Genomic DNA, 72,089 nt, shown 5'->3' with positions numbered 1-72,089 from the left:
GACTTGCACCGTCGACATGATCGACGGTCCGTCGAAGTGCTTCGACGGTGGAGTTCCTGCAGAGTGAAAAAGAATACTCAGATCGTCATTATGGTCGTCGAGCATGTGTCGACGACCGTCGAAGTGCAAAGACGACCCGTCGAAGTGCAAGCCGAGCTGGAACAGGACTGGGATTGATTATTCCGAGTTTGACTTGTATAAATACCTGTTTAGGTTTTATTTTTCAGACATCTGGAGTTTTAGACTTGTAGTAATTACTTTTGAGTTGTTATTGCTTTTGAAGATTTCCAGACAATTACATTCATTACTTTCAAGTTTTATTCGTAAGTTCAATACAAAAATTCAATTATGCAATCTTCAATCTTTTATTGTTTTCTTGTTGCCATGAGTAGCTAAACACCTTTACTAAGGTTGTGAACCCAAGGATGGGTGTGTTGTGATTGGGGATCGTGAAAGATATACGCATAATGGATTGTTAGGGTTTATTTGTTCTTCGTTTTCATCATATAGTTAGTGGTTGCAAACATTAGCTAACGCCATAAACTTTAGTTTATTTGGGAAAATAGCTAGGGTTAGGTAAGAACAAATAACAAGAACTCAAGGCTTTAAACCTTGTTTAATAAATTCACTTAGGAATAAGAGGAATTTACTTGGCATAATTAACCGTTCTTCATGCATACTTTCTTATCTTTGGAAAAAGCATAGAAAGAAATAATCTTTTCTTATTGGGAAATAGTTCGATTCACATAGAGGTTAAGTGCATCCATACAAACGATCCATTAGAAGTATATCAAGATCGATACCCATGATCATACACTTTATCTGACGGGGACACAACCTTGGTTCTTTTTACCCATATATTTACAACTTTAAATTTTCAGTCACTTTAAATTAGTCCACAAACCAAAACAACTATAAAACCCTTTTTTGGAATACACCAGGACCGCAAGATTAGTATAATACTTGTTTAGTAAACTTTTCACACCATATTCTCTGTGGGATTCGACCCCAACCTCGTTGGGTTACTATATTTGACAACGTCCGCGTTATACCATTAATAGGTGTAATTTGAGCGTATCAAATTTTGGCGCCGTTGCTGGGGAATACGGTTTTGAAATTACTAAATAGTGTTTACTCTTCTTAAAGTCTTTGTCATATTCCAACACACCTTGTTTGCCATGGCTAACAACGAACTTTCGATCGAGAATGTTTTTGCTGATGAACCAGAAGCGGATGAAGACTTTGCATCTGCAATCATTCATCCGAGGGTGATTGCTACTACTATCAAGTTTGATAATTCCCTCTATCATATGCTCAAACAAGAGGGATACTTTCGGAATGCAGTCGATGATGACCCTCACCAACACATAACAAACTTTCTGGATGTGTGCTCTCAGCATATCCAGCGGGGTGTGACTCAAGAAGCGGTTCGGCTGAAACTCTTCAAATATTCGTTAGCCGGAGAAGCGAGAAAATGGTTCACAAAGCTGCCCCGAAACTCTATTGCTACATGGGAAGAGATGGTCAAAGTGTTTCTCAGGAAGTGGTATCCCCCGAGTAAAAGAGCTAAGATTTGTGATCAGATTTACGAGTTCAAATGACGTCATGGGGTGCTAATTTTTGAAGCTTGGGAGAGGTACTAAGAATATTTGGATAGGAGTCCAAAACATAGTTTTCCACATCGATTTTGAAGGAGAAGTTCTATAGAGGGTTGGATCCTATGACCCAAGCGATAGCCAATAATGCTGCCAGCGGGTGTTTCATGAATAAGTCCTATGCTACTATTACTGATATACTTGATCGATTGACTACACATAGCCAAGCATGGCATTCAAGTAATTCTGATGGGCTATCACTTGGAACACCGTTGATTCAAAATATTGTGAAAGATAGCCAGGAAACGCAGCAGACGTTGGCACAATTGGCCACTAGTCTCTCTTTACTGACAAAGAGGCTTGATGAGAGAGAAGCGAAGAAGGTGAACGTTTGTGAAGATATCTCAGGCATGCCGCCTGGAATGTACCAAGTCCCAGAGGGTCCATATCAAGAGGGCCCCCCTCCGCCAATTGAGAATGTTCAGTATGCAGATTACATAGCGAAAGGGGATATTCCTGGGCCAATTCAGAGATACTGGAGACCCCAACAAGGGCAGGGGTCATACAATCAAGGGAACTACAACAACAACCAAGGGAACTACAATAACAACTATGGTGGACCGAACCAAGGGAGATACAACAACAACAACGGTAATTTTGGGAACAGAAGTTCCAACCCTTACATTCCACCAAAAGGGCAGTCTAATGATCAAGGTAGTTCGAGGTTGGAGTCAATGCTTGAAAAAGTGTTGGCAAGTCAGACAAACACTGAAAAGACATTATCTGGGCTATCAGAGATGGTGGTCTCTCATTCAGCGGCTATTCAGAATCTTGAACAGTAGATGCGTGATCTTTCTAGAGAACAGCATCCTGCTAGAAAAGGAGGGCTTCCTAGTGATACTATTCCAAACCCGAAGAATGGTGGGGGAGTGGAACGTACTTTTGCTATTAGCACGAGGAGTGGTAAAATACTTCAAGGTGCTGACAAGAAGGTGGTTGATCTAGATCCGATTATTGAGGAAGAAGAGGTGCATTCTGATGTGCCTATTATTGATGAGGAAGTCCGTGGTGAAGAAAAAGTTGCTGATATTCCAGAAGTTGCTGCTGATACAGGGAAACACACGATAAAAGGGGCTCTTCGCCCTTTGACTCAGATGTACAAAGCAAAGCCTCCCTTTCCTCAGAGGTTGGCAAAGAAGAATGATGATGCTAAGTGTCAGAAGTTCTATGATCAGTTGAAGCAGTTAACAGTGAATTTTCCATTCTTAGATGTTGTCAAAGAGATGCTCGGATTTGCTAAGTTTGTGAAAGACCTGCTTACGAAGAAAAGGTCTGTTCAACATGAGACAGTGAATTTAACTCATCGTGTGAGTTCAATTATTGCTTCCACCACAGTTCAGAAGAAGGGAGATCCAGGGGCGTTTACCATTCCGTGCAATATTGGGCTTCATGCATTCGCCCGTGCTTTGTGTGATAATGGGGCGAGTATCAACTTGATGCCCCTTGCTATTTTCAAACAATCTGGATTGGGGACTCCTAGACCGACTTCTATGCGATTACAGATGGCGGACAGATCTATCAAGAAGCCAATTGGGGTTATAGATGATGTGTTGGTGCAAGTGGGTAAGTTCATGTTGCTGCTTGATTTCGTGATTACGGATTGTGCGGTGGATAGAGATATTCCCATCATCTTGGGAAGACCGTTCCTTGCTACGGGAAGAGCGCTTATGGACTCTGAAAAGAATGAAATTAAGTTCCGAGTGAATGATGAAGAAGTGACTTTCCAAGCAAGCAAGGGGATGAAGTTGCCAAGCGCTTATGAGAGTATCTCGGTTATTGATTCGTTTGATGGGATTGATGATGCTGTCGAACATAAAATGGAAGAAGAAAGTTTGGGAGAAGCTCTCGCTGCGGTTCTGATAAACTTTGATGCTTGTGATATGGAGGGCTACGTGGAAACTATAAATGCGCTTGAGGGTCTAGGTTCCTACACTTACCACCCAAGAAAGCTTGATCTTGATCTTGCAAATAGAACTACTCCACCAGCTAAGCCTTCTATTGTTGAGCCACCAAAGCTTGAGCTTAAGCAGCTCCCATCACACTTGAGGTATGAGTTCCTTGGTCCGAACAAGACATTGCCAGTGATCATTTCAGCATTATTGACTGAGGAACAAATTGAGCGTTTAGTGGAGATTTTGCGCGAGTACAGACGTGCTATTGGTTGGACCATAGCAGACATTCGGGGTATTCCTTCTGGTATTTGTGAGCATAAAATTCAGCTAGAGGAGGACAGCAAGCCGAGTGTTGAGCATCAGCGGAGATTGAACCAGAACATGCAAGAGGTCGTGAAAAAGGAGATCATAAAGTGGTTAGATGCTGGGGTAGTGTATCCGATTGCAGACAGCAAGTGGGTAAGTCCTGTTCAATGTGTACCAAAGAAAGGAGGTATCACTGTGGTGCCTAATGCAAAGAATGAGTTGATTCCCACTCGTACAGTTACTGGATGGCGTGTTTGCATGGACTATAGGAAGTTGAATACTGCCACTTGTAAAGACCATTTTCCCATGCCTTTCATTGATCAGATGCTGGATAGGCTGGCTGGGAGGTCTTACTATTGCTTCCTAGATGGATACTCGGGCTATAATCAGATCAACATTGCCTTAGAAGATCAAGAGAAGATGACTTTTACTTGTCCTTATGGGACGTTTGCGTTCAGCCGAATGCCCTTTGGGTTATGTAATGCACCAACCACTTTTCAGAGGTGCATGATGTCGATCTTTTCTGACATGGTAGAGGACTTCTTGGAGGTATTTATGGATGATTTCTCTGTTGTTGGTGATTCGTTTGATGATTGTCTTGACCATCTGGGTCAAGTGCTGAAAAGATGTGAGGAGACAAATCTCGTGCTAAATTGGGAGAAGTGCCACTTTATGGTGAAGGAAGGGATCGTCCTCGGTCACAAAATCTCTAAAAGGGAATTGAGGTCGATCAAGCGAAGATAGATGTGATTGCAAAACTTCCTCCACCCATCTCAGTCAAAGGTGTCCGAAGTTTCTTAGGACATGCTGGGTTCTACAGGCGCTTCATCAAAGATTTCTCCAAGATTGCTAACCCGATGTGCAAGCTTCTTGAAAAAAGGCTAAGTTTGTGTTTGATGACAAGTGCCGAAAGGCGTTTGATGAATTAAAGGAGCGCCTCACTACTGCTCCTGTTATTGTTACTCCTGATTGGTCCTTGCCTTTTGAGTTGATGTGTGATGCTAGTGGTTTTGCGATAGGTGTTGTGCTTGGCCAGAGGCACAATAAAATTATGCACCCGATCTACTATGCTAGTAGGACACTTAATGCGGCGCAGATGAACTACACGGACTGAGCAAGAGCTGCTTGCAATAGTATATGCTTTTGAGAAGTTTCGGTCCTATTTGTTGGGGTCCAAGGTTGTGGTGTACACTGACCATGTTGCGTTGAGGTATTTGATGGCAAAGAAGGAAGCTAAGCCGCGACTGATTCGTTGGGTCCTTTTGTTACAAGAGTTTGATTTCGAGGTAAAAGATCGAAAGGGATCCGAAAATCAGGTTGCTGACCATCTCTCTAGGCTTGAGGAAACTAGGGCCAACCGGCGAAGAACTTGATATTGAAGATGCGTTTCCGGATGAGCAAGTTTTGGCAGTGTCTATGCAGTGGCACCTTGGTTTGCCGATTTTGCTAACTACTTGGTATCTTGGTATCATTCCCGACGAGATAAAATCGTATCAAAAAAAGAAGTTTTTGCGGGATGTTCGTCAGTACTATTGGGATGAACCATACTTATTCAGAACTTGCGCTGATAACATTATTCGGCGTTGTGTCCCAGAGAGTGAGGTATTGGAGATTTTGAAGGCTTGCCACGACTCTCCGGTTGGGGGACATCATAGTGGTACGAGGACTGCTGCAAAGGTTCTCGAATGTGGTTATTATTGGCCTACTCTCTTTCATGATGCTAATTTGATGGTGCGTTCTTGTGATCAGTGCCAAAGGCAGGGGAATATTGGTAGGAGGCAAGAGATGCCTATGAACTTTGTAATGGAAGTTGAAGTGTTCGATGTTTGGGGAATTGATTTTATGGGTCCCTTTGTAAGCTCTTGTGGCATGAAATACATCTTGGTGGTTGTTGATTATGTCTCCAAATGGGTAGAAGCGGTGGCTTTACCTAATAATGAAGCCAAGAGTGTCATGGGATTCTTGAAAAAGAACATATTTACTCGTTTTGGTACCCCAAGGGCAATAATCAGTGATGGTGGTTCTCACTTTTGCAATAAAGCCTTTGCGGGATTGATGGAGAAGTATGGAGTCAAGCATAGGGTGGCAACCCCGTATCATCCTCAGACAAGCGGGCAAGTTGAAGTCTCTAATCGGGAGATAAAGAGTATTTTAGCAAAAACGGTGAATGCAAACAGAACTGATTGGGCCCGCAAGCTCGATGATGCTCTATGGGCTTACCGGACTGCCTTCAAGACTCCGATTGGGACTTCGCCTTTCAAGCTAGTTTTTGGTAAAGCATGTCACCTACCGTTGAACTTGAACATAAGGCCATGTGGGCCTTGAAGAAATTGAACATGAATTGGGAAGAAGCGACCAAACTCAGGTTGTTTCAACTCAATGAGATGGATGAGTTCCGCTATCAGGCCTATGAAAGTGCAGCGTTATACAAAGAGAGGATGAAGCAGTATCATGACAAGAAAATCCTGAAGCGGGAATTCTACAAGGGTGATCTTGTCCTGCTATTTAATTCTAGATTGAAGCTACTACCGGGCAAATTGAAATCACGGTGGTCAGGTCCCTTTGAAGTGGTAAGTGTCTCACCCCATGGAGCTATTGAATTGAAGTCCGAAGATGGAACTCGGACATTTAAGGTGAACGGGCAGAGGGTGAAGCACTACCATGGTATGATTGCGGGAGATAGAATTGTTGACCGATATCGGTTGAAGCACCTTGGAACGAATGCTGACTCGGCGAGTCCCGACCAAGAGTAAATTGATAACACCGTCGTGCTGCGACGTTAAATCAAGCGCTTCTTGGGAGGCAACCCAAGTTTAAAATTCTGTAATTTTGTTTTTGTAGGTTTTAGTTTTTTTTTTTTTTTTTTTTTTTTAACGGGTGTTGAGTGCATAGGAACTGAAACTCGAAAAACCAGCAAAGTTACACCAGAGCACAAAGACGGGCCGTCGACATGTCGACGGACCGTCAATGTACAATGACGGTATGCAGAGCTGAACTTCTGAGAATTAGCAACTGCTAATCTGCAGGTAAGTAAGTCGACGAGCATGTCGACGGACCGTCGACACGTTCGACGACGCCGTCGAAGTGCTCGTCAATAGGTCAGCTCTTTTTTTTTAATTTTTTTGTCGTAAATACGCAATGACGAGTCGTCGACATGTCGACGACTCGCCCAAAAAAAAAATTCAAAAAAAAAAAAAAAAAGGGCAAACAGTCGCGATTTTAAAAAGAGATAACGGGCGAGAGTTTTTTTAAAAACCCCCACACACCATCCGTATTCCTCTCCCTCAACCTCCTCCAAACTCCCCATAACTCCTCCATAACTCCCCATAAATTCCTCCAAAATCACCACCCATTAAAATCCCCAACCCTTCACTCTCATCACCACTGAAAACCACAACCCTCTGCCTTAGGGTTACTAAAAATTTTTCTCGTTTTTTTTTTTTTAGTCAAGTTTTCTTCAAAGTTCTCTTTCATAATCGGTATGTGCATGAATTTCGGCCCTTTCTTGGTTTTATTGTTGTTATTGATTCGAAAATTGCTAAAGAATATGCCTAGGGTTCCTAAATTAATTGAAAAATTGGATTATGGGACCTAGGCTGTATTTGATGGTAATGAAATAAGTTGGGTGTGTTTTTAACTGGGATACATGGGTGATATCTGTGATGTGAATGCTAAGGGTAGAAATTATGACTTAGGGTTTGTACTTGTTGAATGAAATCCATGCTTAAATTTGTAAAAATTGTGAAATTGTGGTTGGGGGAAGGGAATTTGGTATGATTGCTGTTAGGAGGACTCGTGGGGACGAGAATATCGTGCCCCCATTGAGTCGGCGGGCATTTTGATCAACTTGTTGGTTCATTATGCCCGCCAATGGTCCGAAAAAGAGAAATTCTGTTGAAACATGATGCTTGAGGAGTGAAGTCTGAGTAACTCCAACGGGTTGGAGGGTATTTCGATTAAAAATCTCGGTTTGATATCGTTATACCCACCAAACAAAACCCGGATAATTACCAAAAGTCAAAAAGGTTGAAAAAGAGGGTGAAGTCTGAGTAACCCGAAGCCCTAAACCGCAAATGTGCAAAATAGTTGAATACGGGTTCTCTGATTGATTGAAGTTGAAAACGCAAAACCGAAAGAAAATTTGATGTCGTTGTTAACTGTTGGTTCTTTGCGGGGCCGTAAACATGTCGACGGCATCGTCAACAGGTCAACGGACCGTCTTTGTACAAAGACGGTCCCGTCGAGCTATTCAACGGTCCGTCGACAGGTTTGACGGTCCATCAAAGCACATCGACGGTGTACGACGACGAGAACTTCAAAACATCGAGAATTGAATTTTTTTTTTTTTAAACTAACTGTGTTTGATTTCACTCGTACGGATTGACTAGATTGTGATTTTTGATGATTACAGGTATGGCACCACCCAAGTTAACAACCACCCGAGGGGGTGGCTCGAGGCAAACTCAAAGAACAACGGGTCGAAGGAGGCCCAGTGGCCAACCCACACTTAGAGATGAAAGATCGGATGATGAGCCTGAGGTTATGCCCGTGAAGAAGAATAGGGGCTCCCTCCCCCCGTGGAACGAGGCGGTCACAGTACCGGCTCCTACACCTCCCAGTTCCTCCCAGTCTGACGAGGAGGAATCATCTACATCTGGGTCCGGTGATGGATCCGAGGAGGAGGGATCAGAGGCTGCATCTGGAGATGCCTCACCTGCCGCACGAGCACAGTCTACTGAGGATGCTGCTCAGTCCTCTCAGGCACCTTCTAGATCCCAGACCCGTCAGAGCTCACAGCCTGGTGATGATGAGGCTGATACTGATACTGATGCTGAGGCGGCTAGGGCTCGGGAACTTAGAAGCAAGAGGCTTGAGGATCGTTTCACTGTTGAGGGTGCCAGGAAGCTATATGAGTATGGCATTGAATTGAAAGGTGACGACACTCAGCATGAGAACCGCACCATAAATGAAGAAAGGCGGATCAGTTTTGAGGGGCTCGAGATCTTACCCAAGGCCAGAGAGCTCATTCGCCACTATCAGCTAGAGTTTATGCAGGAGCCGCCTGGGGATTATTGCCCGATTTTGGTTCGTGAGATATATGCCGCATATGGGGCCTTGATCGAAAAAAGTCGAAAGAGGCGCCAGAAGTTGAAGGAGATACCGCCACGGAGCGAGGTTGAGATCGAGAGGGTGAGTGTTGATATATCTGCCCAGGCCATCAACAGAGTATATTTCGGTGATAACTACACCGCCCCGAGGCAGACAATTGAGCTAGAAGACAAGTTGCTAAGACGCAAGGAACAGTCCGTCAGGGACTGGGTAGCTACAGTGGTGGGTCGCCCGACCAAGAGAGCCGAGTGTACTAACTTGAAGAATCGGATAAAGAAGAGATGGTTGACTTTAGAGGGCAAATTTTGGTGGAGCGTGGTGCAGTTGCGGCTTCTCCCCACTCAGGCCGATAATGCTCTTACGGTTGACAGGCAGGTTGTTGTAGCCGCGTTGATGTCCAGATACCCGATTGATTTCGGGGCATTGGCTAGTACTGAGATACAGTTGAGGGCTTCCCAGCCCAACACTTCCCTGATATTTCCATGCCTGATTACAGAGCTTGTTCGGAGGTCACAGGTGCAGTTTCTCCATGATATCGACCACCGGATTACAGCTTCGTCGGTTTATTCGGTAGAAAAGAGCAAGAAAGAGGCCGTTGATGAGAGCCAAGGGGAAGCGGATGGGTTCCCAGTGGCACTTGGAGGGGTACCCCTACCTCAGGAGCTGATTCATCCAGGGGCCGCGGGTGACTCTACACAGGAGTTACCCGCCACTGCTGCCCCTATTACTGAGACTGTCCAGGCTGCAGATTCTGAGATTCCAGCTACTGATATTGGTGATGATTCCGTTGAGACTCAGACTGCTATTCCTGAGCCACAGACTTCGGCTCCACCGCCTCCGAGTTCAGCCCCACAGCCAGCGGGCCCAGCTGGACAGCCCCAGGGTACCGCCAGAGTTGATCCATATGCCTTCTCAATGGACAACTTTAGGAAATTTGCAAAACAGGCGGCTACAGCGGACCAGCAGTCAAAGATCATAGTGGCCCAGCTCGATGATTATGTGAGATCGAGAGTGGACGAGGCATTAGATCCTGTGAGGACGACACTGTCCGCTCGGCTGGATGGATTTGAGATGAGATTGACCGCATTGGAGATGGCTCGCCCGACCACTTCCACTGATGCTTTGAGGGCAGAGTTAGAGCAGCTTAAGGCTGATGTTTCATTGTTGAAGGCTCGTGATCCGAGCCTAGTAGCAGCACCACCGTCTGTTGCGGAGGAGATTGAGGAGGAGCTTCCAGTGGTGCAGTTAGTTGCGCCTACCGCAGCGGGTGGTCGGGGAAAGAGAAAGAGAGTGGCCCGTGATGAGGAGGAGGTGCGAGAGAGCACTCGCCCTAGGGGCCCGAGTATAGAGGAGCAGCAGATGGCAGAGGCCATTCAGAGATCGCTCGTGGAGAATGTCCAGTTTGGGACTAGGGGAGCCACCTCGAGCAGTGCTCCCATTGGTGAGACATTGCCACCACCCCTTCCTACTCCAGTGCCGGTGCCTACGGGCACCACTACTGATGTTGCTTGCTTTGATGCTTTGTTGCGCGAGAGATACGCGTTGTGCGGTTGCGGTTGCACCACTTGATGCCTCGCAGACCGATGAGTCGCGAGATGAGCAGCGCGCCTAGTGCGCCACAGGTATTCCTACTCCCTGGTTTTACTTTTACTGCATTGGGGACATTGCAGATTTTTTTTAGTTGGGGGTGGGAGTATTTGAGCTGTATATATGTGTTTAGGACCCCTCGGCTTTTCTTTGCCATGGTTCTTTTCCTGAGGGGTTTATTTCTTGTTGAACCTGGAATGTTTAGGTCGTGTTTAGATAAAATAGAGTAATATTGACTTATGTGGTGGTGGTTTGATTAACTAGGGCTGTCTTGTTTTGATTTTGAGAAACAATACTCCCCTCCGAAAATTTTGAAAAAAAAAATGGACTTGGTTGTTTAATTGACATGCATGCTTCTTTGTGTGACATTTAGATTATTGGGTTACCTTGTGTGCGGAATTATAGCGGGGAGACTAGTGTGTTGACAATTCTGATGCCATGTGTTGTGAGGTTTTGTAGATATATTCTCTAGTTGTGTATGTAATCTAGAACTTGCCTGGTTAGTCGTGCCTGCATTCTGAAGATAAGTGAAGCTGTGAAATGATCTTAGGCCTTGTTTGTGTTAGGAACCCCTGTTTAGCCTAAATATAAGCCTACCCATAGATTAATATCCCTTGTTAGCCATTTTGAGCCTTAAAACCTATTCTTTGACTAGCCGTAATAAGCCGATACCCGTTCTGAATATCCATCTCTTTTGCACCCGGTCCCTCCTTGGCACTAAAATAATAAGATTGAGGCTAAAAGCCTAAGTTGGGGGTGATAGGTGGACTAAGGGGAACATGAGGCATAAGCCTAAAGTGGGGTTGAAGTAAATTGCCTAGTTAAAAGACAGCGGTGTGGTAAGTGTAGAAAAAAAAAAAAAAAAAAAAAAAAAAAAAAAAAAAAAAAAAAATTAAAGAAAGTAGAATCACAATAAAACCACACCGAGGCAATAAAAAAAATGAAAGAATGGAAGAAAAACAAAAGGCGAAAAGGGTAAAAGAAAAGAATAAGATGTAGTGTTCAAGGAGGGTGAGTCACAGTTATCCAAATATCTATCCTACCCGTCCCCAAGCCTACATTACAACCTTGAAAAAGTCCTAGTGTGATCACAGCCGAACTGTCCAAAGTCGAGGGCGCTAAAATAAGGGCAAGCTTATGGTATTTGCATGTATAGCTAGAGAATTTCTTTGTGAGTGTGAGTGTTTCTCTTCTCCTTTGTCTTCTGTCCCATTCTGTGTGTACATATATGTTGGGACATTCTTTGGTCTTTGTGAGGGCATTAGAATTTGTTAAGTGACTGGTTTCCCGTGAGTCTTGATTCGTGTGCGCTATGGTTTCTTTGATAACTAGATGTCATAAATTGAAGCCTCATTGTTAGTTGCAACGAGTCCTTGATTGGTTTTGTCTTTATTGGGGGAGAGTCATTGTGATACACATGATATGCCGGAAGTTAATTGCCACAACCACTTTGTAGATAGTTTACTTTGTGATATCGAGACATTTGTAGATTGAGTCTGTTAGTTGACTTGCTTGAGGACAAGCAAAGACTTTAAGTTGGGGGTGTTGATGTGCCGTGAATTATGGCACATCTAATGCTTTTTAACTCTAAGTTTTACTTGTTTTCGAGCAAGTTTGTGTTAGTTTGATGTGTTTTGTGTGTTGTGCAGGTATTTTGAAGTTAGAATGCTCGGAAAGCGAAAAAACGAGAAAAGTAAGCAATTTGTTCTGATAAGCATAAGGATGGACCGTCAACATGCTCGACGGTCCGTCGAGTTGCCACGTCGATAAGTTCTGCGAAAGTGACAAATCATCGTCATCATCGTATCGTCGACTTGCACCGTCGACATGATCGACGGTCCGTCGAAGTGCTTCGACGGTGGAGTTCCTGCAGAGTGAAAAAAGTATACTCAGATCGTCGATATGGTCGTCGAGCATGTCGACGACCGTCGAAGTGCAAAGACGACCCGTCAAAGTGCAAGCCGAGCTGGAACAGGACTGGGATTGATTATTCCGAGTTTGACTTGTATAAATACCTGTTTAGGTTTTATTTTTTAGACATCTGGAGTTTTAGACTTGTAGTAATTACTTTTGAGTTGTTATTGCTTTTGAAGATTTTCAAGACAATTACATTCATTACTTTCAAGTTTTATTCGTAAGTTCAATACAAAATTCAATTATGCAATCTTCAATCTTTTATTGTTTTCTTGTTGCCATGAGTAGCTAAACACCTTTACTAAGGTTGTGAACCCAAGGATGGGTGTGTTGTGATTGGGGATCGTGAAAGATATACGCATAATGGATTGTTAGGGTTTATTTGTTCTTCGTTTTCATCATATAGTTAGTGGTTGCAAACATTAGCTAACGCCATAAACTTTAGTTTATTTGGGAAAATAGCTAGGGTTAGGTAAGAACAAATAACAAGAACTCAAGGCTTTAAACCTTGTTTAATAAATTCACTTAGGAATAAGAGGAATTTACTTGGCATAATTAACCGTTCTTCATGCATACTTTCTTATCTTTGGAAAAAGCATAGAAAGAAATAATCTTTTCTTATTGGGAAATAGTTCGATTCACATAGAGGTTAAGTGCATCCATACAAACGATCCATTAGAAGTATATCAAGATCGATACCCATGATCATACACTTTATCTACGGGGACACAACCTTGGTTCTTTTTACCCATATATTTACAACTTTAAATTTCTAGTCACTTTAAATTAGTCCACAAACCAAAACAACTATAAAACCCTTTTTTTGAATACACCAGGACCGCAAGATTAGTATAATACTTGTTTAGTAAACTTTTCACACCATATTGCCAAGCCTAGAAACTGCGAACTTCCGTGGGTGTTGTAAGTCTCGGCCAAGTCTTTACGGCTTCAATCCTCTGCGTATCTACCCGAATACCGTCAGCTGAAATAATATGCCGCAGAAAAGTCACAGAATTCAATCAGAACTCACATTTAGAGAACTTTGCATATAGCTCATGGGCTTGAAGAACTCTAAGGACGGCACGTGAATGATCTGCATGCTCCGCTTCTAATCTAGAGTATACCAGAATATCATCGATAAACACAATCATAAACAGATCTAAGAAGGGTCTGAATACGCAATTCATCAGATCCATAAATATCGCCGGTATATTCGTCAACCCAAACGACATTACACGAAACTCGAAGTGACCATATCTTGTTCTGTAAGCTGTCTTCGGAATGTCTTTCTCTCTAACTCTCACCTGGTGATACCCTGATCTTAAATCTATCTTTGAGAACCATTTAGCACCCTACAACTGATCAAATAAATCATCAATCCTCGGAAGTGGATACTTATTCTTTATTGTCACCTTATTCAGCTGTCTATAATCAATACACATCCGCAAGGAGCCATCTTTCTTCCTCACAAATAACACTGGTGCTCCCCACGGTGACGTACTAGGCCTGATAAAACCTTTCTCAAGCAAGTCCTTCAACTGCTCCTTTAACTCCTTCAACTCAGCAGGCGCCATTCTATAAGGAGGAATAGATATTGGCTTAGTATTTGGTAGTACATCAATGGTAAAATCAATCTCCCGCTCTGGTGGAAGACCTGGAAGCTCGTCCGGGAATACATCCGGAAACTCATTAACTACTGGAACTGACTAAAGAGTCGGCGGCTTTGCTTATGCATCCTGAACCCAGACTAAATGATAAATACAACCGTTGGCAATCATCTTCCTTGCCTTGAGATAGGAAATAAACCTACCTCTTGGCGATGCTGTATTACCCTTCCACTCTATAACTGGCTCTCCTGAAAACTGAAATAGAACCATCTACGTTCTACAATTAACATTAGCATAACAAGAAGCTAACAAGTCCATTCCATATCTAACTCAATTAGATCTGCCATAGTATGTCGATTATAGATCAACATCAAAATCTTCAATATCTAACTCAATCAGATCTGCCATAGTGTGTCGATCACAGATTATAACCACACAATTTCTATATACCAGTCTAGCGGTCACTGGGTCACCAACGGGGGTAGACACCTCAAAAGGTTTAATTGACTCGGGTTTCACCCCAAACCGACCAGCAATAAAAGGAGTTACATATGACAATGTAGAACCTGCTCTGATACCACTTTTGTCATGACCCAATCGGAGGGCCATGACAGGCACCCGGAGCTAACCTACCGAGCACCACATGATGTACATGCATCACATAATCATACCCAAGTGGGCCACAATGCTAACTTATAGATATCATCACAAATTGTAAGGGACATGAGCCTAAGAGATATATGCATATATATATATATATATATATATATATATGTCATCAAACTGTGCCTATATATACAAGCTGACAAGGCTGTCAAAATGATATGACAAAATATGGACCGAGAAGGTCATAGGACATCTAACTGTATGAATCTGTCTACGAGCCTCTACATAGGGTACATAATATAATAAGGACGGACAGACCCCCCCCCCCCCCATGCTCATATATGCACAAAAGAATCGTACCAACTGAACTGCAGCTCTGGAACAAGTGGAGTGCTCCTGTACAAACACTGAGGAAGCAGCCTAAGGGTCTGATCCGTCTCCATGTCTATCTGTGGGCATGAACGTAACCTCTACAAACAAAAAGGACGTCAGTACGAATAATGTACTGAGTATGTAAGGCATGAATAATAACATAATAAAGATATGAAAGAAATATGAGATAAGAGAAATAATATGTACATCTGAATGCCTCTTAAGGCGGATGACATGCATGCTTTCTTTTAAAAAAAAACATTTTTCATACATATCTATATATATATATATATAATGCCGTACCCGGCCATATAGGCTCGGAGTTATTCGTACCCAGCCATAATAGGCTCGATGGTATACTTACCCAACTGTAGTGGTGTGCGCAATAGGTGTCGTACCCGGACGACTATCGGTGTCAGAAAATAGCTACTTATATATATATATATAAGAATGCATGAGAGCCAAGGAAACGTTATGACTCTATCGGAGTGACGTAGGTCGGTAACCTCCGATTATCATTATGGAACTATCATCATCAGCGTATCTCACCTTGAAGGAACAATAACCATAAGATGAGATTAACAACAATAAACAAGATCAATAACTATAAGACAAGATCAATAATCATGAGACAAGAATCCATAATATCATAATAACATCAAGTGACATGAGCTTCCAGTATTTCTCGGAATATAATCACTTTGGACATCATTTGTATAAGTTTTGTATCAATATGACCATGCCTTAAGAAAGAAAGGGACAGCCTTAACATACCACGTCATCTACTTAACCACTCGACGTCTATCTTCCCGACCTCGCAAATCTACATTCAAGATGATTCATACTTTGGTTAAGTCATGGAAACTCTCATAAGGTCAAACCAAATTAATTGGTAAGCTAATGAAAATCAGACAACATTTCCATTGTATCATCCACTTCCACCAACTCCAAAATAACTTCCATACCCACAATAAAATTTCAACACAACACCTTATAACCTTTTCTCCAATTTCTTTTCCTCAAATCTTAGCATAATTACCAAATAAACTCATAAGCATGAAACTAAGATGAAATCTTACCTCAAAATTCAAGAACACTTCAATTCCAAAGTCACTTCATCTTACAATACCCTCCAAAGCTTTGACAAGAAGAAGAGACAAGTTTAAACCTCACTTGAAACCCTCACTACTTTAATCTTCACTTTGATCTTTGATTTAGACTTGGAGAAGTGTTTGAATATGTTTGGAGAGGTCTATAGAGCTTTCTTGAACTTGGGGTTATGTTTAAAATGATTAAAATGAAGAGGGATCGTCATACTTAAAATCAGAAAAATTCCACCGACATTGGAAAATACTGGCTGTATAACATTATACGGCCAACTTTCTGGCCGTATAACATTATACGGTCTGTATAGTTGGTCGTATAATACCACCTCAAATTTTTGCTGCTCTGTAAATTTTTAGAATCCTTAAATACGGACCATATTCCAATTTTACGGCCCATATCCTATATTTTCCAGAAACAACTTCTGATGAACCTTTCCGCTTCGATTCACTTATTCTCCAATCCTTCCATAACTTACCAAACATGAACTTAAACACTTATAAGCATAAGGTAAGCCTATCCAACCTCATATACCTTCGAAGACAAATCCCGGTGTCCAAAACTAAGATAACTTACATATGACGATTCTAAATGTATAGAACCACAAGGTATAACATTCCACTCAAGAGATGAAAGGTAAAATAATTTTTTACCTAAAACTTCTTCATTAATATGTGATATATTTTCTTGATTATAAAATTTTATTAAATTCTCGAAATAGAGGGGGCAATGTAAGGAGAAAAATACTCATCATGAAAAATGTGATTTCTGCATCTTTGGGAATGCTTTAACAAGAGTGTTACAAGTGCATCTATCATAAGTATTAGAATAATTCACATGTTATTATTTTCATATGATTTGATGATTTTTGGTGCGAACATAGATGTTATCAAAGAATCTATAAAAATAAAAATAAACTTGTTGAGTTGCCCTTTTGACCAACACATGGTATGTTTAAATTCAGATATCTATAGAGGATATGCTCGAGGGTCAGAACAAATCTAGATCCACCACTCCGTTTGAATTTCTTATAGTTAAATTTAACACACACAAAAAAAAAAAAAAAAAAAGAGTATGTGAAGTATGCCCTTGTTCATTCAAATCATCATTCTCCCTCCAAGCTAGAAGAATTAGTCAGGGAGAGTTTTGATTACTTCACATTGTAACAGGATAAAACCAAACTAATTAAAACAAGTAGGAGTAATAAAAGTCCATTCTTATTAAAGAATTTGAAGAGTAGACAAACTTGAACAACATTTCCATGTTCCAAATAAGTTAGCCTAGACAATTAATGAATATCTAGTCAATGGTGAAGTGACGAGAAAATATTATCTAATATCTCAAAAAGAATTATTTTGTGCAAGACAATTATTTTCACTCCTTCAATAGACCACCATTATTTCTCATTCAATTCTTTGAACGTTTAATTTGACCAAATGCAACAGAATAATATCCACTGTTAATTGTCTGTAATATTCTTAATTGTCTTTTGCCTTTACTCCTTATTGGCATTTAAATGATTTTGTCTGTTGGATATATTTTTTCGTTGGACTACTACTATATATTGGGAAGTCTTCTTCTACACAAGGATAGTGATAAAAAGAACCATATTCCTTCTTCTTCTCATTTTCTTTTGCTGGGTTTTCTACTTTATAAAATCTTTGTTAGATTCTGGCTCCTAGTTTTGTATAAAAGAGTTTGTTGAATCCTAGGGGATACACCCATACCGGGTGAAATATCCTTAAGGACAATGTCTTAATTGGCATGCCTCAAGCTTTCAAGAATTTCCTGCAAGGTTCGTGATCAAGTATTTTCCGTAAGATTTCCAACAATCTTAAGGATATTTCTCAACTATGTTCTTACGGGGAATATCAATTACGAACGGACGGTAACATCTTTCACTTAACATGTTTTTGTGTAACATATATCTAAGTACTAGGTATGCTTAATTGAACTAATATATCCTCAATATTAATTATTTCATGCCTATTCTCGTGAGAATATAACAGGTGGATAAACTTTAGCCTCAAGATGATACATATAATCTCCTTCTAATTTTAGTAGTGTCCGGGGTTGTACGTTATTTACTGATGTGGATTTACATAGCAGTTTATTATTTGAGTTTGGGAATTGTTAAAGTCACGCAGAAAAAAGAATAAGAAGAAGATTACGGTTTTTTTTTTATCTGTTTAGCGATACAAGAAAGTATTCTTTAAATTAACCTTTGATTATCATATATAACTGTTAGACAACATTTCTGTATACTTTCACTATGATTTTGATAGTCAAGCATAATTAAAATTGAATTAGAAATGAGTTACAAGAATGGGTAAGAAAGTGATTCATTCTTGGACCAAAATGTGTAGTTTTAAGGGGTGACTTAGCCGTTCTTTTTTACAAAGGTATATATATTTTGTTTCCATGTAATTATCAGTTATGGCTAATTCAAGATGATTATTATTTTGGGGGTAGCAAATCAAGTCATTATACCCATACATGTTGAGAAGATTCAAGAAATGATAATCCCGCTAAGTAAAAGTAAATTTGATTAAGCGGGTGATATAATTATTGTGGTCATTTCGCACGCGAATTTTGTGGCTAATGTGAGACACTGGGCGTTGGATGACTTTGGTCCTACTAATTTGTGCTAATAAATAATTTTGTGTTTTACACCCAAGTTGAAGAAGAAGAATTATTTAATTATTTATCTTGGTGATTCAAGAACCTGAGTAGTCCCTGAAAAGAAAAAGTTCTTCTTAAACTCACATTTGAAAAAAAAAATGGAGTGAAAGTTTTATTTGAGTATGATAAGGTTGTGTCAACTAAAATAATATTTTTGTGAGCAATATTGTAACCATAATTTATTTGTGTTTACTATGTTTTTAATTTAAATGACAAAAATATAAGTAATATTGATACTTACTTTTCTCATATTTCTTTCTTAAAATATTTGTTGATGATGACATTGTGTGAATAAATTTTACATAATTATGTGGGTGAAGTTATATTATTAGATTGTTATTTATAAGATGAAATATTTTTATGAGTCATGAAAATATTATCTCCATACCTTAAAATTTTTTAAATTGTGGGGGTCATGGTATCTTATTAGAGTTATGTTGAGAGAGTTGTTTTAAAAAAGTGATAATATTTTATGTGATCTTATTGTTCAAAATGTTTTTGAAAATAAAGTTTTGGAAAGAAGCCATCGATGATGAGATCAATTCTAATTTTGAAAAAATAATATTTGAGAGGTATCATGAATTATGTATTAAATGAATTTTTCGTTGTATTAGAGAGATACAATGATGATAACTGGATCTTTGATTCAGATGAGACAAATTCAATAGAAACTATGTGTTCACCTTTTGTGGGGGTGAAATAACATATAAATCAGTCAAGGAAAGCATAGTTACTATATAGATAATGATATTTGAATTGAGGCTTTGGAGTTGGCTGGTTATAATGCTGAATGGTTTAGAAACTAATTAACGAGTATTCAAATTGAAGCAAAATCAACTTTGTTTGAGACATATTGTGATAAGAGCAGCTGCTGTGAGATGTGATAATTTCTATATTTATGTGAAGTCTCAGGTGAATTTTGCCGATTCACAAGACTAAAAGAAACATCGAGGGGAATGAGACTTTTGTCATTCAAGAAGATTAACAATGATGATAACCCATGTGATTGGAGATCCCATGAATTAGGTTCATATGGGTAATAACAAGTCATTAATTGATCAAAAGTGCACTATTAAATTATGCCTCTTCCTATGGTGTATGAATATAGTGCAAAACTGCAAGGCAAAGTGAGGTTAAGTTATAAACTCTTAATCCATTATCATATCCTTTATAGGCGGTGTACTGCTCTGCAGAATACACTTGATGGGTGGACCTATATGAGTGTGAAGTGGTGCCGCTCCTATGAAATTGTGACTGATTTCTAGAGCACTCATGAATACCAGGACACACGCATGACCTCTTAGGACAAAACCGCGAGAACGGCAAAGATTGTGCGAGTATAATGTGATAGAATAAGAACCTGGGCTTACAAAAGAGTTCTTGGTTCATAGAAGTTTCAAACTTCACCAATTATTCTGTAAGTTTAATCTTATTTTATCTAGGTCTGGTTCATAGTCTACGCGACATCAGATTCGACGCATTGTACTCATATGTGCAAACTCAAAGAAAGCTTCTTGTTTTATTCTATTTCTTAATATTCTTTTTGAGATATGTGGGGGATTGTTGAGAAAATATTATCTAATATCTCAAAAAGAATTATTTTGTGCAAGGCAATTATTTTCACTCCTTCAATAGACCACCAGTATTTCTCATTCAATTCTTTGAACGTTTAATTTGACCAAATGTAACAGAAGAGTATCCACTATTAATTGCCTTTAATATTCTTAATTGTCTTTTGCCTTTACTCCTTGTTGGCATTTAAATGATTTTGTCTGTGGGATATATTTTCCCGTTGGACTACTACTATACATATTGGGAAGTCTTCTTCCACACAAGGACGGTGATAAAAAGAACCATATTCCTTCTTCTTCTCATTTTCTTTTGCTGAGTTTTCTACTTTGTGAAATCGTTGTTAGATTCTGGCTCCTAATTTTATACTAGAAGAGCTTATTGAATTCTGGGGGTTACACTCATACCGGGTGAAATATCCTTAAGGACAGTGTCTTAATTGACATGCCTCAAGCTTTCAAGAATTTCCTGCAAGGTTCGTGATCAAGTATTTTCCGACAAAGTTCGTGATCAAATATTTTCCATAAGATTTCCAACAGGAAGTTGGTCACAAGAACTTTTAGCTTTTATCAATTGTATAAAACTGTTGAAAATTCTCAAATGATTGATCGGACTCAGATTTTATTGGTAATATTCTTGCTATAATTATAACTAGGGGTGTACAAAGTAAACCGACAAACCGCACCAAACCGATAAATCGAGTCAAACCGAAAAAAAACCCGACTAGTGGTTTGGTTTGACTTGGTTTGGTGTTGGAAAAAAAAATCCGACCATAATTAGTTTGGTTTGGTTTTAACTAAAAAAAGTCAAACCGAATCAAACCAATCCGACATTACATGTATTCAATTTTTAAGATATTTTATACATAAAAATATTTATTTGTAAAGTAATTTATAAATATTTCTTAAATTTTTTCATATTTTTTTATCTATTATCATATTATTCAAGCTTGAACTTAGAATTTTGAATGTCAATAAGTTTTATATCCTATGAATGTTAGTAACTCAAATAAAGTCCAAACCATAACCAACTCAACTCTAATCTTAACAAAAGAAATTCATTTTACCACTAAGAATGACAATAATGTTGGATATCTATTCTTTAGTTTTGCATAATTGATTTAGAGAGTAAAAATACATAACTTAAGTTTTTTTTTTCTTTGTCATGTAATTAATACTTATTTTAGCATGACTTAGTATTTTTAGATTATGGTCATTTTCTTTTATGGCTTGTTAATTAGCAATATTTATTTTAACCAATTATATTAGCTTTTATTGAATATTTTAATACAATATCATTACTCTTCTCATATTTTGTGTTATTTTCTTAAGAAACACCTTAATTATATAATTATATCTTACTAGGACTAAAGAAATATTTGAAGTAAAAATTATATGTTTTGTATCAAGACTATTCCGGAAAAAAACCCGAAAAACCTGAGAAAATCGAAAACCCCAGAAAACCGAACAACCCGAGAAAACCCGAGGTTAAAAAACCCGAATTTTATTGGTTTGGTTTGGTGTATAAATTTTAAAACCCGACGCAATTGATTTGGTTTGGTGTTTAAAAAATCCGAACCAACCCGATCCATGTACACCCCTAATTATAACCATAAGCATTCACGTTGCCCGTTGAACAATAGACCTTATTGCATCTACAGACTTCAGGTTAAGAAATAGGAGATTGGCCTTTCATGTTACCCTCTCCTTTTGAGAATGATAGAGGGGTGGATCAATTATCCATCGAGTATTGAACTGTTTGCCAATAGGTCTAGCACTATCATAAAAAAATAGTATTACCTTTTTTTTTCCTTTAATTTTGTAAAGAACAATTATAATAAAGTGCAGTGGTTCATCTATTAAATGTTCAAATGATTTACAACAACTAGCCACTGGATCCTGGCTTGATGGCCTTGCACGCTAATTCATCTTATGTAGTTTATTAGGAAAGCACATGAGTGCAGCTTCCACCCTAAACAACGCAAAATTCAAGTTACTTGATAGAGAAACAATTACGTTGACTTTAACCTTTATTTATTGTTGAAGTATGAGCTCTTTATTAAGTTCATAGTGATTCAATTGACTTCATCGCCATCACTTTTCCCGTAAAATGCTTCAAACAAGCTGTAACCATTTTCCCCGTAAAATGCAAATGCTCTTCCTCATTTTTTTCTTCCTAATCAGCCAGTCTTTCCAAGAAAATTTACAATTTTCAAGCGCGGAACAGTCCGTATTGCTAAAATTGAAACAACACTGGAGCGGTTCGGAGTTTCTCCAATCATGGAATTTAAATTCTTCAGCATGCAATTGGTCAGGAGTTTCTTGCATTGATGACAAGGTAGTGACAGAGCTACATCTTGGAGGAAAGAAAATTACCGGAACAATTCCATCAATAATATGTCAACTCAACAACCTTACTTTCATTGATCTCTCCAACAACAACATTTCAGGAACTATACCAGTAAGCCTGAAAGATTGCTCAATGCTACAACATTTGGACTTGTCCAATAATTCTTTGAGAGACCGGATTCCAGGTGAGTTGTTCGGGAAGGAACAATTACTCTATTTGTATCTTAATGGTAACATGTTGTCTGGTGAGATGCCAAAGCAAATATCAGAATCCGAACTAAAATATCTTTATCTCTCTGAGAACTACCTGAACGGTTCGATACCAAAAGATATTGGGAACTTGAAAAATCTTGTGAAATTGGACCTGTCACATAATTCTCTAAGTGGTTCAATTACAAATCAGTTGTTTCAGTTGCATCATTTGCGACACCTGTCACTAAGTTCCAATTACTTGTCCGGTGTGATACCTAATGAAATGGACTTGTTTAGTTTGTATGACATGGATCTTTCTCATAACCAATTGACTGGTTCTATACCAAAGGGATTTTGGGATTTACCTGGATTGCATGCTCTTGATTTGTCTTATAATCAATTATCAGGAGACATTTCGGAAAATATAGAACATCTTAGGCCTAGAAATACTTTAAGGCTTTGTTCCAACAAATTCTCAGGGAGAATTTCTGCTGAATTTGTTAAGCTAACACATGAAGAGAATTGCTTTGACGAGTCGAATCTTTGTACTACATCCAAGAACTTATCTATCTCTGGCCTACCAAGCTGCTCCGCTGGTGGTGAGGTTGGAAATATTTCGAGATCAAAACACTTGATTATTATAATTCCTGTTGTAGGTGTTGTAATAGCTATACAGCTAATATGGATCTTTTACATGGTCAGAAAGCATTGGGGGAAAAAAGAGTGCATATATATGCAATTAGCATGGATCTTTTCGTTGATCAGAAAGCGTAGTTCAAAAACAAAGAAGCAGAATGTCAAAGATGACTTGAAGTTTATTTCATTTCAAAAGTTGAAGGTGACTATGGAAGATATTTTGTCTAGCTTGAAAGACGAAAACATAATAGGTAATGGAGGATCAGGTAAGGTCTATCGAGTTGTGATTGACCAAACAGGCAATACTTATGCTGTTAAAAGCATAGGGCATGGACAAAAAACAGGTGGAAGACCCCAAAAGGAGTTCCTGGCAGAAGTTAGAATACTTGGTAGCATTCGACACAACAACATTGTCAAGCTCATGTGTTGCATATCAAGTGCAGATAGAAAGCTTCTAGTCTATGAATACTTTGAAAAACAAAGCCTGGACAAGTGGCTTCACAGAAAGAAACGAGCAGTATCATCTAGTCAAAGTAGTACCCCGGCCCTGGATTGGCGAAAGAGATTAAATATAGCCATCGGTGCAGCTGAAGGACTCTGCTATATGCACCATCATTGCCCTCGACCCATCATTCATAGAGACATAAAGTCCAGCAATATCCTTCTGGACTCCGAATTCAATGCAAAAATAGCAGATTTTGGACTAGCAAAAATACTAGCCAGGCGGGATGATGATCCTGAGACGGCTTCTCCTATTGCTGGAACATTTGGTTACATTGCACCAGGTATATTAATTACAGTTCAACCGTCTAGTTTCACCTCTTGAATTTTTCAAAGAAATTTGTCCAATTCTAATATATTAAATTTTAATTTTTGGCCCTAACAGAGTATGCCTCAACATTCAAAGTGAATGTAAAGACTGATATATATAGCTATGGAGTGGTGCTTTTAGAATTGACAACAGGGAGAGAAGCCATTATCCGGGATGAGCAAATCAATCTAGCACAATGGGCTCTACAGAGTTACAGAGAGGGGAATTCCATTCTCGAGGCCCTTGATGAAGAAGTCATGGAAATAAGTAATTTGGAACAAATGAGAAGTGTTTTTAAACTAGGAGTGATGTGTACTGGAGCATCACCATCTGGTAGGCCATCAATGAAAGAGGTTTGCGATGTTCTCCAAAGCTGTTGAGACCCCAATTTTTGAGGGAGTAGCATGTGTAGTTCTTATATTGACAAACATAGTTGTAATTTGTAAACAAAATAGGATGCAAAAGCCATGTTGGTAACTATATATATCTTCCAGCTTTATGCACTCTTGACAGTCCTATGCTTTGTAAACTTCACTGATATACTAACGGAACAGTACATTTGTATCAGACAGATCAATATATAGCTCCCTCAGCTACATAATTGAAATTAAAGCTAGTGAGACAAACTTCACTGAATTCAGTGATGCATTTTTTGATAGGAGCACAGACAATTTTGGGAACCTATATCATCAGCTAGGCAAGGAGGTAGAATTGTCCCATTTTTGTACCACTTTTTCCTCTCTTGCATTAGATCTTTGAAGAAACTGTCTATGGTTTTTCTTGTATCGCCTCTCCTGGCATAATCACAACATGCGCCATGCCTCTTAAGTAACAAAGTTGCCAACAACAAATAAGTTTATGGTCACAAGGCCGTTCAAAAACGACGGTAATGCTAAACTCATTGAGCATAGCGCTAACTCCTGCTTTAAGCAATCTATCTTTCAAATATCGGGCATTTTCGATGCACATTTTGGAATCTTGTTGCAATCTGGCATGGCCTTTGGTGCTTAAACTGTACCACAAGTAGATGTTAGTTTAATATTCCTTTGAGAGTGACATACTTTCTTACTACAATTCATCAAATTAGACGGGCAATCAGCATTCTCATAGTTTACCATGTCAGATGTATATTTGGTCCAAGATAGTATTGTTTCTGATGCAAGTGCAGATCAATTTATCCACAAGGTGTGCAATTCAAAACTTGGATTTCTTTTCTATGATTTCATCATTTAGAATTATGTTGGGCAGCCTAGTAATCATCATATCTCATATTATATTAAAAGTAGGAAGAATCTAAGGCCAAAATTGAATTACCAAAATGCCCTTAAAAAATTGAAAGACCATTTTATCCTTTCATTGAAATTTATACGTATACATATTTTGGTACTAAAACGTAAATGTGCCTTTCAATAAATGATAAAGTAAATAGTAAAATGTAAAAGATGAATCCATCCATTGCGTACGTGGGAACATGTTCCAAAAGGTCATGCTTTTATTGTTCAAATACCAGAAGGTATACAATTCTTTTCATCTTCCACTATCTATTGCAAATCAGCGTTTTCTATCACCCTCCTTTCATTATTTTATTTCCAGTTTTATTATTTTGATGTACTAACATGTCAAGTTTGGACAATATTTCGGGATACAAAAAACTCAAAGGTGGATTAAACATTTGTGACCGAATTAGTAGAAGAAAGATTAAGTAATCGTCCTTTTAATATTGCAACGTACTGATTATCGGATGCCTTGTTCCTTTTCCTCATTTTTTTCTATTTATATGTGCTAATATAACAATGAATGACTCAATAATTACTACTCCACTTAAATTGTCTTTATTACACATTCAATTCTTCTATTTACGTGTTATACACTAAAAACACTCGAGAGTCATTTATGAATTGCATTCTTTTAACTACACCTTCGTCCCTTACTCTTCTTTCTCCATCTTTTTATCAGTTTAGAAAGTCAAGAAATCCCCATCAGTAATTCTCTGAAATTCTGAATAATTCCACCTTAAATGATATTGTAACAAAAAAAAAAATCCACTTTAAATTCAGAATTTGAAGCAACTACAACCTGTCGTTTCCTAATCAAAAAACCCAAAGGTCATATCATGAATTTTACCACATACTATTTGCAAGTCTATGAAAAAGCAAATCCAACAGGACTTGGAAGCTAATGGGAGATCCGTACATGTTACCTTCTTTGATCTATGTAATTCGAGTTTTCAGCAGGTTGGTTGTACAATTACTTACCTACTTCTATAGATGGTTAAATTTTTTTAGCAGGTTCGTTGTACATTGTTATTTAATTTTTTTTATAAAGCTAACACCATCTTACATAAACAAAATGCTAACTTTCTACACAAGGCTCTGGCATCTCACCGCAATAAGATTAGTGAAATATTTTATCATATGTTCCATCAGGTATTTCAAAATTCCTAATATTTCACCACTTTTTATTGGATAATCTTTAACAAATTGTGTTTACGTGTATCAAATTGGTATTCTCAATACAGAGAATCCTACAAATATTATCATCCCAAGCAAAATTCTCAAAATCGTGAATGCTCCGAGAATAGTTCCAGGTATCTTTCTTGAAACATTCATACATATAATACTTCCTATTCAATATTTTACTGTTAATCAAGTGATTTATGACATCAATGGGTTAGTAGTATGCATGACGAGATAGTTAAGATTTTGTACTATGATTGAATACTTACATTGGCTATTTTGTGTGATGTAGATCTACTAAGAATTCTGGTGAGTACATATCTCATCTTAGTGTGAGGGAAAACAAACTGTATTGTAGATAGCAACTACAGTATTTTAAAGAGTTTGTTTTGGTTCCTTAGGATATCTTATTCTTGTGTAATATCTTATTCTTCATTTCATACTATACTGTCGTTAATTTCCTTTCAATCCTGCTTTGATTACTTATTTTGAGCCGAGGGTATATTGGAAACAGCCTCTCTACCCAAAAGGTAGGGGTAGGGTCTAGGTACATCCTACCCTCCTAGATCCCACTTGTAGGATTACACTAGGCATCTTCTTGTTGTATATTTCAAAAAATTGTACTAATTGACATGAAATACACGAGCGACGCACGTGTCCAGACTCTAGTATATTAAAATTGTGGGGCATTTATTTAGTAAACTAATGATTTACAACACGTGTGGCAGGCTAGCTAGACTTCAAAATATGACAACTTGTCAAGGATTCTGGATTGCCAGTCTGTTATATAACTTCCTTCTTGTGTTGTTTATTAGGAAAGAACTGAGCAACTTCCACTCTGACGAAGATAAATTTACTTGAAAGAGAAATAGGTTGACTTAAAATGACTTTACTGGCCAAAGAGGAAGGTCTGAGTGCAGCTTAGAATTTCTTCAATGAGAAAGTAATTGCTCTTCACTAGCACATGGCAAATTTGAGATTCTCTAAGAGCCTAGCTTGTGGCATGCTTGTCCTAAATCAAGAGAAACCAACGAAACTAACAGTTGACTTGGTTCTGTTTATCCTTTATACTTGGATCTTTGTCAAATTCATCGTGACTTGATTGACTTCACTTTCAAATGAAAAGAAGCACAAGTGGATGTATCAATATGCTCAAAGAAAGCTCTTGCCACTTTTTCCTTAAAATGCAAATCTTCTTCCTTATGTTTTTCATCTTAATTAGCCTGTCTTTCCAAGAAATTTTACAATTTCCAAGCACGGAACAGTCCATCTTACTAAGCTTGAAACAGCACTGAAGCGATTCGAAGTTCCTCCAGTCATGGGATTTGAAATTTTCGCCATGTGGTTGGTCTGGACTGACATGCATCTATGGCATTAGCATCGTGAAGCTAGATCTTGGAGAAAAGAGGATTACTGGAACAATTCCATCAACAATATGCCAACTCAAGAACCTTACCGTGATTGATCTCTCCAACAACAACATATCTGGGGCCATACCAGCTAGCCTGAGGGACTGCTCAAAGCTACAACATTTGGACCTGTCCAACAATTCTTTGACAGGCCGAATTCCAGGTGAATTGAGTGGCTTAAATTTTTTTTTTTTTAGTCAATTTGCATCTCAATTGGTAACATCATGTCTGGTGAGTTCAGCAGGGGCAGAGCCAGAGACCAAGGTAGGGGTTCGGTTGAACCCAATAACTTTGGTTCAAACTGTGTATTTATCTTAAGAAATCCATTTAGTATGTAGAAATTATTAATTTAGAACCCAGTAACTTAAAAGGCCTAGAATTCTCCGGATTCAATTTTTAGCATCCCAACTGAACTTTTTCAATCTTTCTGAGAACAACTTGAACACTCCATTCCAAAAGATATTGGGAACTTGCACAATTTTTTCAATTTGAGCCTGTCAAATAAAATTTCTTAACTGGTTTCAATTTACAGGTCACTTGTTCCAATTGCAGTATTTGCATCACTTGTCACTAAGTCACAACCACTTGTCGGGTGCGATACCTGATGCAATAAACTTGTTTAGTTTGTCTGATATGGACCTTTCTCATAACCAATTGAGTGGATCTATACCGAAGGGACTTGGTGATTTACCTAGATTGTATGTTTTGGATTTATCTCATAATCAGTTATCAGGAAACATTTCGGAGAATTTAGATCATCTTAGGCGGCGTATAAAGACCCTTAGGCTTTGCTCCAACAAATTCAAAGGGAGAAGCTCTGTTGAATTTTTGAGGCTAACATTTGAACAGAATTGCTTTGATGAATCCAACCTTTGTTCCAATAACTCTTTCCCTGGCTTACCGAGCTGTTCTTCTGGTGATAAGGTTCTAAAATTTATGAGAGAAAAACACTTCATTATCATAATTCCTGCTGTGGGTGTTGGACTAGCTATACAGTTAGTATGGATCTTTTATATAGTCAGAAAGCATTGCTTGAAAACGAAGAAGCAAAATTCCAAAGAGGACTTGAGGTTCATTACATTTCACAAGCTTAAGATAACTAAGGAGGACATTTTATCTAGCTTGAAAGACGAAAATGTAATTGGACATGGAGGATCAGGGAAGGTCTATCGGATGGCGATCAATCAAACTGGAGACACCTTTGCTGTCAAAAGCATAGGGCATGACAAAAGATTAGGTGAAAAATTCCCAAAGGATTTTCTGGCAGAAGTTCGAATACTTGGTCGCATTCGACACAGAAACATTGTCAAGCTCTTTTGCTGCATCTCTAGCACAGACAAAAACCTTCTAGTCTATGAATACTTTGAGAAACAAAGCCTGGACAAATGGCTACGAAGAAAGAAAAGAGCAGTATCCCCAGGTCAAAGTAGCATCCCATCCCTGGATTGGCAAAAGAGATTAAATATAGCCATTGGTGCAGCTCAAGGGCTCTGCTACATGCACCAAGATTGCATTCGACCCATCATTCATAGAGACATTAAGTCATGCAATATCCTTCTGGACTCAGAATTCAATGCAAAAATAGCAGATTTTGGACTAGCCAAAATACTAGCCAGGCAGGATGATGATCCTGAAACAGCTTCTGCTGTTGCTGGAACTTTTGGTTACATTGCCCCAGGTACATGTCATTCAAATTTGTATTTTCACCTCTTGAACATTTCATCCAGATTTTTTTTCATATTCTAATTACATTAAATTTTAATGTGTGACAGAGTATGCCTCGACATTCAAAGTGAATGTGAAGACAGATATCTATAGCTTTAGAGTGGTGCTATTAGAACTGACAACGGGGAGAGAACCCATTATCCGGGATGAGCAAATGAATCTAGCACAATGGGCTCAAAAGCGTTACAGAGAGGGAAATTCTATCGCGGGTGCTCTTGATGAAGAAATCATGGAAGCAAGTAATTTGGAACAAATGACATGTGTTTTTAAATTAGGACTGATGTGCACTGTAGCATCACCATCTGGTAGGCCATCAATGAAGGAGGTTTGCTACATTCTTCAAAGCTGCAGAGACCCCACTCTTTGAGGGGGTAGTCTTACATCAACAAACATAGTTGTAATTTGCAAATATAAAATACAATCAGAAATCCATAATGATAACAATATCTTACAGAGATTTATACTATCAGTCCTGTGCTTTATACCCAACTTGTTTGGGATAGAGGCATAGTTATTATAGCTTTTGTTGTTCTATCAGTCCTATGCTTTCCGGGTATTCAACTTCACTGATATACTAATAGAACTGTCAATTTAGTTGGACTGACCAAAAGCTCTCACATATCTAAAACTAGTGAATATGTCCGCGCTTCGCGCAGTAAAAAAAGACACGATAATAATTAAATTTTCAATAGTCTTTTCCTAATATTGAATATTAAAAATAATAAAAAGGTAGATTCATGTAAATAGATATTAAGAATATTTCAATGTGAATTTAACAATAGGACCGTGACACCAAATGGTAAGAAATTAGGATAAGATGAAAATTTATTTCCGTTTAAAAGTGAAACTAATAGGATGTAATATATAAATTTATATTTGAGTTATAAAATTTGGCATTATCAATCATTATTGTAGATGATAATATAAGCTTTACATTTAATAATATAGATTATAATGCGAAATTATATATATAGAACACCTCATTTAAAGGAAAAGATTTGTACCGCTTATAAATTTCAAGGTTCATTAATTAAAGAATTCCTGTTTAATAGATATATTTGAGATGTAACCTTGAAAATTACCTCATTCGGCACAACCCAACTTTTAATGAATTACTGAATTGTTTCTTTTCCAGCACTATCTGTGAAGGTTAATTCATAGCAACATGTAATCATATAACTTAGAAAGCAATCAATATTACATAGAGAGCAGGCGTATCATAAAATGTTTTCTCCTGTCGTGATGCAAAAAAAAAAAAAAAAAAAGTGTAATTTAATTGTGTGTTGTCAAATGGCAATATCACTTCTGCAAATAGGTGGTACAATTAAGCATAAAAGTTGCAAAGCAGATAGAAGATAATACCACGCCCCACATACCTTGTGTGTTTATTTGAAGTCTCTGTAGACTAACCTCCCTTTCCACAACTTCCTCTCGTTTTTCAATAACATATATTGCTAAAAATAAACGAATAGTAAATTAGAGCATACGAACACAAATTAGGGTATATACGCACAAGATTCACTGCAATCCTATATGGTGCATAAGAAATATTAAGAGGCATATATAAGAATTAATAATCAGCTTAATTGTGAGGAATGAATGCACATTAAATACAATTGTAAGTAGAGGTTACAAAAATGAAAAAACTGCTACACGATTCATTAGAAAAAAATGTTACGGAATATGAAATATCTGATTGCAAATGCTATCACTACTAAAAAACTGCTGAAAAACGACCTACTAAAACCGACCTCAGTGAGGTCGGAAAAAAAAGCGACCTCATGAGGTCGGTATAAGCATGCTTTTAATTTTATAATTTTTTTTCTTTAAAAGACCGACTTCAGTAAGTCGGTAATTTAATAATAAATTCCACAAAACACATTACTGACCTCAATAGGTCGCAAAGTTGTCATGCTAAACAATACCGACTACACGACGTCGGTAAATATTTTTTTTAAAATAAATGTATATTTAATTGGGCGACCTCATATGGTCGGAATGCATAATTAAAAAAAATCTAAAAACAATCAACGGAACCTTTGTGTGCTCTGTTTGAGTCTTTAGCAGTACTGTAGTATCATTGTAGTTTTGCTTTCCCTTCCATTTTCAGATTTTGAGAATAGGGTGCAAGTTCGAAATTGTACTTGGATATGCTTTGATAAAATAGTGTTATAGTGGTTTTACCATTTAAACAGTTGATTTTCATTGTTCAATTTCAGATTCAATTTCAACAATCACGGGCTGAGTTATGCAGCAATCTTCCACTTGGCATAGAGCCTACAGATGACCAATTTATGGAATTGTGGGCTACGACTGTTGGTGGCCCCACTAGGTTTGGCACAACTTATGGAATGGCAAATAGAGCATTTCATAAATTCCAGTCGTCCCTGCAAGGCATAGGTTCTTCCAATGATGCCAGTTCATCAGATAGAGCGAGTGTTATGGCTATGGAGCAGAAGATTCTTGAGCTATCTATGCAGTTACAGGCCTCGGAGGCAAGGGATAGGCGGAGGGACGAGCAGCTACAGGCTGCAGAGGATAGGGAGAGACGGAGGGATGAGCAATTTGTGGGTATGAAAGCTCAATTAGACTTATTACTTTCTTCGAGGGGAATTCCGCCTTGTCCTGATGACGCTCGTAGCTCCAAGCGTCGACCTCCCCATTCTCAATCTAGGGCACGACATCGAGAGGTTGGTCAAGAACTGGGACTTGTAGATGAGCCAAGTAGTGGTGATGATGATGGGGAGCACGTGTCAAACACAGAACGACATGGTTGAATTTTATGTATCTTACACACTTATAAAATTTTTGGTGGATTTGTAAAAATGTGAAAGTGTTTGGTGGATGTTTAGTTTGATGTTGTAGACTAACTTAGTGTAGACTAGTATAAGTATAATGTTTTGTGGATGTTTGTAAAGGTTGAAGTAGTTTAATGTATTTTGTGAATGTTGAATTACATTTTGATTCAACTTTGAAGTAGTTTCGAGCTGAATTTGATGTAGTGCGGTTTGTACCATGTTATTATATGTGCTTGTTGGCGGCTATTTGAGCTGGTTTTAGTTAAATATAGAACTGGTTTGCATTGTTGACAGTGGGCGGTGAAAAAGTAGCGAGCAATCGTCGCTAATTTTTCTACATATAAAACCGACCTCATGAGGTCGGTTATTTTAATTTCATTTTCCGTATTTTAAAGAAACCGACCTCGTGGTCGGTTGTGTTCATATCATTTTGCACATTTTAAAGAAACCGACCACATGAGGTCGGTTGTGTTCATATCAATATCCGTATTTAAAGAACCCGACTACATGAAGTCGGTTTATGATTGTCATTATTCATAAATTTTGTGTTCATATCAATATCCAGATTTTAAAGAACCCGACTACATGAAGTCGGTTCATGATTGTCACTATTCATAAATTTATAGTTACCGACCTCATGTGGTCTGTAAAAGAAAAATAAATAAATAAAATTTTCAATATTCCGACCACATGAGGTCGGTAACTTGAAAAAAAAAAAAAAAAAAAAAAAAAAACCTCATATAATTTACGGACCCCATGTGTTAATATACCGACCACATGTGGTCGGTAACAGAAAAATAATAAATAAAATTTTCAATATACCGATCACATGAGATCGGTAACTTGAAAAAAAAAAAAAAAAACTCATATAATTTAGAGACCCCATGTGTTAATATACCGACCACGTGAGGTCGGTATATTAATTTTCCTTTTTTTTTTTTTGGACTAATCATGTACCGACCACGTGTGGTCGCTTTTTTCCGACCTCATGAGGTCGCTAATTATTTGCGACCTGCCCATACCAGACCTACTTTTGAGGTCGGTTTTGTGGTCGCATTTTTTCAGAAACCGACCTCGTGCGGTTGGAAATATCAATTTTTTTTTGTCGGTTTTCAGCAGTTTTTTAGTAGTGTATTAAATATGGTGAGTGAGTCATTATTATGGGTGGAGGGATGAAACCTTTAACAATTTATTTAGTAAAATAGAGAAATGAGAGGAAAATGTCAAAAAATTGAGAAAAAAGATAAATAAGAATGCTAGTCATAGAGAGGTGCCACATCACCTTGTCTATGCCTAGCTTTATATTATATATAGACTATAACTAGTTCAAGACAACCTTAATAAGACTACAACTGAAGTGATTTCCATTTCAACTTTATAGATATGCATATATGGTTTGAGATAGTCCTTAAGAAACTCTTCAATCTTTTTCACCTTTAACTGGTTTGCAAACTGCTGAAGATAGTCCAAAAGCAGAATGCTTTGGAAGAAACTAGCTGGAGTTAATGAAGAAAGACTAAAACCAGGTGTTTCATTTGGCATGAGAATTTTTTCACAGCCATTTGATACACTCAAACTGCATTGGCATTTTTTAGTATAGACAGATTCTACTTCTTATTTCCATATTATAGAATGAAGATTATTAAACCATCATCACTTTATTCCACCGATTTCTCTAAAACAATTTGCTTGGAAGGTAGCGATAAACTTACAAGGGTCCATAATGAAGAATCTGCATAACCTATTTCATGAAACCCGGCTAAAAGCTAAGCTGCTTGTGCAAATAAGTCCTAATTTGTGTTTGGCTAAATTTTTCGGAAAGTCGCCTCCACTATCTAAGTTGTGTTTGGCCAAACCAAAATGGTGCACACCTATTTAAAGTGTTCAAACTTTTACGCAATCAGGTTACTTAAAAATTAACGTGCTCCCCTCCTCTATCGTGAGCATGTGGGTATAACCTGCAAGAAAAACAAAAGAAGATCTATTATTTATTGTGTAAAGAATTATACATTGTCAGTGCATATAAATTAAAAAAGGCGAAAAATATATACATCAAGAGTGAAGATTTTGCTAGAGTAAATTGTATAAGGAAATGGAACTTAAGCCCATTTTAAAAATTATAGTTATATTGGGCTTTAAACCGTTGGACCAAAGACCATGAGAAGGCCCCATCTCCAAAAGCAAATTCTGTGCAGATTGTTCTTCAAAAGCACTGGTCTTTAATTTTTGTCCCTCAAATTTGAAATCTTTAATATTTGTCCTTTGCCGAAAAATCCATGGGTTCCGGGTTCGAATCCCCTGCCCCCCCTCCCCCCCCCGACAAAAATAAAAATTCGTAAGGCAAAGGTTTAGATTCGCTAGGCAGAGTTTGGCCTACCTTTGGCTTGCAAAACTATGCCTGAGAGCTAACTTTGCCTTGCAAATCAATGACTGAGGCCTAACTTTGGCTTGCAAAACAATGATTGAGGCCTAACTTTGGCTTGCAAAACTCTGTCTGCAGGGAGAGTTTGCAGGCAAACTATGCCTGATGGCTTGCAAAACTATGCCTGAGGCCTAACTTTGGCTTGTAAAACTAGGGAAATCTACATAGTGTAGCTAACATTAGACCTTATTTTTATTTAGTAGCTATACTTTAATTAATTTACACCTCATAACTAAAAGATGTGTATCAATTACACTCCATAACTAAAATATACAAAATAAAAAAGCAACCCTTATATCCACATTTTTCTCTCTCCTCCCTCCCTTCTCCCTCCCTTCAGCTCTCTCTTCCATGAAAAATATTCAATGTTCTTCAAGTCCACTAGTTCTCCCTCCTTTCTGCTCTCTCTTCCATTTTCTCTCTCCTTCTTCATACTAAAAAATAAAACAAAAACAGAAATTCATTTCCCTTCCCATGACAGTTACCTTTCGAAATGAACTGAAATTCCAAAATCGGTGCCGCCACTAATAACCCAACTCACAAAAACAAAGTGTGACAAAAAAAAAAGTGTAACCGTGTGTTTTAATTTTGTGTGATCAGATCTAAAGAATTTTTTTGTAAGCGTATGGAAAATGGAGTACATAGAAAATTTACCTGCAATGAATCTGATGCGTTCAAAAATCATTTTATTATTTTGTATTCAGTTTTTTGGAGTGTTTTTGTTAATTTTTAGTGCATCTATGTTTTTTTATGTATTCAATTTTTAGTGTATTACTCACTGCCTTCACTAAAAAAAAATTTGTATGCAACAAGTTGAATACAATTTTTTTTGTATTTATGTTGTTTGAATACCACTGATTTTTAAATACAATAAAGTGAATACAATGTAAAAGTAGCTATAGATGAATACAACTGAGTTGAATACATTTGACATGAATATAACTGAGTTGAATACATATGACTTGAATACAGTGAAAAGAATTTTTGAAATTTTTTTATTCGCTGTATTCATGAATACAGCTAGGTCGTTTTATGAATACAGCGAGCCATTTTTTGAATACAAATGGGGGAAACTGTAGCTACGCAGTGTAAATATTAAAACTGTAGCTATGGCAAATTTTAAACCCCCAAAGTGTAGTCATTTATGTAAAATTCCCGTAAAACTATGCCTAAGGCCTAACTTTGGCTTGCAAAACTCTGCCGGCAGGTAGAGTTTTGCATTCAAAATTTTGCCTGAGATCTAACTTTTGCCCAAATAGGCTTAACGTTGCTACAAAACTCTGCCTTGCGAATTATTATTTTTTTGACTAAGCTGGAGTTCGAACCCTAAACCTCATGATACTAGGCGAAGGACAAAAATTAAAAACCACCAATTTGCTGGGCAAAAATTAAAAACCACCCCAAAATAAGAGCATTCCTGCGAATTGCCCTAAATACGACCCATTAACTGGCTATGAATTCCAGGAGTGTTAAATGACCATCGCATAATAGCAGGTCCCTATATTCATCACTTCAATTCAAGTTCTTTTATCTTTTTTCCACCTTTGCTAACATTAGAGTAAGAAACAAAGAGATGCGAATTCAAGATTCGAAATTTATGGGTTCATAATTCTAGCACCTTTGAGTTATTAGATTCTAAGTTAGTATTAATATTTTGTACATTTATTAAATAAATTTCTTAAGAAAAATCGAAATAGGATGACCCAAATCTACTAAGTTCGATCGAATATTGTATCTTCAATTGTGCTCTGTGCATCCGCCCCCGGCGAAAACTATATAATCATTTCTCAAAGTTTCCATTCACTCATAAATGAATAAATACATAAGATAAAAGTTCTTTTCATGAGTTCCAAGTTGTTCCTTTTCTACAAATTTATAACACCCTTTCTCTTCAACCCACAGTTGACCTTGTAATTTTAGCTTAAAGCTATTATGAGATCTGTTTCTTTTCTTGTTAATTTATAAATATCATCTGTCTTTAAAATAGGATGAAAAAGGAATCTCGAGTAGTTCAAGCGGTATAGTCTCCGATCCTTTATATATATATATATATATATATATATATATATATATATATATATATATATATATATATATATATATATATGTTATGATTGAATTCTGATTCTCCAATATTAAACAGAAAAAGAAAAAAAATTACTCTAAACGGCAAAATGGATAGGAGACTCAATTATGAAGGTTTCAAGAAAATGATTTTCCTTTCTAATCTTTGAACATTCTTGAAGAGCCACATTTTACCTTGCTGACCTATGGTTAGCATCTATCCATTCTTGTGGGCTGCTAACTACCCATTTGTTTTATTTGGACAAAGAATTCAAAGGCTCTTATAGTCGTTTTACAAATGATGAAGGAGTGTTTCTAACTTTATAGATGCACCCAAGATCAAATATATGTAGGGGTAATATTTGGGTTTGACTACTAGTATAGCACTGAATCAGATAGCCAACAATTGTTCTAAGTAGTAACGTCTTATACACGCTCCGCTCCAAATTTACGGTCACTTTAGCTCAAAAAAATTGTCTCAAATAATTATTATTATTTTTAAAAAACTTATATTAAAATTGGCAATTATTTGACATGATATTTAAGAAGAAGAAACTAATCTACTTTTATTGATATGAATAATTTAGTAAAGGCTAAATATCTAAATAATCTTTTAAACTTGACACATTTTGTAAGATAGACATTTAAACTTTGTCAATGACTAGATAAACACTTAAACTTGGCCAAAACCTATCTTATGAATGAGGTGACAAATCTTTTGTTTTGCACGACCCGTGAGCGTTTGAGCAACTTAGATTACGATTTTTATTTCTTTTTTCCCCTCAAGAATTCTCATGTATTTAATTAGATTTTTACTCCATGTGGATCCCACAATTTCAACTCCTCCTTCACTGATTCTTTCAGATTCATTTCCTTCGACTCATAGCTTCATGTTGTCCATTTTTACAGACCAACTTTCTTTTCATAATTAAGTTACTAGTATATCAGAAAAAAACATAAAAAATTAAGTAAGCTAATTTTATGGAAGAAAACCCAATATAATTATATGATTATTCCAATAAATCTTGACATACTTTTAATGTGTATATTGTAAGTAACTTGATACTTTATATAACAGTATCAATTATTTAATTATAATTTCTAATCATGTTGTGTCCACCAATTATTAATCTCATCTAGTTTGAATTTGTCCTGAAATAAAACTGTTGTTAAACTTTATAACCATTAATCAAGATTAATACTACTAGTAATTATCGGGAGTAACTAGAATAGACTATTCATAAAAAAAATTTAAAAAAAATGGTATATGGTTGGATCTAGGGTAAAGAGGGAAAAGTATTAGAAGGAATATATTGGAGAGGAGTTACCTGTGTGTGGAGAAGGTTAATGGAGGATCGCGGCTTTTTCGATGGGAAGATAGAAAAGAAGGCAGGGATGGGAAATTATTTTCTTCCTTTTATATATTTCTTAAATATGTATTATAGTTATACTTGTCCTTTTTTAAGAAAAAAAAAATTGCATGCATGAGTCATTTTATAATTAGTCCATTGAACACATTAGACCAAAGTGTGTTTCATACACTTGACCTTATACTGTTATACATACTAATAATACATGTGCTTATAAGACACATTTAGGAAATTCAAGTGTCTATTTGGTTATTGGCAAGTTTAAGTGTTTATTTGGTAAAAGGTGTCAAGTTTAAGAGGCTATCCAGGTAGTTAGCTTTTAATAAACTATATCTTGTATTTATTTTTTCAATGATCGTGAAATGGGAGAAATGTTTTTTTAGTTTTATGACTCTTTTAAAAGAGATCTTCATCTTTTACACATAAGAGATCTGAAGAGGGCAAGAGATCCCATTTCCTCTAGTGAAAATAGTTAAAATGCAGGCGTCGGACGAGTAAATAGGTCCTAATGACCTTTGAACAATTTTCTAAAAGGGTATAGAGCAGATTAAAGGTAATATGCAAATCTACATAGAGTATCTCTCCTTTTTATCACACTGAATGCGTAATCAAAGGAGTCGGCTCTGTTACTTCTTTGGTTTTTTGCGTAAAATATAGTTTGTTGCATCTGCGAACTCATGCAAATTAACTTATATCGAAATACCGAAGAAACAAAAAAGTAAATAGATCTTCAATTCTAATAAGTAAAACTGCCTTTATATATAGTGACCCAACTAAAGTAACAACTTCATGAATTGCACGTTTTTCCTATTTCTACGGTTTTGTCACTCTCTCTTTTCTTGTGTTAACCCAGTATGACTATGTAAATTACATAGTCATAGATTAGTCTTAAGAATTCTATTTTTCTCTTATATTATGACACACTAAAACTAGGCATTTAAGAGAGCTCAATGGTAATATTTATTCACGTCGGATATTTACATCAAATTATGTAAATTTATTTAGTTAATTGATTTAATTAGGAGAAAATACATGCTAATTAACTATAATTAAGTGTTAAATATCTACGTGCAAACACATGTCATGAAATTATTGACTTAATATAAATATCGGGTGCAAATATATTTTTACCTAGTTAAAGTGGCCAACTTCAGATCCTGCGCCAATAGAGAGATAGTTTCAAATCCCATTGTGGATCATCTTATTTCATTTCACCAAACCCAACCACCACATCCCCCGCCCCCCACCCCACCCAAAAAAAAAAAAAAATGGAAGATTATCAAGTGGCAAAGTGAAAAGATGCAATTATGATGTTTCTTACAAAATGCTTTTTCTCTTCTTATCTAATAACCCTTTGTCTTCCTAGTCTTGAAAAAACACATAATTTACCTAGCTAGTATATGGTTTTAGTAGCATTGATTCATTCTTGTGTGCGGCTAACTACCCATTTATTTTCTCAATGGACAAATAATTCAAAGGGTTTACTCTTTTTACCTGTATATGAAAAAGAAGTTTTGAAATTAAACTTCGGACATGCACACACAAGATTATGTATAAGTTCAGCGAATATTGCGATTATATTTGACTACTATAGTAGCAGTGATCAGACAGCCTTCCATTTATTTGCTACTAGGCAATCATGTCCCATACATAGGGTCTAACGACCTACACTCTATGTAATTGCTCTGATCTTTCAATTTGGGTGTGGTTGAATCGCACTGAATTTCGTGAACCTAATTGGATGCTTTGACTATATCTATGCCAAAAGATATAAGTTAATTGGGAATATATTAAAAGATATTACTATATATTACTTAGTAAAAATTAAGATGCTAAATAATATGAAACAAGAGGTTCTTAAAATATCGCAAACGAAGAGAGGGCTCTTTAATTTGACATACAAATTTTGTCCAGTACAATTGTAATACTTATTTGTTTTCCGGTGAAAACGGGTAATCAGTTAGAGATTTGTATTTCAAGGGTTTGAAGACAAGTGAGTCGTATCCAATCCCGGAAACTCTCCTATCAGGTTGATATTCGTGATTATAAGAGTTAGATTGAAAGAACCGAGCTTAAAAAATGATAAAATCAAGCAAAATAGATATTGATATGCTCAAATTACACCTATCAAAGGTATAGTGCGGACGTTGTCAAATATAGTAACCCAACGAGGTTGGGGTCGAATCCCACAGAGAATATGGTGTGAAAAGTTTACTAAACAAGTATTATACTAATCTTGCGGTCCTGGTGTATTCCAGAAACGGGTTTTATAGTTGATTTGGTTTGTGGACTAATTTAAAGTGACTGGAAATTTAAAGTTGTAAATATATGAGTAAAAGGAACCAAGGTTGTGTTCCCGTCAGATAAAGTGTATGATCATGGGTATCGATCTTGATATACTTCTAATGGATCGTTTGTATGGATGCACTTAACCTCTATGTGAATCGAACTATTTTCCAATAAGAAAAGATTATTTCTTTCTATGCTTTTTCCAAAGATAAGAAAGTATGCATGAAGAACGGTTAATTATGCCAAGTAAATTCCTCTTATTCCTAAGTGAATTTATTAAACAAGGTTTAAAGCCCGAGTTCTTGTTATTTGTTCTTACCTAACCCTAGCTATTTTCCCAAATAAACTAAAGTTTATGGCGTTAGCTAATGTTTGCAACCACTAACTATATGATGAAAACGAAGAACAAATAAACCCTAACAATCCATTATGCGTATATCTTTCACGATCCCCAATCACAACACACCCATCCTTGGGCTCATAACTTTAGTAAAGGTATTTAGCTACTCATGGCAACAAGAAAACAATAAAAGATTGAAGATTGCATAATTGAATTATTGTATTAAACTTACGAATAAAACTTGAAAGTAATGAATGTAATTGTCTGGAAATCTTCAAAAGTAATAATAACTCAAAAGTAATTACTACAAGTCTAAAACTCCAGATGTCTGAAAAATAAAATCTAAACAGGTATTTATACAAGTCAAACTCGGAATAATCAATCCCAGTCCTGTTCCAGCTGGGCTTGCACTTCGACGGGTCGTCTTTGCACTTCGACGGTCGTCGACCATAATGACGATCTGAGTATACTTTTATCACTCTGCAGAAACTCCACCGTCGAAGCACTTCGACTAACCGTCGATCATGTCGACGGTGCAAGTCGATGATCTGATGATGCTCTGATGATTTGTTACTTCGCAGGAACTTATTGACAAGGCGATTCGACGAACCGACAAGCATGTTGATGGTCCGTCCTTATGCTTATCAGAACAGATTTCTTGTTTTCCTCATTTTTTCGCTTTCCGAGCATTCTAACTTCAAAATACCTGCACAACACACAAAACACATCAAACTAACACAAACTTGCTCAAAAACAAGTGAAACTTAGAGTTAAAAAGCATTAGATGTGCCAAAATTCCCGGCACATCAACACCCCCAACTTAAAGTCTTTGCTTGTCCTCGAAACCGTCAACTAACAGACTCAATCTACAAATGTCTCGATATCACAAAGCAAAGCTGTCTACAGTGGTTGTGGCAATTAACTTCCGGTATATCAAGTGTATCACAATGACTCTCCCCCTAATAAAGACAAAACCAATCAAGGACTCGTTGCAACTAACCATGAGGCTTCACTTTATGACATCTAGTTATCACAAAAACTATAGCGCACACGAATCAAGACTCACGGGAAACCAGTCACGTAACAAATTCTAATGCCCTCACAAAGACCAAAGAATGTCCCAACATATATGTACACACAGAATGGGACAGAAGTCAAAGGAGAAGAGAAACACTCACACTCACAAAGAAATTCTCTAGCTATACATGCAAATACCATAAGCTTGCCCTTATTTTCAGCGCCCTCGACTTTGGACAATTCGACTGTGATCACACTAGGACTTTTTCAAGGTTGTAATGTAGGCTTGGGGATGGGTAGGATAGATATTTGGATAACAGTGACCTACCCTCCTTGAACACTACATCTTATTCTTCTCTTTTACACTTTTCGCCTTTTGTTTTCTTCCCTTCTTTATTTTTGTTGCCTCGGTGTGGCTTTATTGTGATTCTACTTCCCTATTTTTTTTCTTTGGTTGCTGTTTTTTTTTTTTCTCTTTTTTTTCAATTTTTTTTTCTACACTTACCACACCGTTATTTTTTAACTAGGCACTTTACTTCAACCCCACTTTAGGCGTATGCCTCACAATCCCCTTAGTCAACCTATCACCCCCAACTTAGGCTTTTAGCCTCAATCTTATTATTTTAGTGCCAAGGAGGGACCGGGTGCAAAGAGATGGATATTCAGAACGGGTATCGGCTTGTTACGGCTAATCAAAGAACAGGTTTTCAGGCTCAAAATGGCTAACAAGGGATATTAATCTATGGGTAGGCTTATATTTAGGCTAAACAGGGGTTACTAACACAAACAAGGCCTAAGATCATTTCACAGCTTCACTTATCTTCAGAATGCAGGCACGACAAACCAGGCAAGTTCTAGATTACATACACAACTAGAGAGTATATCTACAAAACCTCACAACACATGGCATCAGAATTGTCAACACACTAGTCTCCCTGCTATAATTCCGCACACAAGGTAATCTAATAATCTAAATGTCACACAAAGAAGCATGCATGTCAATTAAACAACCAAGTACATTTTTTCCAAAATTTCGGAGGGGAGTACTTTTTTCTCAAAATCAAAATAAGACAGCCCTAAGTTAATCAAACCACTACCACATAAGTTAACATTACTCTATTTTATCTAAACACGACCTAAACATTCCATGTTCAACAAGAAATAAACCCCTCAGGAAAAGAACCATGGCAAAGAAAAGTCGAGAGGGTCCTAAACACATATATAACAAATCAAATACTGCCACCCCCAACTGAAAAAGTCTGCAATGTCCCCAATGCAGTAAAAGTAAAATCAAGTAGTAGGAATACCTGTGGCGCACTAGGCGCGCTGCTCATCTCGCGACTCCTCGGTCTGCGAGGCATCAGGTGGTGCAACCGCACCAACGGCGGTCTCTGTAGCAGCGTCAGCAGCAACATCAGTAGTGGTGCCCGTAGGCACTGGCACTGGAGTAGGAAGGGGTGGTGGCAATGTCTCACCACTGGGAGCACTGCTCGAGGTGGTTCCCCTAGTCCTAAATTGGACATTCTCCATGAGCGATCTCTGAATGGCCTCTGCCACCTACTACTCCTCTATACTCGGGCCCCTAGGGAGAGTGCTCTCTCGCACCTCCTTCTCATCACGGGCCGCTCTCTTTCTCTTTCCCCGATCACCCGCTGCGATAGGCGCAAATAGCTGCACCACTGGAAGCTCCTCCTCAATCGCCTCCGCAACAGACAATGGTGCTGCTACTAGGCTCGGATCACGGGCCTTCAATAATGCAACATCAGCCTTAAGTTGCTCTCGCCCCTCGAAAGCATCGGTGGAAGTGGTCGGGCGAGCCATCTTCAATGCAGTCAATCTCATCTCAAATTCATCCAGCCGAGCGGACAGTGTCGTCCTCACAGGATCTAATGCCTCGTCCACTCTCGATCTCACATAATCATCGAGCTGGGCCACTATGATCTTTGACTGTTGGTCCGTTGTAGCCGCCTGTTTTGCAAATTTCCTAAAGTTGTCCATTGAGAAGGCATATGGATCGGCTACGCGATACCACGGGGCCGCGCGGTGGACCCGCGCGGGCCGGGGGGCCCCGGACTCGGAGGCGGTGGAGCCGCAGTCTGTGGCTCAAGAATCGCAGTCTGAGTCTCAACGGAGTCATCACCAATATCAGCAGCTAGAATCTCAGAATCTGCAGCCTGGACAGTATTAGTAATAGGGGCAGCAGTGGCGGGTAACTCCAGTGTAGAGTCACCCGCGGCCCCGGGATGAACAAGCTCCTGCGGTAAGGATACCCCTCCAAGTGCCACTGGGAACCCATCCGCTTCCCTTTAGTTCTCATCAACGGCCTCTTTCTTGCTCTTTTCTACCGAATAAACCGACGAAGCTGTAATCCGGTGGTCGATATCATCAATAAACCGCATCTGTGACCTCCGAACAAGCTCTATAATCAGGCAAGGTAATATCAGGGAAGTGTTGGGCTGGAACGCCCTCAACTGGATCTCAGTGCTAGCCAATGCCCCGAAATCAACCGGGTATCTGGACATCAACGCGGCTACAACAATAGATTTGGCAATGTAGAGCATTATCGGCCTGAGTGAAGAGAAGCCGCAACTGCACCACGCTCCACCAAAATTTTCCCTCTAAAGTCAACCATCTTTTCAATATCCGATTTTTCAAGTTAGTACACTCGGTTCTCTTGGTCGGGCGACCCACCTCTGTAGCTACCCAGTCCCTGACGGACTGTTTCTTGCGTCTCTGCAACTTGTCTTCTAGCTCAATTGTCTGCCTCGGGTCGGTGTAGTTATTACCGAAATATACTCTGTTGATAGACTGAGTAGATATATTAATACTCACCCCTCTGATCTCAACCTCGCTCCGTGGCGGTATCTCCTTCAACTTCTGGCGCCTCTTTCGGACTTTCGAGTCAGGGCCCCATATGCGGCATATATCTCACGAATCAAAATAGGGCAATAGTCCCCAGGTGGCTCCTGTATGAACTCTAACTGATAGTGACGAATAAGCTCTCTGGCTTTGGGTAAGATCTCGAGCCCCTCAAAACTGATCCGTCGCTCTTCATTTATGGTTCGTTTCTCATGTTGAGTGTCATCTCCTTTCAATTCAATGCCATAGTCATACAGCTGCCTGGCACCCTCAACAGTAAAATGATCCTCAAGCCTCTTGCTTCTAAGTTCTCGAGCCCTAGTTGCCTCGGCATCAGTATCAGTATCAGCCTCATCATCACAAGGCTGTGAGCCCTGATGGGTCTAAGATGTAGAATGTGCCTGAGAGGACTGAGCAGCATCCTCAGTAGACAGTGCTCGTGCAGTAGGTGAGGCATTTCCAGATGCAGCCTCTGATCCCTCCTCCTCGGATCCATCATCGGACCCAGATGTAGATGATTCCTCCTCGTCAGACTGGGAGGAACTGGGAAATGTAAGAGCCGGTACTATGACCTGCCTGTTCCACAGGGAAGGAGCAGCCTGTTCTTCTTCACGGGCATAACCTCAGGCTCATCATCTTACCTCTCGTCTCTAAGTGTGGGTTAGCCACTGGGCCTCCTTCGACCCGCTGTTCTTTGAGTTTGCCTCGAGCCACCCCCTCGGGTGGTTGTCAACTTGGGTGGCGCCATACCTGTAATCATCAAAAATCACAATCTAGTCAATCCGTACAAGTGAAATCAACACAGTTAGTTTCAAGAAAAAATATTCTCAGTTTCAGTTCTCTAATGTTCTCTGTCTACAGACCGTCGATGCGTTTTGATGGACTGTCGAACCTGTCAAAGGGACCGTCTTTGTGCGTCGACCTGTCGATGGTGTCGTCGACATGTTTACGGCCCTGCATCAGCAACCAACAAAGAAACAGACATCACAACTTGTTTCGGCTTTGCGTTTTCCATTTCAATCAATCAGAGAACCAATTTTCAACTATCTTGCACATTTTTGGGGTTTTGGGGATTGGGGTTACTCAGACTTCACCCTCAATTTTTTTTTTATATTTTTTTTTACCTTTTTGACTTTTGGCAATTATTCGGGTTTCGTTTGGTGGGTATAACGATATCAAACCAAGATTTTTAATCGAAATACCCTCCAACCCGTTAGAGTTACTCAGACTTCACTCCTCAAGCTTCATGTTTCAACAGAATTCCTCTTTTTCGGACCATTGGCGGGCATAATGAACCAACAAGTTGATCAAAATGCCGGCCGACTCAATGGGGGCACGATATTCTCGTCCCCACGAGTCCTCCTAACAGCAATCATACCAAATTTCCCTCCCCCAACCAATAATTTCACAATTTTTACAAATTTTATCATGGATTTCATTCAACCAGTACAAATCCTAAGTCATAATTTCTACCCTTAGCATTCGCATACAGATATCACCCATGTATCCTAGTTAAAAACACACCCAACTTATTTCAATACCATCAAATACAGCCTAGGTCCCATAATCAAATTTTTCAATTAATTTAGGAACCCTAGGCATTTTCTTTAGCAATTTTCGAACAAATACCAACATTAAAACCAAGAAAGGGCCGAAATTTATGCAACACACCTGATTATGAGAAGAAGTAGAAGAATATTTGACACAAAATCACACAAAAAGTGCGGAAAAAAAAAGACAACAGATTTTCGTGCTTGGGCAGAAGGTCTCGAAAATCAGTGATGAACTTTTAGGGTAGGAGATTGTAGTGGGTTGTGATTTATGGAGGAAATTATGGGAAGTTATGGAGGGATTTATTGAGGGAGTTATGGAGGAGTTCGTGGGAGCAATTTATTTTTAAACACCTCTGCCCTTTATCTTGTTTTAAAAACCCGACTGTTTGCCCTTTATTTTTATTTTTCGAAGTTTTTGGACGAGTCGTCGACATGTTGATGACTTGTCAAAGTGTAAAGACGATAAGAAATTTAACAGAAAGAGCTTACCTGTTGACGAGCACTTCGACGGCATCGTCGAACGTGTCGACGGTCCGTCGACATGCTCGTCGACTTACTTACCTGCAGATTAGCAGTTGCTAATTCTCAGAAGTTCAGCTCTGCATACCATCATTGTACATTGACGGTCCGTCGACATGTCGATGGCCCATCTTTATGCTCTGGTGTAACTTTGCTGGTTTTTTGAGTTTCAGTTTCTGCGCTCTCGACACCTGTAAAAAAAAAAAAAAAAAAAAAAAAAAATAAATAAATAAAACTAAAACCTACAAAAACAAAATTACAGAATTTTAAACTTGGGTTGCCTCCCAAGAAGCGCTTGATTTAACATCGCAGCACGACGGTGTTATCAATTTACTCTTGGTCGGGACTCGCCGAGTCAGCATTCGTCCCAAGGTGCTTCAACCGATATCGGTCCATAATTTTATCTCCTGCAATCATACCATGGTAGTGCTTCACCCTCTGCCCGTTCACCTTAAATGTCCGAGTTCCATCTTCGACCTTTAATTCAATAGCTTCATGGGGTGAGACACTGACCACTTCAAAGGGACCTGACCACCGTGATTTCAATTTGCTCGGAAGCAGCTTCAATCTAGAATTAAACAGCAAGACGGGGTCACCCTTGTAGAATTACCGCTTCAGGATTTTCTTGTCATGATACTGCTTCATCCTCTCTTTGTATAGCGCTGCACTTTCATATGCCTAATAGCAGAACTCATCCATCTCGTTGAGCTGAAACAACCTGAGTTTGGTCGCTTCTTCCCAATACATGTTCAATTTCTTCAAGGCCCACATGGCCTTATGTTAAAGTTCAACTAGCAGGTGGCATGCTTTACCAAAAACTAGCTTGAAAGGCGAAGTCCCAATCGGAGTTTTGAACGCAATCCGGTAAGCCCATAGAGCATCATCGAGCTTGCGAGCCCAATCAGTTTTGTTCGCATTCACCGTTTTTGCTAAAATACTCTTTATCTCCCAATTAGAGACTTCAACTTGCCCGCTTGTCTGAGGATGATACGGGGTTGCCACCCTATGCTTGACTCCATACTTCTCCATCAATCCCGCAAAGGCTTTATTGCAAAAGTGAGATCCACCATCACTGATTATCGCCCTTGGGGTACCAAAACGAGTAAATATGTTCTTTTTCAAGAATCCCATGACACTCTTGGCTTCGTTATTAGGTAAAGCCACCGCTTCTACCCATTTAGAGACATAATCAACAGCCACCAAGATGTATTTCATTCCACAAGAGCTTACAAAAGGACCCATAAAATCAATTCCCCAAACATCGAACACTTTAACCTCCATTACAAAGTTCATAGGCATCTCTTGCCTCCTACCAATATTCCCTTGCCTTTGGCACTAATTACAGGAACGTACCATCAGATTAGCATCATGAAAGAGAGTAGCCCAATAATAACCACATTCGAGAACCTTGGCAGCAGTCCTCGTACCACTATGATGTCCCCCAATTGGATAGGCGTGGCAAGCCTTCAAAATCTCCAATACCTCACTCTCTGGCACACAACGCCGAATAATATTATCGGCGCAAGTTCTAAATAATTACGGTTCATTCCAATAGTACTGACGAACATCTCGCAAAAACTTCTTTTTATGATACGATTTTATCTAGTCGGGAATGATACCAGTCACCAAGTAGTTAGTAAAATCGGCAAACCAAGGTGCCACCTGCATAGACACCACCAAAACTTGCTCATCCGAAAACGCATCTTCAATATCAAATTCATCTGCTGGCACCCCAGTTTCCTCAAGCCTAGAGAGATGATCTGCGACCTAATTTTCGGACCCCTTTCGATCTTTTACCTCAAAATCAAACTCTTGTAACAAAAGGACTCAACGAATCAGTCGCGGCTTAGCTTCCTTCTTTGCCATCAAATAACTCAACGCAAAGATGGTCAGTGTACACCACAACCTTGGACCCTAGCAAATAGGACCGAAACTTCTCAAAAGCATATACTATCGCAAGCAGCTCTTGCTCAGTCACCGTGTAGTTCATCTGTGCCGCATTAAGTGTCCTATTAGCATAATAGAGCGGGTGCATAATTTTGTTGTGCCGCTGGCCAAGCAAAGCACCTATCGCGAATCCACTAGCATCACACATCAACTCAAAGGGCAAGGACCAATCTAGAGTAATAATCACGGGAGCAGTAGTGAGGTGCTCCTTCAATTCAGCAAACGCCTTTCGGCACTTGTCATCAAACACAAACTTAGCCTCTTTTTCAAGAAGCTTGCACATCGGGTTAGCAATCTTGGATAAATTCTTGATGAAGCGCCTGTAGAACCCAACATGTCCTAAGAAACTCCGGACACCTTTGACTGAGATGGGTGGAGAAAGTTTTGCAATCACATCTATCTTCGCTTGATCTATCTCAATTCCCTTTTCAGAGATTTTATGATCGAGGATGATCCCTTCCTTCACCATAAAGTGGTAATTCTCCCAATTTAGCACCAGATTTGTCTCCTCACATCTTTTCAGCAGTTGACCTAGATGGTCAACACAATCATCAAACGAATCACCAACAACAGAGAAATTATCCATAAATACCTCCAAGAAGTTCTCTATCATGTCAGAAAAGATCGACATCATGCACCTGTGAAAAGTGGTTGGTGCATTACACAACCCAAAGGGCATTCGGCTGAACGCAAAAGTCCCATAAGGACAAGTAAAAGTCGTCTTCTCTTGATCTTCCAAGGCAATGTTGATCTGATTATAGCTCGAGTATCCATCTAGGAAACAATAGTAAGACCTCCCAGCCAGCCTATCCAACATCTTATCAATGAACGGCATGGGAAAATGGTCTTTACAAGTGACAGTATTCAGCTTCCTATAGTCCATGCAAACACGCCATCCAATAACTGTACGAGTGGGAATCAGCTCATTCTTTGCATTAGGCACCACAGTGATACCTCCTTTCTTTGGTACACATTGAACAGGACTTACCCACTTGCTGTATGCAATCGGATACACTACCCCAGCGTCTAACCACTTTATGATCTTATTTTTCACGACCACTTGCATGTTCTGGTTCAATCTCCGCTGATGCTCAACACTCGGCTTGTTGTACACCTCTAGCTGAATTTTATGCTCACAGGTGCCAGAAGGAATACCCCAAATGTCTGCTATGGTCCAACCAATATCATGTCCGTACTCGCGCAAAATCTTCATTAAACGCCCAATTTGTTCCTCAGTCAATAATGCTGAAATGATCATTGGCAATGTCTTGTTCGGACCAAGGAACTCATATCTCAAGTGTGCTGGGATCTGCGTAAGCTCAAGCTTTGGAGGCTCAATAATAGAAGGCTTAGTTGGTGAAATAGTTCTATTTGCAAGATCAAGATCAAGCTTTCTTGGGTGATAAGTGTAAGAACCTAGACCCTCAAGCGCGTTTATAGTTTCCACATAGCCCTCCATCTCACAAGCATCAAAATTTATCAGAACTGCAGCGAGAGCTTCTCCCAGACTTTCTTCTTCCACTTTATGTTCGACAGCGTCACCAATCCCATCAAACGAATTAATAACCGAGATTCTCTCATAAGCACTTGGCAACTTCATCCCCTTGCTGGCTTGGAAAGTTACTTCTTCATCATTCATGCGGAACTTAATTTCATTCTTTTCAGAGTCCATAAGCGCTCTTCCTGTAGCAAGGAACGACCTTCCCAAGATAATGGGAATATCTCTATCCACCGCACAATCCAGAATCACGAAATCAGCAGGCAATATGAACTTACCCACTTGTACCAACACATCATCTATAACCCCTTTTATCGTGTGTTTCCCTGTATCAGCAGCAACTTCTGGAATATCAGCAACTTTTTCCTCATCAATAATAGGCACATCAGAATGCACCTCTTCTTCCTCAATAATCGGATCTAGATCAACCACCTTCTTGTCAGCACCTTGAAGTATTTTACCACTCATTGTGCTAATAGCAAAAGTACATTCCACTCCCCCACCATTCTTCGGGTTTGGAATAGTATTACTAAGAAGCTCTCCTTTTCTAGCAGGGTGCTGTTCTCTAGAAAGATCACGCATTTGTTGTTCAAGATTCTGAATAGCTGCTGAATGAGAGACCACCGTCTTTGATAGCCCAGATAATGTCTTTTCAGTGTTTGTCTGACTTGCCAATACTTTCTCAAGCATTGACTCCAATCTCGAACTACCTTGATCATTAGATTGCCCTTTTAGTGGAATATAAGGGTTGGAACTTCTGTTCCCAAAATTTTCGTTGCTCTTGCTATATCTCCCTTGGTTCAGTCCACCATAGTTGTTGTTGTTGTAGTTCCCTTGGTTATTGTTATAGTTCCCTTGATTGTATGACCCCTGCCCTTGTTGGGGTCGCCAATATCTCTGAATTGGCCCAGGAATATCCCCCTTCGCTATGTAATCTGCATACTGAACATTCTCAACTTGCGGAGGGGGGCGCTCTTGATACGGACCCTCCGGGACTTGGTACATTCCAAGTGGCATGCCTGAAATATCTTCACAAACATTCCCCTTCTTCGCTTCTCTCTCATCAAGCCTATTTGTCAGTAAAGAGAGACTAGTGGCCAATTGTGCCAACGTCTGTTGCGTTTCCTGGCTATCTTTCACAATATTTTGAATCAACGGTATTTCAAGTGATAGCCCATTAGAATTACTTGAATGCCACGCTTGGCTATGTGTATTCAATCGATCAAGTATATCAGTAATAGTAGCATAGGACTTATTCATGAAACATCGGTACGGCGCATTATTGGCTATCGCTTGGGTCATAGGATCCAACCCTCTATAGAACTTCTCCTTCAAAATCTGATCTGGAAAACCATGGTTTGGACTCCTATCCAAATATTCTTTGTACCTCTCCCAAGCTTCAAAAAGTTATTCCCCATTACGTTGTTTGAACTCGTAAATCTGATCACGAATTTCAGCTCTTTTACTCGGAGGATACCACTTCCTGAGAAACACCTGACCATCTCTTCCCATGTAGCAATAAAGTTTTGGGGCAGCTTTGTGAACCATTTTCTCGCTTCTCCGGCTAACGAATATTTGAAAAGTTTTGGCCGAACTGCTTCTTGAGTCACACCCCGCTGGATATGCTGAGAGCACACATCCAGAAAGTTTGTTATGTGTTGGTGAGGGTCATCATCGACTGCATTCCGAAAGTATCCCTCTTGTTTGAGCATATGATAGAGGGAATTATCAAACTTGATAGTAGTAGCGTCAATACTCTCGATGAATGATTGCGGATGCAAAGTCTTCATCTCGTTTGGCTTCATCAAGAAAAAACATTCTCGATTGGAAGTTCGTTGTTGGCCATGATCACCTGGTTTACAAGGTAGCAAACAAGGTGTGTTGGAATATGACAAAGACTTTAAGAACAGTAAACACTATTTAGTAATTTCGAAACTGTATTCCTCGGTGACGGAGCCAAAATTTGATACGCTCAAATTACACCTATCAATGGTATAATACGGACGTTGTCAAATATAGTAACCCAATGAGGTTGGGGTCGAATCCCACAGAGAATATGGTGTGAAAAGTTTACTAAAAAAGTATTATACTAATCTTGCGATCCTGGTGTATTCCAGAAACGGGTTTTATAGTTAATTTGGTTTGTGGACTAATTTAAAGTGACTGAAAATTTAAAGTTGTAAATATATGAGTAAAAGGAACCAAGGTTGTGTCCCCGTCGGATAAAGTGTATGATCGTGGGGTATCGATCTTGATATACTTCTAATGGATCGTTTTGTATAGATGCACTTAACCTCTATGTGAATCGAACTATTTCCCAATAAGAAAAGATTATTTCTTTCTATGCTTTTTTCAAAGATAAGAAAGTATGCATGAAGAACAGTTAATTATGCCAAGTAAATTCCTCTTATTCCTAAGTGAACTTATTAAACAAGGTTTAAAGCCCTGAGTTCTTATTATTTGTTCTTACCTAACCCCAGCTATTTTTCCAAATAAACTAAAGTTTATGGCATTAGCTAATGTTTGCAACCACTAACTATATGATGAAAACGAAGAACAAATAAACCCTAACAATCCATTATGCGTATATCTTTCACGATTCCCAATCACAACACACCCATCCTTGGGTTCACAACCTTAGTAAATGTGTTTAGCTACTCATGGAAACAAGAAAACAATAAAAGATTGAAGATTGCATAATTGAATTATTGTATCGAACTTACGAATAAAACTTGAAAGTAATGAATGTAATTGTCTGGAAATCTTCAAAAGCAATAACAACTCAAAAGTAATTACTACAAGTCTACAACTCCAAATGTCTGAAAAATAAAACATAAACAGGTATTTATACAAGTCAAACTCGGAATAATCAATCCCAGCCCTGTTCCAGCTTGGCTTGTACTTCGACGGGTCGTCTTTGCACTTTGACGGTCGTCGACATGCTCGACGACCATATTGACGATTTGAGCATACTTTTATCACTCTGCAGGAACGCCACCGTCGAAGCACTTCGACGGACCGTCGATCATGTCAACGGACCGTCGTTCATGTTGACGGACCGTCGATCATGTCGACGGTGTAAGTCGACGATCTGATGATTTGTTACTTCGCAGAAACTTATTGACGAGGCGATTCGATGGACCGTCAAGCATGTTGACGTTCCGTCCTTATGCTTATTTGAACAGATTTCTTATTTTCCTCGTTTTTTTGCTTTCCGAGCATTCTAACTTCAAAATACCTGCACAACACACAAAACACATCGAACTAACACAAACTTGCTCAAAAATAAGTGAAACTTAGAGTTAAAAAGCATTAGATGTGTCAAAAATCCCGGCACATCAGATATGTATTCGAAAATAATTCATATGTCTGGAATATAGTCCGGATGTATATTCCTTGAGAGAAAAAATAAGAGATAGGTTACAAGAGATGAGATGAAGATGACTTACCCTACATGATAAGCTGCCTATATAGAAACCAAAACAAGACTTTTCAACCCCAACTTACGGGTGATGTGACGTGAGGTTGCCCCTAACGTTTGCATTAGTCAGTGGCTCTTTGATCTAAAATAGAGGATGTGATTAGATTTGGTGGGAATGGATAACAGCTATGAGGGTTCCCCCGGTCCCCACCGAGTGCCCGGGCCAATTTGTCACCTAATACAGATTGTTACACCCCGTAGTATTGTATGCTCTATCATAAGTGTTGATTGTTTTAAGTATGGACACTAGAGTTACCTTCAAGAATATATGAGATTATATGCGCCAACCTTATGGTTATGAGGGTTTAAGTTTATATAATAAGCTATGGAAGGATTGAAGGGCAAGTGAATCAAGGAAATTAAATTTGTTGGAACTTTGAAGAAAATATAAGGGGCAATTTTGGCTCAACTTGGAGGAAGACTATATTTTAGTATATGAGGAGTTTTGAAGCAAAGAAAAAACCTAAATTGAAGTTCATGAAGTCTAGTTTCCAATGCAACAAACTGCTCGTCGATACGATGTCGGAGTAGAGAATTATGAACGTTACAAGTTAGGCGGGCAGAGCAGGGGACTGCACTGTGCGGACGTATAGTGTCGCGCGCTACTACAGTGCTACAGTGCCACCGACTTCAACCCACCATATAAGGGTTAAAACCCCCATTTTTCTCCATAATAATTTCCCAAAACACTCAGCAACATAAGGGAGCATACATGTTCTTATGTACACTCTTAGAGGCTCATAGACGTAGTGGCGTATGTAAATATTATGTATGGCCTTGTCTGCCTTATTTTGAGCTCTTGATACTTTTCTGATAGCCTTGCCGGCTTTGTAATACTCGTGATGTTGTAGCGACCTTATCGGTTCGCATATGAATATATATATATGTTGGATTATTGGATATTTCTATGTTGGGCCTTTTCTGCGTGTAGGTGCTCTTTGAATTAGGGTATATGATGCTCAAAGTAACTATTAAATTAGGTGGTCCCGGCCTATGGGTCGGAGTTCGTCATACCCCTCGGTGGGGTGTGACAAAGTGGTATCAGTGCAGTTTGTCCTAGGAAGTGTCTATGAGCCGTGTCCAGTAGAGTCTTATTTATGAGTGTGAAGCGCTCCACACTTATAAATAAGAGGTTGCAGGGCATTTAGGAACCATTGACCTTTCTTTCTTATCTTAAATCGTTTCATAGAGCTAAATCATAGGATATGATATCCCTGATCCTAGCCCAAATGTTTTGATCATGGATAAACAGTTGATTATACCGCTATGAGATAATTGCTGAGAATTGAAGTTGTTCGTTCAAAAGGTATGTTTCCTATTTTATTAATATGGATAGACGTTGATATAAGAACTTGAGCAAGATATTATGGGTATTTGTGATTGCTCTGTGGGGCATTGGATGTGTTTTCTAGGCTGTGTACAGGAATGAGGTCGTAAGAATTATAGAGGAAACTCTGCCGAAATTTTTACGAATTGAATTGTTTGCATGTCTATAGAGAAAGAGTAAAGGAAAAATGTGACCATCAGCCGTTTGGTAAGTCATGATTGAAGGAACAACTATGAGACACTTTCAAAGAGAAGTTTTAGAATGATTTTAATTTAATTTAAAGGAGGAACCCCGGAGGAAAATGATTAGTAACTAAAGAAAGTGGAATGAGTTGCATCCGAGATTTCAAAGGATTGAGACCTATTGGTAACATAAAGAGAGTTGACATTAGGAACTCAAATACAGTATTACGAATTATAGATTAGATTGGTTAGTAAGTGATAATAAAGAGATATTGATATGGGAAAGGAAGTTAACGAGTACGGGAAAGTTCCACCCTAGAAGTGTGTATATATATATATATATATATATATATATATATATATATATATATATATATATATATACGTATATATAGATCAAGATGGGTTTGTACTCATAGTGAAATGTTCTGCAAACCTCTAGGTAGATATTATTAAGTGGCAAACGGGAAAGAGCACTTTAAGACCAAAGAAAATCAAGGAGGACCTTGAGGACAGAAGTACGAGAAAATGCCGTTATAAATTAATTAAAAGAAGTTATGTAATCGGTGACGATAAGAGGAAGCTTAATAAATTAGTAAGGTTGGCCAAAGGTAGACAGTGATAGCATAAGACAATGGCCTTGGAATAGAGATACTATTACAAAGGAAACAGGATGAATATACGAGGAATAGACATACATACGACCGAGCTATGGTATCATAAAGGGAAATAAGAAATGAACGAAGGAAGAAAGAAAAAGGCGTATTTTACTAAAATTTCATGATGAGAACAAGAAACGGTGGGACAATAGAAGGATTATGACGCATGATTATGATACAAACAATCAGTTAAGAGAAACTATGGGACACTATGAGCTAAATTAAGGAAAGGACGAATCGTGAGAATGAATGAGAGAGAGTATCAACTTTTACTGGTATGGTATAAACCTAACTCGGAATCGGGAACCAAGAGTAAGAAGAATCTCAAGGGTACTGGTGAAAGGATAGCTATGAAGGAAAATTGCGGCTGAAGGAGCATGGTATAGTCGGGCATTCTATAAGAAGCCTAACGAATTTCGATGTTACCATTAATTCATTAACCTAGGGGACTATTAGGCATGAAGGAAGGAAATGGTTTGAGTTGTGTCCAATATGTGTGGACGTTTGACTTGATACAAGAATCCAGTTAGTAAAAGAGAAATAAGTCAAACCATGTGATGAAAGTAACTTCGGCATTATATGGGCTAGAGGATTTGAAGGATCGATAGGGTTGGCCAAATGACTACCAAAGACGGTCAATACTCGAATGTTACTGATATATGAGAACATTCTTAGACAAATTAGAATATTCCCAAGTACAGAAGAAGGAAATGTATTGGCTTGAAGGAGTCGAAATTCGAGATGAACTAATATAGCAAGGATGTGCTAAAGAAAAGTGAAAATGGACTAAATGCAAGTATATTATGAGACAGACATGGGAAAGGAGGCATGACAAGATAATGAAGGTTTAGCAAATCAAAGAAATAAGTTTTGTCAATGCAATACGTTGTGTTCCGGGCTATGATTCGAATCGCTCGTACCAGAGAAATTTTTTGTTACAATTAAATATGCAAAGAAACGTACCCCAAAAAGGTAACGAAGAAGTGAGAAGGCATACAAGTGACCAAGGATAAGTATTATCGGGACGATTGGGATTAGTAAAGAGAAATCATAGCGCTGGAAGAAATGAGAGTTTTAAAAGAGGAATTTTTTTAGGAATTTCAATGATCGTTAAAAGAAAGGAAGACAATATGCCTATGGATAGCATGACAGCAGTACTGCCTGAGACTAGAAAATATCTCATGCATTGTGAAATCATAAGTCACCGTTTATATTAAATCGTGAGAGCATATGTCATAGGACCATATAAATAATCGTCCTGATGAAATGGCTAGTAAAATGGTGTGGGGACGACAATAAATATTTGAAGAAGAATGGAAGCTAGTTAAGTCTCAATTAGCCGCTGGTATAGGAGAGCCAAGGACTTAAAGAGGGAAGCACACTCGTATTGAAAGGAAGTTTTGATTAAGTAAGATTTTGTTTTAGTCTCATGCTTATGAGTTATTTCGTAATGATGTTAAGATTGGAGGACAGGAAATTGGAGGAAAGATTCAAACATGGATCTGAAGAAATTTTGAATAGTAGATTAGCTTGGGATATGATCATTAGTATGTTGTAAATATAATCTTGTGATGGGGGATAACAACGATGATAAGAAAATTTTGTATACAAGTGTATAAGGAATGGTGCTGAGGATTGTTGTATGGGTCGAATTGAGTCCCATTGGAATATAAATCCCTTGGCTATGGTATTTTGACGCATTGGATGAGTAATCTGAAGTAGAGTAATTAATGAGAATAATAAGCCATTAGCAAGGAAATGCTATGACAAACCATCTGGGCGCTACCATAGGTGGAACTATGATGACAATGCAAGGAATTAAGGAGTCCAACCAAAGAATTAACAAGGAGATAAGATGATATATATGTAAAATCGATTAGTACTAAGAGGGATAATCTAAATTAGCATTAGAGAAACAAGCAAGGGAAGGTGCCACAGCCGAATAAGAAAGTTGTCCACTAGTAGAGAAATAGAGGAAATTCGCGAAGCAGAGGAACTAAGTCAATGGAAGGTGAAGTCATGGAAGTAGACGAAGAAAAGATCGCAAGAAAAAGATTCAAGGATATAAATAAAGGAGATGGACATTTAAAGAATCAAGAGATCCGCTTGATTAATAAACCAAAATGATAGATAAGTGCGTCAGACTATGGGAAAGACTTATTAAGTGAGAGTCGGGCAAGGTTAAAAGTAGAAGGAGAACCCCAAAGGAAATGATTAAAGGATATCGCGTTTGATTAGAACAATCGGTTGACAATGAAACCTCGTAGAACAGGCAACATGATGGCTCTTATTGGAAAAGGAACGAATGAAGGTTACAGACAAAGGAAAGAATGAAAAGATCCGAATTCGCTGCATGACTAGGAATCTTGGTTATTCTTCGACAAACTTCTGAATTCACCCCTAATTTATTAGCCGAACTAAGGATCAAAAACTTTAAGAGTAAATTGAAGGAAAGGAATCATTAAAGAAAAGATTTGAGACGTTCTTGATATAAGTACAAGAATTACCGTTAGTTAGCCAAGTGCCAGAAGTCCAATTGAAGGAAAGAGAAATTAAGCGAGACATTTCGGTGTTAAACTAGTTGAAAGATAAAGTACTACAAAGATTAATTCGACAGCTATAGAAAGCAAAGGACGCTAAAATGTGACCAATCTTCAGGTTATCTTTAAGGGAGGAAGGATAAGAATAAGTAAACTCCAATAAGACAAAGGCCTGGGACATCTATAAAACGTGAGAAAGATACGTGGAGATCGAAGAGAACAAGAATTTCTGAATAAAAAGAAGATGGGATCAAAATTGGATAAAAGTATGTGGTAAGTATTGGATGAAAGGGCATGCAAGAATGTAAACAACGAAGGCTGAAGAGACAATGAGAACGATAAAGCATAAAGAGTTAGTAGACAGACAGATAATAAGAAAAGGGATGACCTTGAGTGCGGGCATAAATTTCGGCTACAAAAGAAGAAGGTTAAACTGCATAATTCGGATAAGTTCAGTTTTAAATGAGCAAGGAAGACTGCAAGTAAGTAAAGTAAATACTGACAAATACAGGTAAGAGCATTGATATCTACCCCGGAGCGAACTCTACCTCAACATTCGAGGACGAATGTTTTTGAAGGGGGGGAGAATGTTACACCCCGCACTTTCAGAGCATGAGCATGCCACGTACTTCACCGTTATAATGGAGCATCAGAGACGTCCCATGAAGTTTTGAAAGGTACAAGCCATGGGAAGCACGTAACAATGGAGTAAAGGATGAATTGCAATCTCGTAAGTCGTAACCGGGAAGGACAACCTTGAAACATGAGAATATGCCCATTATCAAGTATAATAAATGATAAACAGTATGTAGGGGGAGTTTTGGAAGATTCCGGGACCAAGCAAATCAAAGAAAATAAGTTTGTCGAAAATTTGGAAAAAAATTGGCAGAATTAAGGACAAAATTTTGGGTCAACTTTGGAGGGGTATATCTCCAGGTATATGGGGAGTTTTAAGGTGTTTCAAAAGCTTAAAATGAATTTCGTCGAGTCTAGTTTCTAACGCAATAAACCGCTCGTCGATACGACATCGGAGTAAAGAATTATAGACGTTACAAGTTAGGCGGGCGAGCGGTATGCGCACTACGCATGCAAGATGCGATACAGTGATGCCGACTTTGGCACCCTATATAAAGGGCAAAACCCCATTTTTTGGTCATAAAAATTCCCCCAAATATTCCAGAAAATTCAGCAACAAAGAGAGAGTAAATATACATCATAAAAGTGAGGATTTTGAGTAATTTCAAGTGACGGAGTATTAATCGAGGTCCGGGTAACGTGCAGTTGCGATTGTAGTATTGTCTTGCGGTGGAATTGGCTTGGATTCAAAGTGAATATTGAAGATATTGCTGCTCTATCAAGAATAAGGTATGAATCTCTCCTTATTAATATTAATTTCAGTTTATTTACGGAGATAAAGTTATGAAATGATCGTATAATGAACTGTTGATGGAGAAATTGAATAAACATCGTGTGTGATGTTTATGGAGCATCTTGGTGTTGATATTATTGTTGTTGATGTTGGTATTGTTGTTATTGTTGTTGGTTATTAGATTGTGATTTCGGGCTAGGCATATAAACAGGGGAGATGCTTTTAAATTTCGGCAGATTCTAAATGGATTTAAATTAAGGGTTTAAGACGAGCATATGACGATGAGCCTAACAATAGTATGAATGGTCGTATATGTAGATTACGAGGCTACGAATGATCTTAAGTGAATTGCAAGACAGGAAGTAAGTTGGAAGTCGAGAAATTATCTTCCAGCTATGTTAAGGCTAGTCCTCATCTTTTAAAGGCATGATTCATTTCCTATGAATCCATAATACCTTTTTCAAATGTCCCATGATCCCTTTATGTGAATCCATAAATGTTTTCCAAGAATATTCTTATTCTCAAAAACTAGAAATTCATGATTCATAGAGTTCATGATTCAAAAGATTTTGATTATCTTTGTTGATAATCCATAAATATTTTCCAAAATGTCATGATTTTCCGAGTCAAAGATTTTTTCTATAACTCTCTTATGACAATAACAACGGAAAAGTTTTTACAATATGAATGACACTTAAAGATGAGAATGTTTCTATGATGATTATGATGATGATGATTTTAATTCTAGAAATTCCAAAGCTTATGATGTTAATACTATTATGAGATTATTGAGATTATTTCATGATTTTCTCGATTTTATTCATTGTTGTTGATCTCACCTTATAATAATTGTTCCTTCAAGGTGAGATAAAGCGATGATGATTGATTCCATAATGAAAATCGGAGGTTACCGACCTTACGTCACTCCGATGTATTTATAGCTTTTATTTAGCTCTCATGCATGCTTTATATATATGTATGTATTTTCTCACACCGAGCCGCGCTATAGTCGGCCGGGTACGGCACCTATTGTGCAACCACTGATCAGTTGGTATTACACACCGAGTCCCGAAAGGCGGGTACGTTCCGGGTGCGTTACACACCGAGTCCCGAAAAGGGCCGGGTACGTTACACACCGAGTCCTGAAAAGGTCGGGTACGTTATGATGATGATATTATATATATGTATGTAAGAAAAAGTTTTTTTTTAAAAAGCTGAGCATGCATGACATCCGCCTTATGAGGCATCCAGATGTACAGGTTATCTCTCTTATTCCATATTACCTTCCATATTTATATTATGTTGTTATTCATGCCTTACATACTCGGACATTTTTTAAATACGACGTCCCTTCTTGTGGACGCTGCGCTCATGCCCGCAGGTAGGCAGGGAGACGGATCAGACCCGTAGGTGTTCTATCAGCAAATTCTCAGGAGCACTCCAGTTACTTCGGAGCTGCAGTCTATTTGGTATTGTCCTTATGATCATTTGTATTCCATGTAGAGGCTCGTAGACGTGTATGTACAGTTAGATGTTTGTAGCTCCACCGGTTCATATTATGGTATAATATATTGGTGGCCTTGTCGGCCTTATTTTGAGCTCTTGACACTTTACTGTTAGCCTTGCCGGCTTTATGATATACGTTGTGTTGTGGCGACCTTGTCGGTCCGCATATGTACATATGTGCTGAATGATCGGATATTCCTATGTTGGGCCTTTTCTGCGTGCAGGTGTTCTTTGAGTTATGATTTATAATGTTCAAAGTAACGGATAGTGGTTCCCGACCTACGGGTTTCGAGCACCGTCATATTCTCGGGGTGTGACAGTTAATGAATCCATCCCTCTTTCTCCACTTAAAATACTAGAAGATGGAACTGAGTAACAAATGTAATCATCTAGATGAGTTGGTCTAGAAGGGAGTTTGGAAGATTGTCTAGTAGGGAGTCTGGAAGATTGTCTAGGAGGAGCTAGAGCAGGAAAACAGGGATAAGATGCAGAAGATTGTGGAGGAGGAGTTGCAAGAGGATCAGGTGGGGCAGGAGAGGAAGAGGTTTACAGAGGAATGGTAGAAGAAGTGGGTGAAGATGCAGGAGGATCAGAGAAATGAGACTCAGGGACAGTGGAAGGTGGAAAAAACTGGGAAGGAGTAGTGGTAGAAGGAGATATGTGTTCAATAAAAGATACATCTCTAGAATAGAAAATGGACTGAGTGTTCGAGTTAAGAAGTTTGTAAGCTTTCTTGCCAAAAGCAGATCCTATGAAAATACAATAAATAGCTTTGGTTTGAGTTTATCCCTTAGTGAAGGAGGAACTAAAGCAAATGAGAGACACCCAAATGATCTGAGAGGAGCATAAGGAGGTGGATGTCCATATAGCATTTCAAAAGGAGTTTATTTGACAAAATAGAGGAAGGGAACCTGTTTATCACTTAAGTGGAGGTAAGAACACACTCACCCCAGTATTTGGTGGGAAGTTTAGATTGGAAAAGAAGAGCTCTTGAGGTTTCAAGTAAGTGTTTATGTTTTCTTTCTACCACTCCATTTTGTTGAGGAGTGTTTGGACAAGAAGTTTGATGAGTGACACCAATAGAGGTGAGAAATTCAACATGCATGGTTTCAGAGCCTAACTCGAAGGCATTATCAGTCCTAATTGTTTGGACAGAAAATTGAAACTGTGTGGAAACCATGGAGATAAAAGCTTTGATGATTGTAAAATCATTACTTTTGCTAGAGAGAAGATGGGTCTAGGTCATCCTACTCCAATCATCTACAATGGTTAGGAAATATCTGTAACCATTGTAGGTGGGACTATGATAAGGACCCAGAGATATATGTGAACAAGTTGAAAAGGTTTTGTGGATAAGGTTGACCTCTCAGAAAAAGGGAGCCTTTGTTGTCTAGCCATGGGGCATATATGACAAATGAAAGATTTCCTAGAAGAGAATTTCCAGGGTAATTGAGGAATAGAAAGAATTTTAACAAAAGGCATGTGTCCCATCCTTTGATGCCATAGAATGTCAGTTTTATTTAAAGTTGAATCTATATTACAAGCAGGAAAGAGGGTAGGACATTCAGGCACACTAGTTACATCAGAATTAGAAACAGGAGCAACAATTACATTAGAAATGGAAGGGGTAGCATGAGGTACTACATTACAAGAAATGACAGAACAGGAAGAAGCAACAATGGGAAGTCTCAAAATATACAGGCCATGTTTAGCTTTGCCGATCTCCAATGGGCTCTTCAGAGAAGGGTCCTGCAAAGAATAAGAGGTAAGATCAAACACAGCATAACATGTAAGTTGAGTAAGAAGTTGATGTACAGAAATTAAATTGTAATGGAAAGATGGTACTAACAATACATTGTGTAAGGTGATATCAGTTGACAAAGAAAGAGAGCCAAAAGATGTCACCTTGACTTTATAGCTATTTGGCAGAGTGACAAGAGAAGGATGAAGTAAACGTTGAATGTTTTGAATAAGGTACTTGTGAGGAGTCATGTGCTTTGTAGCTCCAGAATCCAAGATCCAAGAGCTAGAAACCTTATGATTAGTGTTACATGCAATATAACCATACAATCTGCTAACAGGATTAAAGTGTAGACTTGCTAAGTTGGCAAAGACTTGAGATGGAGGATGAACTTGATTGGGAGATGAGATCTGAACTTGATGGAAGAGTTCTAGCACATGATCATATTGCTCTTTGGAAAAACCATGAGGTATTATGTCAGTGGTAGGAGGAATTGAGGGAACATTAGGTGATTCTACTTGAGCACAAGCAGGAGTCTTTCTTCCTTTTATGAATTTGAAATTAGAAGGAAAACCATTCAGTCTATAACACTTATAAATAGTATGGCCAAGCCTTTTACAGTACTTGCAGACCAAGTCATTTTTCTTAGTGTCAAAATTAACCTTTTGACTGAAATTCCTGTTGTGATTTGAAGTACTTGGGCCATGGTTGGAAGTACTAGCACCGGGAGAGTTATAATTGACTGAGAAAAAGGCTAAGTCAGATGAAAACATAGGAGATTCTGAGTGAACCTCCTTCTGTTTTTTATTTCTTACAAGTATGGAATAAGCCTTTTCAACAGTAGGAGCAGTGGTCATCATGAGAATGTTGCTTCTAACATTTGAATAGTAGTCATTTAAGCCAGAAGAACTGTACCATTTTCTGTGCCTCAGTAGTTTCATGCATAGCACCACAAGTGCACGGTGTTCCTAATGAAATGGTGCTAAGCTCATCCCAATATCCCTTAAGTTTGGTATAGTAATTTGCAATGCTAAAGGATCCTTAACTAGTGGAGGAATTGGCTCTTTGAAGGGTATAATACTGAGACAAATTTGGAACTCCGTATATCTCAACCAAATTGTCCCAAGCTTCCTTAGTAGCTTTGTAGTAAAGGATAGTTTTAGCTATGTCTTTAGAGAGGGCATTCATTATCCAGGCTTTAACCATATTATTACACCTTTTCTAGTGTCGATAAAGTTGAGAACTAGATTCAGGTTCATCATAAGTTCCATCTATTATATATCTGAATTTTGTTCTTAGTAGATAAGGAGATAAGCATCCCCTCCTTCCATTCACCGAAGCCCACACCTTTGAAAGTAATTGATACCAACATAGTTCTAGAGGTGAAAAGGATCTACAACATCAGTACTTGTACTACCAAATACATCGAAATTTGTAGCAGATTCAGTACTAACGGCCATGTTTGTCGCAATAAATCAAAATTTTTTCGAACAACAATTACGCAAACTACAAAGAAATGAGAGTGATGAAAGAGATATCACTAGTGAGAAGGTCGAAATTGAAGACGAAACCCTTATTTTCACCGATGAAAACGCGAAGAACACCTCAAAAATCGTGAAGAACACCTCAAAATCGCGAAGATCACCTCAATCATGAAGAACTCCTCAAAATCACGAAGAACACCTCGAGAATCGCGAAGAATCACAAAAAACCAACGAAGATCGAAAAACAAAACAAATTGAAACCCTAAATTGCACCAATTTAGAAATCACCGACTAATTTGGATGAAAAAGGGATGAATTTCCAGGATATTGCTCTGATACCATGTTAAGCTATGGAGAAACTCATGAGAATTTGGGAATTTTCCATAGGTGAAACCCTAGTTATCAAAAATCGGTTTATGACATAGAGAAACGAAATAGAAATATCTTGTGTATTGGAAATAATGATTCAATTGTTGTACAAAAATGTTCACCTCCTATTTATACATCCAATCACAAAAGAATTAAATTACTAAGGTTATTTACACAATTTTGGCTACATAATAAAACACTTCATCCGGGTTCTGCTCTTAGTGGGCCTTTGTGAATTGGGCCTGTGCCATTTGATCCATCCTTGCTAATAGAACCAGGTGCAGGTAATCATACTTTTTATTTTTAGTACAACTCGAACAGAAGTAGTAACTTAACTTCTATCTTTTGAAATTGATGTATAAGTCCTTTTGAGCCATGGATGAACATTGTGAGGAGATAATTTCCTGGTAAGCTGGGGAGAAAGTGACTTGTGGAGTTTCTCCAAGTAGTAAATTAGATCATTCAAGATAATTGATATTAGAAGTTATCTAGAAAAATGAATCAATTATGTTGGATTACTAATTATGACTCTATCTCCAATAATTAGTCTTTTTAGTCTAATCGACATAATGAATCACCAATTGCTTGGATTATTATTTTATTTGGAGAACCAGTTGAATATAACGGGGAAAATAAGTCAATTATATAATGAAAATGTTTCAATTCTTGTAGCCGATTTAAACGCGTTTCCTTTTGAAACCTAATATTACTAGAAAGCTAATATATATTTATATAATTGAGTTCAATTTCTTCTTCGACAATGCCAATTTTGATAAATGGATGAACCCAATTGGGTGAAGGCAGGATTATAGACAAGATTCAAAGTATGATGCGGCATGCCACAGCTATGATTCAAAACTCATGACTTAAAATACTTCTCTAATCCTTTTACCACTACCTGAGTTGATAAGATCAACAATCATATAAATTTCACGTATACAAAACCTAATTTTTTGTCATTCGATTGATCGTATAAAATTTTTATGAACACGGGTGAAGAAGTGAAGTCCTACTACATGACATTAATCTTGAGGCCTCCTTTGCCGTCTTGGGTAATTTATGACACGTGTGATATGAGTTATGACTTCACCCGTATTCATAAAAATTGTCTACGATCAACACGTGTCATAAATTACCCAAGGCGGCAAAGGAGGCCTCAAGATTGTACAAATTACACTAGGTAGCTGATTGTGACGGTCATTATTTAAAACTTAGCTTTGACAAGTTTTAGACACAAGAAACGAAACTGAATTACTTTTCATTTTTTCTATCTTTTAATTTGTCTTTTATTTGGAGAATCAGAAAAAAAGTTCCAAAATCAAGTATTCATTTGCAGAATGGTAAGAGAATAGAAGACAGCATAATCACCGGAGACAGACCATCAATACTAGCTAGAACTAAAAATTACTCCATTGTTCTAAAAGAAACAAACAACACAAGTACAGAATGACACTTGATATCTAGAAATGAAACTGATGCAGCTTCTAACATCTACATTTGAATTAGGAAATTAAAGAGACATGAAATAAGCTTAGCTCCTTCGCACGTTGTTTTTACAATTAGCGTTGTGGAGTAGGAGTAGCAAATTGGAGAAGGTGCTTGTCATTCTCAAAGACAGCCATTTCTTTTTCAGTCAAGTGAACGGACACATGTATTCCTCCATCATGAGTATTCATCAACGCAAAATACTTGCTTATCGAATGTCCTCCTAATCGTGCTCTACTAGGCTTCCCCCATCCAAAATCTAATTCTTGAAAAGGGTACTTACATAGACTAGTTGAAATATACACATCACAATCCCTTTGGTGGAATGTCCCTTTTCCCGTACTATTTGCATTTAGTATCTCGGAAACCCACTCATTATGTTCGTTGTTACGCGTAGTACTATTATTTTTGGACTTTCTTATATCAGCAACTATTTTTTGTCCAACTCGAGGTCTCCTTTATGAATTGGTGTGGAGAAGACGGTTAGACTATTCCCAATGGAGGTTGGTGGTAGTGGAGGTGAAGTAGTTTCTCGGATATTCATATACTGGACCAGCTGATGAGGGTTGGCTGAAGAAGCCGCGTTAGCAGCACATTTGTAAACAAGTGCATTGACAACCTCGTTCCTCGTGGGATGTTGTATTGCCTCAGATTCAACTAAGGCTTGGAGGGCACTTAGCTTCGAGGCAGAAAAATCAAAAGTCTTCTCTACACATTCTTGTTTTATTTTACTCACCGGGGAAACAAGAGGACCGTAATCAGATGGTGAAGGTATTATAGAATCCTGGACAAAGTATGGAGATAATAGGATATGGTTGGGATCGCGTGTTAAGGCGGCCCAGTCCCTTAAGAACCAGTAGACACTACATCCATCTCCCACCTTGTGTGACAAGCAAACACTGATTGCTATTCCTCCGCACTCAAAATGGCTAAGTTGGGCTGTGGCTAAAGCCCAACTAGGATGGACCAAACAGTCACGGGCCCAAGGTACACCTTGAGGAAATGTGGCTATATCCTTAATACTTGAATCCGAGTGATGAAGAACTTCATCCATTGGAGAACTAACTTGAACTTCAAAGTAGTCAGCCCCAGAATCATTACATTCCACAGTGGCATTATTTTTTAGGCGTCCTGCCCATGGATAGTAAGAAGCTAAAGTTTTTGAGAAAGAGATCTCTAGAAATTCAGATAAATTTTTAGGTCCATTCGGAATGGTATCTACTTGATGTTTGGGGTAGAATAATACCAAGGGTATATAATTGAGAGTGAAGGCTTGACCAGGAAGGCAAAGCTTGTGCAATAGTATTTCAGATGGGGTGGGAGAGAAAGGTTTGATGGTCTTCTTGGAAATTATTGATACCAATCCTGATTCCATCGCCATTTTCCCAATGACCCTCTTTGGTTTCTTATTTCTTTGCCTAAGTAGTTAACTAGCTAACTATTTATAAACAGACGAGCCTAAAACTACACGTACTGTAAGAATGGCTGAATGAAAAGAGCAAATTATATTTTGAGTACCAATAGTTGAGTTGTCTGACGACACATGCATGCGGACTTTTTAAATGATACTACATGCAATATGATGACCACAAAAAGAGAGTAGTGATGATGCAATATGATGACGACCATGATGTTGACAAAAGACCGGAAGTTTTGTTGTCTCGATCTGTACTAGGTACAGTAATAATAAAATAAAATGACAGGATGCAATCATACAATTAATTTATCGTACTAAATTTGTCCTGAGGATATGGACTAAATTTGTGAACTATGATATGATATATCCAACACCCGATGAGATGCCCCCAAACGATACGGGACACAATAAAGAAAGCCTAGAGAAGAAGAAATTTACATTGATTAAGTTATATTGAAGACTAAACTTGATTGATTAAATATACAAAGTATACTGATATGTTTTTCTGTCAACCTCAGCAATATAATTTTGTTACTATAAAACAGTGGTGGGTCTACTTTATTGGGATGACAATTAATTAAATAGGTCATTAGGTAATGGGAGAGTTTAAAATGGTGGGTAATAGATAAGTTCAATTTTTCAAAATAATATCTGTGTATATTTTAAATTGGAAAGTTAGTAGTGGGGTGTTGGTATGACTCGGACTGTTATTTTATAAAATTTATACCATACCATTCTTTCGGTTATTTATTTTTTATAATCAAAGTAGACTTTTCAAAACCGTCTCATCATCTCGGTTTCTCTTCAGTATCGGTAAGGTTCGGTTAATTTTCGGAATTAAAAAAAAAATGTAAAAGACACTAATAAAAGTTAGAACACGCTGCTATGTATACTTGTGTAGGACTTTGGCAAAAATTCTCTAGACATTTTTACTGGCTTAAAAGATGATGAATCAAGAAAACATGAAAGACAATAAGAATAGAGATTCATCCCACTATATTTTACGATAATGTAAAACAATGTTAAACAAAAAATATAATTTAGATCACACTTGCGGAAAGAAATCAATCAAGATGCATGAGACTCAAAAACTGAGTCTACTAAGATTATAAGTATACATCCAATAAGAGAAATTTAAATTATACGAGAAGAAAAATATCTACTAACTTGTAGCTTGCTACCCAAGATCATTGGATTACCTTATAATTAACTTACTAGTTACTACTCAAGATTCTAGAACTAATTTAGCTTCACCATAAGTAGTATATGTTTCAGTTTAAGATTTTGTACGTTAATTATGTTGTTAGCTTATAGTCTTTTCCATCACCCCGAATCTAAAGCAAAATTTTTATTATTATTATTTTAAAATTTAATATATAACATATATTTTACACATATATATTATTCGTTACGGTTCCGTATTTTTTTGGTTAATTTTTATAAGATAGAAAACCTATCTAATTATTCAGTACAGTTATAAATTTATATACAAATCATTGATTTTTTTAAAAGAAACCTAAAAATAGGTAAAAATATTGTTCAATACAGTTTAGTTCGATCAGTTAAGTCGGGTTTTAAAATTCAACTGACACCCTTAGTTAGCAGAGTAGTAATTAAAGATGCAACTTTGGTCTTAAACTGAGGAGAATAATATCCTTTTTTGTATGTCTTTTCCGTATTAGGAGTAATATACTATGAAGGGAGCCGGCTTCTATCCGGTGGCCAATCCCTTCATTCCCAGTTAGGCTTTCAATGTCTTATACATGTCTCATTTATAATTTAAGGGACACGATTTATTTGATTAACTAACCTTTAACCTAAAACTTAATTTTATTCTCTCTTTTTCGCGGTCTCTCCCTTGGCTGCCAGACAATCTACTTTCTCCCCTACCAAATCCCCCTAATCTCCCAAATCTTTGAAGCAAAGCATGAAGGCTGAAGCAGTGATAATCGGAGGGATGGGACAGTAATCCATGTAAATAATGATAGTAAAAAAAAATAATTAAAAAAAAAAATATATATATATATATATATATATATATTAATTGATACTTATTCTCTTTTTATTCATTTAGGAAATACTTGTACAGTGTACATTATTCTCTGTTTTGGCAATGATCAAAAGAACAAAATCACTTGGTGCAAAGTAGAAGTGTGTCATTGGGTCATGAAAACTTTTAAAGTTTATTTAAAGATATTGACATAAATCACTTGTTCAAAAGTAAATTTGTAGAAAGAAGTTTTAATAAAAATAATTGAAAGATTATGCAGAAATTTTCTCCGGTTATCTCTTCTTGGACAACTATTTAGTAAATGATCCTATTTTTATTTTTTTACTCCTCCGTCCAAAAAAAGATTGTCTCTTTTGATTTTAGCGCAAAGTTTAAGAAATAAAGGAAGACTTTTGAAATGTGTGGTCCAAAACAAGCCTTAGATATTTGTGTGGCTGTAAATCATCTCACAAAGTTAAATTATTTCTAAACATAAAAAGGAGATAATCTTTTTGAGACAGACTAACAAGGAATGGAGGACAATCTTTTTGGGACAAAGGGAGTACAATTTATGAACCTTTTAGACTACGGTCTAATGATTCCTTTTTAAATAAACTAAAAATCTTATGAAAAAACGTTAGATGATGGTGTTAATTTTAATTGTAAGGTGAAAAAGTATATGAACAAACGATAGAACCTAATGATGTCCGAAAATGGTAATTTGTAAGAACTATATTTGTACAACATTTAGATATCGGAACAAATCTAAAATAGTACTCCACCTTAAAAGGCAACTTTTGCGTAAATCACCAAGAAAATGCTGGAGGCCCAAAACAATTTGAGTCAACCTGAACATCATCTAAATAGGCCTATCCCTCCCTAATCCCCAATTTTCCGAATCCGCGACTTTTGTAGGACAAAAAAAAAAAATTGAACCAAACTAATACAAAAAAAAACATAAGTAGTTTTCACGCACTAATTTAGTGCGTGAAAGACCAAAAACTGCAAAAATAACGCTTTGACCTTTCACGCACAAAATTTGTGCGTGAAAGAGCAATGTTCCATAAACAATTTTGCACTAGTTATTTTTCTTCCTATTCCAAAAGTCATAAAAGAATTAGTTGTCCATATATTTATGGAAAATAATTTATAAACACTCGGTATTATACTAATCCAATTAATTATATATTCATGTGTACTTACATCTACTTAACACGAGTCCGGAACCAAAATGACTCAATAAAAAATCAAGTGAACCAAAATACCCCAACAAAAAAATACTGCACTAAAGATTTTTTTTTTTTTTTTTTGCATAGCGCAGTATTTTACTGCGCTATAGCTAGCACTAAAATTAAAAAAAAATTGGTAAACTTTTTTTTTTTTTTTTTTTTGGCAACACTTAGTAATCGGAGCCTACTTAGTGTTTTTCCATACTTTGACTAATGATTAGTCGTGTGTCAAGACTCAAACTTCAATATTTTATATAGAACTTTGATATTTTTTTTGCGTACAATAATGTAGGCTCAATACATCAAGGATACGTAGACATTCGGATCGTCATTTTAGGGGTTCAAAAGGTGCCCGAAGTAAGTTTTGTTTGAAAAAACTTAGTGTTTTTTTCATACTTTGACCAACGATTAGTCGTGTGTGAAGACGCTAAAACGTCAATATTTTATATAGAACCTCATATTTTTTTAAGCACAATAATGTAGGCTCAATACATCAAGGATACGTAGACGTTCGGATCGTCATTTTAGGGGTTCAAAGGTGCCGAAGTAAGTTTTGTTTGAAAAAACTTAGTGTTTTTTTCATACTTTTACCAACGATTAGTCGTGTGTCAAGACTCAAAACGTCAATATTTTATATAGAACACGATATTTTTT

The 72,089-nt window shown here is 37.9% G+C and overlaps 5 protein-coding genes and 1 pseudogene across 5 annotated transcripts; 5 read left to right on the top strand and 1 right to left on the bottom strand.

The window, feature by feature from the left end:
* The first annotated feature begins 1,178 nt into the window (after positions 1–1,178).
* On the top strand, positions 1,179–1,601 carry LOC132031594 (uncharacterized). Its single transcript, XM_059421567.1, has one exon. It carries the CDS (start codon positions 1,179–1,181, stop codon positions 1,599–1,601), a length of 423 nt encoding a protein of 140 aa, XP_059277550.1.
* Positions 1,602–2,437: 836 nt separating this feature from the next.
* On the top strand, positions 2,438–4,782 carry LOC132031593 (uncharacterized; annotated as a pseudogene).
* Positions 4,783–22,018: 17,236 nt separating this feature from the next.
* LOC132029681 (leucine-rich repeat receptor protein kinase EMS1-like) lies at positions 22,019–24,978 on the top strand. The gene is made up of 2 exons (XM_059418999.1): positions 22,019–24,364; positions 24,466–24,978. The coding sequence occupies exons 1-2, from the start codon at positions 22,513–22,515 to the stop codon at positions 24,768–24,770; spliced, it is 2,157 nt and encodes a 718-aa protein (XP_059274982.1). The 5' UTR covers positions 22,019–22,512; the 3' UTR covers positions 24,771–24,978.
* Positions 24,979–26,138: 1,160 nt separating this feature from the next.
* Positions 26,139–28,142, top strand: LOC132029685 (uncharacterized). Its single transcript, XM_059419004.1, has 4 exons — positions 26,139–26,816; positions 26,909–26,977; positions 27,139–27,155; positions 27,662–28,142. The coding sequence occupies exons 1-4, from the start codon at positions 26,569–26,571 to the stop codon at positions 27,670–27,672; spliced, it is 345 nt and encodes a 114-aa protein (XP_059274987.1). The 5' UTR covers positions 26,139–26,568; the 3' UTR covers positions 27,673–28,142.
* LOC132029682 (LRR receptor-like serine/threonine-protein kinase RGI5) lies at positions 28,142–30,590 on the top strand (the record flags this gene model as incomplete). Its single annotated transcript, XM_059419000.1, has 3 exons — positions 28,142–28,418; positions 28,788–29,933; positions 30,028–30,590. Coding segments are annotated over 3 exons (1,743 nt in total), but the record flags the coding sequence as incomplete, so codon positions are not given.
* A 36,639-nt stretch (positions 30,591–67,229) lies between these two features.
* On the bottom strand, positions 67,230–68,180 carry LOC132031592 (acyltransferase Pun1-like). The gene has a single exon (XM_059421566.1). The coding sequence runs from the start codon at positions 68,178–68,180 to the stop codon at positions 67,230–67,232; it is 951 nt and encodes a 316-aa protein (XP_059277549.1).
* Between the last annotated feature and the right edge of the window lie 3,909 nt (positions 68,181–72,089).

The sequence above is a fragment of the Lycium ferocissimum genome, chromosome 9 (genome assembly GCF_029784015.1).
Source record: "Lycium ferocissimum isolate CSIRO_LF1 chromosome 9, AGI_CSIRO_Lferr_CH_V1, whole genome shotgun sequence".
NCBI lineage: Eukaryota > Viridiplantae > Streptophyta > Magnoliopsida > Solanales > Solanaceae > Lycium > Lycium ferocissimum.
The sequence above is the reverse complement of the archived record's forward strand: the minus strand, read 5'-3'. Positions and strand labels throughout refer to the sequence as shown.

What these genes read in the sequence shown, in the direction of transcription:
- LOC132031594 (XM_059421567.1), top strand. Translation starts at nt 1,179, where the DNA reads ATGGCTAACAACGAACTTTCGATCGAGAATGTTTTTGCTGATGAACCA.
- LOC132029681 (XM_059418999.1), top strand. Translation starts at nt 22,513, where the DNA reads ATGCTTCAAACAAGCTGTAACCATTTTCCCCGTAAAATGCAAATGCTC. An exon ending in ATTTGGTTACATTGCACCAG is followed by an intron (nt 24,365 to 24,465) that starts GTATATTAATTA and finishes TGGCCCTAACAG; the next exon opens with AGTATGCCTCAACATTCAAA.
- LOC132029685 (XM_059419004.1), top strand. Translation starts at nt 26,569, where the DNA reads ATGGGAGATCCGTACATGTTACCTTCTTTGATCTATGTAATTCGAGTT. An exon ending in TTTATCATATGTTCCATCAG is followed by an intron (nt 26,817 to 26,908) that starts GTATTTCAAAAT and finishes TTCTCAATACAG; the next exon opens with AGAATCCTACAAATATTATC.
- LOC132031592 (XM_059421566.1), bottom strand. Translation starts at nt 68,180, where the DNA reads ATGGCGATGGAATCAGGATTGGTATCAATAATTTCCAAGAAGACCATC.